The sequence below is a fragment of the Xenopus laevis genome, chromosome 9_10L (assembly GCF_017654675.1).
Source record: "Xenopus laevis strain J_2021 chromosome 9_10L, Xenopus_laevis_v10.1, whole genome shotgun sequence".
NCBI classification, from domain to species: domain Eukaryota; kingdom Metazoa; phylum Chordata; class Amphibia; order Anura; family Pipidae; genus Xenopus; species Xenopus laevis.
In genome coordinates this window covers 115,739,767-115,810,025 of record NC_054387.1, presented here as the reverse complement: position 1 = coordinate 115,810,025, position 70,259 = coordinate 115,739,767, and the positions used below count along the sequence as shown (strand labels likewise).

The 70,259-nt window shown below is 42.3% G+C and overlaps 7 protein-coding genes across 10 annotated transcripts in view; 3 read left to right on the top strand and 4 right to left on the bottom strand.

Annotated features, from left to right (window-relative positions):
- palb2.L (partner and localizer of BRCA2 L homeolog) overlaps positions 1 to 7,433 on the top strand; it is a 22,471-nt gene extending 15,038 nt beyond the window's left edge. Inside the window, exons 6-14 of the mRNA XM_018236507.2 lie at positions 1 to 222; positions 588 to 668; positions 1,066 to 1,233; positions 1,967 to 2,052; positions 4,690 to 4,851; positions 5,560 to 5,676; positions 5,820 to 5,907; positions 6,013 to 6,161; positions 6,622 to 7,433. The exon at positions 1 to 222 is cut by the window's left edge and continues 881 nt beyond it. Coding sequence (XP_018091996.1) covers positions 1 to 222; positions 588 to 668; positions 1,066 to 1,233; positions 1,967 to 2,052; positions 4,690 to 4,851; positions 5,560 to 5,676; positions 5,820 to 5,907; positions 6,013 to 6,161; positions 6,622 to 6,841 — 1,293 coding nt within the window. The 3' untranslated portion in view covers positions 6,842 to 7,433. The remainder of the gene's footprint in view (positions 223 to 587; positions 669 to 1,065; positions 1,234 to 1,966; positions 2,053 to 4,689; positions 4,852 to 5,559; positions 5,677 to 5,819; positions 5,908 to 6,012; positions 6,162 to 6,621) is intronic.
- A 1,151-nt stretch (positions 7,434 to 8,584) lies between these two features.
- Positions 8,585 to 10,153, bottom strand: LOC108701629 (E3 ubiquitin/ISG15 ligase TRIM25). The gene has a single exon (XM_018236517.2). It carries the CDS (start codon positions 10,151 to 10,153, stop codon positions 8,585 to 8,587), a length of 1,569 nt encoding a protein of 522 aa, XP_018092006.1.
- Positions 10,154 to 16,115: 5,962 nt separating this feature from the next.
- LOC108701902 (E3 ubiquitin-protein ligase TRIM39) lies at positions 16,116 to 17,994 on the bottom strand. Its single transcript, XM_018236915.2, has one exon. The coding sequence runs from the start codon at positions 17,920 to 17,922 to the stop codon at positions 16,366 to 16,368; it is 1,557 nt and encodes a 518-aa protein (XP_018092404.1). The 5' UTR covers positions 17,923 to 17,994; the 3' UTR covers positions 16,116 to 16,365.
- Positions 17,995 to 22,811: 4,817 nt separating this feature from the next.
- nubp2.L (nucleotide binding protein 2 L homeolog) lies at positions 22,812 to 31,282 on the bottom strand. The gene is given in 7 exon segments (NM_001093143.1): positions 22,812 to 23,316; positions 24,919 to 24,988; positions 26,768 to 26,878; positions 28,523 to 28,677; positions 29,517 to 29,715; positions 29,897 to 30,015; positions 31,165 to 31,282. Coding segments are annotated over 7 exon segments (813 nt in total). The 5' UTR covers positions 31,181 to 31,282; the 3' UTR covers positions 22,812 to 23,173.
- A 303-nt stretch (positions 31,283 to 31,585) lies between these two features.
- spsb3.L (splA/ryanodine receptor domain and SOCS box containing 3 L homeolog) lies at positions 31,586 to 41,549 on the top strand. Of its 2 annotated transcripts, none has more exon segments than NM_001095367.1 (7): positions 31,586 to 31,598; positions 34,773 to 34,917; positions 36,167 to 36,341; positions 36,424 to 36,611; positions 37,707 to 37,809; positions 38,600 to 38,725; positions 40,442 to 41,549. In NM_001095367.1, coding segments are annotated over 6 exon segments (1,083 nt in total). In that variant the 5' UTR covers positions 31,586 to 31,598; positions 34,773 to 34,788; the 3' UTR covers positions 40,804 to 41,549.
- An 8,383-nt stretch (positions 41,550 to 49,932) lies between these two features.
- Positions 49,933 to 63,206, bottom strand: eme2.L (essential meiotic structure-specific endonuclease subunit 2 L homeolog). Of its 2 annotated transcripts, none has more exons than XM_018236519.2 (9): positions 62,795 to 63,206; positions 55,295 to 55,865; positions 54,796 to 54,932; positions 53,933 to 54,025; positions 53,656 to 53,780; positions 52,945 to 53,056; positions 52,622 to 52,737; positions 51,547 to 51,736; positions 49,933 to 50,636 (listed from the first exon to the last, which is right to left on the bottom strand). In XM_018236519.2, the coding sequence occupies exons 2-9, from the start codon at positions 55,788 to 55,790 to the stop codon at positions 50,403 to 50,405; spliced, it is 1,503 nt and encodes a 500-aa protein (XP_018092008.1). In that variant the 5' UTR covers positions 55,791 to 55,865; positions 62,795 to 63,206; the 3' UTR covers positions 49,933 to 50,402. The 2 variants fall into 2 exon arrangements, with proteins under 2 accessions (XP_018092008.1, XP_018092007.1); XM_018236518.2 differs by lacking the exon at positions 62,795 to 63,206 and adding an exon at positions 59,355 to 59,470.
- A 515-nt stretch (positions 63,207 to 63,721) lies between these two features.
- Positions 63,722 to 69,800, top strand: nme3.L (NME/NM23 nucleoside diphosphate kinase 3 L homeolog). 2 transcript variants are annotated; one of them, NM_001093889.1, is given in 5 exon segments: positions 63,722 to 63,789; positions 66,778 to 66,908; positions 67,615 to 67,716; positions 68,367 to 68,479; positions 69,125 to 69,788. In NM_001093889.1, coding segments are annotated over 5 exon segments (510 nt in total). In that variant the 5' UTR covers positions 63,722 to 63,743; the 3' UTR covers positions 69,243 to 69,788.
- The last annotated feature ends 459 nt before the right edge of the window (positions 69,801 to 70,259 follow it).

Sequence of the window (70,259 nt, the reverse complement as noted above, 5' to 3'; positions counted from 1 at the left end):
GCCACCATGAATGAGACCTCACTAGCACAAAGTTCTTCGGATGAACTGAGAACTGATGAGAGACTCAAGAAAGAAAGTGAGATTGACAAAGAGCAACGCATTTTAGTGGCACCCTGTTTAGGCAGGATGTCCCATGATGGTGACACCACAATAAGTGTGAAGCCCTTACTTAGGAAGAAAAGTCTGCAAGAAATGGAGAATTATGTGAAAGAATATAATAAGGTAAACCTTTTCTTTATGAATTCAACAAAGACTGTTACTTTTACTTAGCCGTATTAGCAAACTGCAAAATCCTATATGTAAGGGCTTCATAGAGGCTACGATCTTATTGACAACTTTGATGTGGTACTATGAAGGATGAGGGTTGAAAGAGGGGCATTTTCCTATCCATACAGGGAATTGCTTTAAAAAAATTAATTCCTGTGTGTACAACTCCATCAATATCAATGCTCTATGTTACCTTTATTCTAGTACCCAGTCATTAAGGTTAGAATGCAGCAATATCCGCACACATAGTCATGCATGTACTGTACATGAGCTCTAGTGAGATTCTTTTTCTTTCAATAATATTTCCTAATCTCTGGCAGGAACTATCTTGTGGACCCCAGCATGAAAATCCATTGTGGACATCTGACCAAAGTCACTTGCGTCTCATCTCGCAGATACAGGTTGGGCAATCATAAGATAAACAAAAGTCTTTAGGCATGAGCTTGTATCCTGGTGAAGCTATTGTTTCGGACACTGTATATAATTACACCTCTGCTGACTTATTGGATGAGGGGAAATGAAAAATTGGTAGAGAGGAGGAAATGTATTAGAGGAACAGAACAATTCGAAGCAACTGATTATTGTTTATAAAGGCAACAAAGTTATTCTCTGTTTTCTGTTATAGCAAACAGGAGTATTTAAGTAAATTAACATGGGTCAAATAATATGTTTGTCTAAGACAATGGTGGAGGGGCAAGGATCCAGGAACCTTATGGGGTCTTAAGAGTTCTATCAAAACACTCCTATGTAAAGGTACCTCTTAACCAGTTTGTAATTAACAGAGTATTTCTGTTTCAGGAAAGCTGTGGTGGGAAGTGCATGGTAGACCTTTGCTCAGCACAGTGGGAGTTCCCTAGCGGACGAGAGATGTGCGTTGTGGTTGCTAGCGAATCTGCAATCTCTCTCTGGAGACCACACAGTGCAGGGCAGCAGTGGGAAGCTGCTCACAGCTGGACCTTTACGGAGGTGTGTATTAATGTGTCTACACAGGCCAATATAATGTAAATAGGACATGTTTAGCAAAAGATGTTGTTTATATTTATTATATTTATCATATATTTATTAATATATATTAACAATATTTTAAGATGTGTACAGCTACAGCTAACTTTTATGGTGCATTCTGTTAATGCAAGGTCAAAGAAAAGCTCTAGTGCATTTCAGTCTTTAAGAATGCACCGATATAATCGTACATATGATTTTCGGACCATGTGTGGACTCATAATCGTCCCCTCAATTTTCATACCATGGGAATTGGAAAGTTTAGAAAACTTCTGTCCAACAACAATATCTTATCTGACAATATCCATGGGTCACCATCCCTCCAATTTCCGGGATATAACCTTTGTACGATTGCAGTCTGTGAATTAATGGCCAGAACATCGTCTGACAAATAAAATCTGACCATGTATGGGCAGCTTTACGCTAGAATATACAGTAGCATTGTGCCAGCTACTGTATTCATTGTTTTACAGTGTCACCAATACACAACCACTTACAATAAGTAGAATAGATATCTGAGCTCTAAATTATTATTCAATATGATAGTCCTGTGGGATAAAAGACAGCTAGGTGCTGAATTCAGCAAAGTGTAACAAGATTTTTTACATGCAACATGTTCATTCTAACCTGCTGCCAGTTTCTCTACTGTTGCTGTGCTTTCTGTGCCCAAGTGTTAATTACTGTCTCCTTACTCTAGATGCCTGTCATCCAGTTGCTCCCTCTTCCAGGAGAGAAGAATATCATGTGTGTGGCTTTGGGAAACCTTGAGATTCTGGAGATCTGGTAAGTTCAATCCTCTTCCAGTCCCCTATCCGATGTGTTCTGTGGCATCTGCATTGTTTACATCAAGTTAATACTTACTATCAGCTGTAAAAGAGAAAATGGCCAAAATGTAAGCATTAAATATATAGGTGATGCATGAGCTTAATGCACTATATCAAGTCCAAAAATATATTCCAAAGCATTCTTTCAAAGTTTAAAAAATTATTCTTTATTCAGCATAAATATTAAAAAATAGGCCTCCGGGGAAAATCAATTGGTCTGTATGCCTATTTTTTAATATTATAGACAACAGACTCTCCTTTTGGAATGGAAATACATTTTTCACCTGGATTCATAAATAAAATCCAGGAAAATGTCAAATCTGGGAAATGTATTATGTGTTATATATTGGACCACAAAAACAAATTATGTAAAATGCAGAAAAAATTTAAATAAGGGGATATAAAATTGAGGTTTCACTGTAATGCTGCACACCAAATTTATTATAGCACAATTGTGCAAGAACACAAGAATTACTGTTGCTGTTTAATTATTTATAGATGCATCTATTGAGGTGTCTGCTACAATAAGCTGTGTAGCCACACCTTCATGCTTTAGTAAAGGCGAATATATAAAGACAGAATGATTTGTTTAAATGATTGAAGCCCCCTGTAATTTGGTCATTCAATCTCGGCCCAGATGATTGGATCTCTGTGATCTGGCCCACCACATATATGACCAAATTGCCTTAGATCTGGTCAACTGGATCTGCCCAAGCATTGCCTCCTTTAATTCTACTAGAGACATTTTAGGCGCTATGTTGTTAAAGGTACCGGTCTATTAATTTTTTTTTTTTTTTTAACTCTTTATTTAACATAAAGTTTACAGTCACGACGTAACAAAATCTGCACAATGTTATCACAAACCTCAGATCAGCACATATTACGCATTGTACAAAAAAATGAAAGAAGGGGAAGAGCATGGCATCTACAATAGAAAAGAGAAGTCATACGCTTCCCAGGTTTACCTATACCCAATGAAGGGAAAGCCCTTCCGATTTATTGCTTACAATATCAGCGTTCCATAAATGTAAACAGAAAGAAAAAAGGGAACAAAAAGCGCAGACAGAAGAAGGGGAAGGGTAGGGAGGGAAAAAGAAAAGAAAGGGAAAAAAAAAAAAAAAAAAAAGGAAACAACACTAAAGCATCAAAACTGTCCGAGCTCGGGGGAAATCAAGGAAATATGAGGATCCCAGTCTGGGAGTAAGTTAGCATGGTGTCGGGGGGTGTAAAGCGACCCAAGGAGACCAAACTTTCTCGTATCTCGGTAAACGAGAAGTGTGTAAGGCAGCCATGTATTCCATTCTTCGTATGTCCTGGATAGCTGTGTTTAGCTCAGTCACTGAGGGGGGCTGTGGCTTCCTCCAGTTGCGAGCTATGACCCGTCTAGAAGCCGTCAAAATCAAAGTGGCTAGCCTTTGGTTATGCTTCTTAAGCCCTGGGAGTGGAGACCCGAGCAGAAAAGGGAGTGGGTGTCGCTGTACAGCAGTCCCAAACAGTGAGGCCAACATGTCCCGCACCTCCTGCCAATAATGTGCCAGGAGAGGACACGTCCAAAAAACATGGTAGAGAGTCCCCACATCACCACATTGCCTCCAGCACTCTGAGGACACTGACGGGTACAATGAGTGGAGCTTGGCCGGCGTCAAATACCATTGCATTAAAATCTTATAATTTGTTTCTTTGTGGGTCACACATATCGAAGCCCTTTTGAGGTTCTCCCAAATCCGAGACCATTGCGGGAGGGGTATCTCTTCCCCTAGCGCCTGTTCCCAGGCCAACATATATCTATGTTTCATGAAAGAGGGCTCAGTGTAGGTGTTAAGTACGCCATAGATGTCAGATGTAAGCCCCCTTCTGGATCCCCTAGTTGCCATAATCGTTTCCATAGGGCTGAGTACTGAAGGGGCCTGAGAGCCCACCACTGCCAGGGCAAAATGCTTGATTTGAATGAACTGATAGAACAACGAGTTATTGAGCTCGTACTTGGCTTGAAGCTCCTGAAATGAATACAGTTTACGAGTAAGTGGATGATAAAGATCTTTAAGCTGCAGTAAGCCGGCTTGTCTCCAGGGCTGTGCGAAAGAGTCCTTGAGGCCAGGAGGAAAGTAAGGGTTGCCCCAGAGGGGGCTTAGCCTGTATGGTTCTGGGGATATACTGAACTGTACCTTAGCATAGTTCCACAGTGACACAGTCAATTTCACTGAGTTCAGTACACAGTCCTTGAGTTTCAGCAATTTTTTCGGATCCCATAAAAAGGAGGAGATGGCAAAAGGAGAAACAGTATCATTTTCCAAAGACACCCATTTCCCACAGTGTGTCCTGGCCGACCATGCCACTGCCTGTCTCAGGTGTGCAGCCAGATAGTACCTAGTAATATCTGGAGCCCCCAGGCCCCCCCACTCCCTCGGGGATGTAAGTACCCTCTTAGAGATTCTGTGGGATTTAGCCGCCCATATGAATTTAACTAGTTTAGCCTGGATCTCGGTCTATTAATTTAAGCATCCAATAATCAGCCTGCCAGGGGTTCGCTATTCTTTGGCCCTATCCTGGTAAAGCTTTCCACAGTGATATGAATATTACTTTCTAATCTTTCCAGGGCTCTGTTCTTCTGTCCAAGAGGTCTGAACTGGGAGCAGCAAGTGGTGAAGCTCAGACACACAGAAACAGCACAGGGCTTGTCCAGGCTTCGACTTGTCTGCAGCAGTGGCCTAGGCCCAGACCAAGAGGTGGAAATCCTGCAGCTGTCAGAGAAAGGAAGGTGGGGATGTAATGAGTTGCTCTCGGACACCTTTATGCAGCACTGATATAATTCTCAGAGTTTTACATAGATTATACCCATAAGTTCCTGCCCCAGTGGAGCTTACAGTCTAACATCCCTATCACACTATGGCCTGTTTTATCAGCCAGTTTTTTTGGAGTGTGGAAGGAAACTGAAGTACAGGTATGGAACCTATTATCCAGAATGTTTGGGACCTGGGGATTTCAGGATAATGGATCTTTCCATAATTTGGATCTTCATACCTTAAGTCTACTAGAAAATCATATAAACATTAAATCAATCCAATAGGCTGATTTTGCTTCCAATAAGGATTAATTATATCTACGATTGGATCATGTACAAGGTACTTTTATTATTATTATTATTATATTATTATCATTATTATTATTATTATTATTATAGAGAAAAAGGATATTTGGAATATTAGGATGAAATGGCAGAGACAGCCTATCCATAATTTTGAGCTTTCTGGATAACTGGTTTCCGGATAACCGATCCCATACCCGTACCAGAAGGAACTCCAGGCATAAACTGGGAGAACATTCAAACTCCTTACAAATAGTGCCCTGACCTGAATTGAAATAATAACCACTGAGCTTCCTTCCTGCCAACAATCCAGTTACTGTACCTTTTGGGACCTTATTCATTTGGAACCTTGATTTACTGTTTGTCCCTGCTATTTTGCAGAGTCATAAGGTCTCATACACTGCAGTCCCCAGAGGCGAGTATCCTGTCCTTTTCTGAAGTGAATGGACAAGCAGATGCTATAGTTGGCTCCACTGTCGATAACAAAGTGGTTATTTGGTAAGTTGTGAGCTGCATTTATTCAAATGTGTGTTTTTACATCAGGTCTGTAACACATACATTTGCCAAATACTGGAAAATAAAATGTAATATGGGGTTATATAAATGTATATAATACGTGTATGTATTCTCTTTACTTATAGGAATGGTGCCACAGGGCAGCTGCTAAGCACCATAAATGTAGGGGAACTCTGCGGTGACTCAGCCTGTCTGAGTGCATATTCCAACTCAGTAAGCAGACATGGATGTTTTTTTTTTTCCTGGCATTGTTTTATTGCTTGCAGCCATGGTGTATGTCTAAATATGTCTTGACTGTATTGCTTATGCTCGTTTCAGGGATTGCTTTTCCTGGTCCTTGCCAGTCCTTATAGCAACAGCTTAGAGGCAGCAAGGAAATGCATTTTGCGGCTGATTGCAGCCAATCCCAAGAGTGAACTTTGTGCCCATGTTATGTCTTACACACTGCCTGAAGGACAGGAGGGAAGGTGAGCGATTTCAATAGAGAATCCAGGGCACACTTGTTATGAAAATGTATAAATTACAATAATTTCCAATATTTTTTTTATTAGCAGTGGTTTTCATATTTTTCTGGGTTATGTCCCCTTTTATGATCAAGATCATAAGAAGAAGGTTAAAGACTGTGTTTATCTCCAAGTTTAATTGTAACAATGACATTTAGGCTCACCACTCATTAGACAAGGCTCTGGATCCGTCCGTCACAACATTCTGGGAACCACTAGCCTATAGTTTCTCTCACTTACCTTAGCCATATCTGTTCTGTATAGCCTATCCAGTGAACAACCCAGGTTCCATTTCAGTCAGTCAGTGGCTGGAGCAGCAGCTTAGAGACAAATTACTTACGGTGCATTTTTAAGTTATTGCATTTCAATTCTAAAACTTCTAAATTGTCATTGTTGGATTTGTGTCTTTTCTTTTTCCCTTAAGGTTTTTAGAGGGTGATATCATTAACCACTGTGCAGCTGCAGTACTAACCAGTGGAAGTGTTGCATTCTGGGATTTATCCAGAAGTCCGTGCTCTACTATTCTCCTTCCTGATGCAGACATTCATTGGTCCTTAATAAGATGGGCCCACAGCATGTCGCGTGTGCTGGCTGGACAGAAGAATGGAACCATCTATGTTTATTCATACAATGAATTGGACTGAAAAGAGTTTGAGAAAAACCGAATCAGCTGAGATTTAGAAAGGTCCTGCCTATAAACAGAATGCTCGACTGGAAATGGAGCAGGTCTAGAAAGGCACAAAAGGCTAAAATCTGTAGCTGGATAAAATAGTGAACCGTTTAAATATGACCATGGGTAAATGCCATTGGACCAGTAGGAATTCCATAAGGGGCAAAATTACAGTAAAATGTCTCCTATCAGCAGACTAATGGAACACAGTGGGACCCAGGAGCTGAGTCTAATGCTCATACATGTACATATAAATATTAGCATTACTTCCAACTCAGGTTACAGGATCCTTGTATGACTGTATATACCTTTAATATAAGGGCATGTTTTTATTATACCTTGTCCTATTCTGTATATTTCCTATAGAAAAACAGTACAGTAGTGCCTAGATAAAATGAACCACTAAGCTGAAAGAGGCCATTAGCTCACTACAAAACAAAACTGTGCAATATGGCTAAATAGCCACTTTCTGCCTGTTCAACCAAAGACAATATCATTTGTACAGGGTTGTTTATAGAAATTGTATATTTTTGTTGTGAATAGCCGCATTAAAGTATCTCAAAATGTTTTGTGTACATTTTTGTATGATGGCTGTGGCCTGTTCTTTGGCAATGTTATCAATCAAGTGTGGCAGGACATTGCCTGGTGGCTGGAAAGCTACTGTCCAATATGCATTACTTACACTTTTTCAATGGTTTTAAAGTTATTTGTAATTGCTTATCATTATGGCAGTTCATTTCTCTTCACTGCAAGTTCTGACTCCTGAAACAATGTAGCAGGAGGAGAACTGATTAACAGACTTGAAAAACTGACAAGCCACATTGTTTCCACATTCAGAACTAGCACTGTTTTCTTTGTTTTTTTGTTGTTACCTTAAAATATCTGTAGCTACTATAGAATTCTTTCTAAAAACCCACACATAGGTCTGCTACAAATAATACACATTTCACTCATTTACAATACTGTATAAGGAATATTTTTATGTCATTTATTTGGTTTCCAAGTATCATTAAACATCATTTATTAGGCACCAATGTGTTTCACAGACAAACCAAAGACATAATACCTGTGCTCAACATAATACAGTATATAAAGTTAGAGAATTCACAACTTGAAACATTACAGCTTTTGCTGGACTACAAATCCCAGCAGCCTTATAACACTAGCTTTTGCTTTGTGCTAGTTAATGTAGTTGGTGGCAAAAAAAGAGCAACAGATGAGGTTGCAGATTGGAACATTTCACATTCAGCCCCTGGACAATGGAAGCGACTTGGGGGCAGCCATCATTTTTAGTGTGATCTAGAAGAGAATGATGTTCTCAGACAATTTGCAATTGGTCGAACTAAACTATTGTGATGGCATGCAGCAGATGTCCAGAAACAAATCTGCCTTCTGGATAATTTAGTCAATGGGCCCAAGACTAATCAAGAGCTCCCATGACATAATCATTTATTTATAGTATAATTATATGTATGAATTATAGTGAATAAATGTCCCACTATATAGAAACAGGGGAGCAGCTGCTGAAGGGTATAGGGTTATAGAAGGCCCTTTAGTGCCCTGAATTATTTCATAATATGGCTACAATAAGATTTATCTACCCCAGGGGTTTGGGGCATAAACATTTCTAGTTATGCCACTGAATATCATAGAGTCCTACTAAGTTTGAAGATGATAAACTTGTGTCTCTTTTTCAGCCTAAGCTACTCTGCTACTTTTATGGCTGCTGGCTGTGTATAACCCTGATGCAGCAGTCTTCAAACAGAAAGAAAGCGGGATAAAGAGGCTCAGTGAATGTGGTAGTGAAGGAGTGCAAGTGCCGCACGGGGTAGAGCTGATAGAAAGACAGCAGCCCTGCCTCGTAATTGAGATAAACTCCAATAGACTGCACTGGGATGGACGAAGTGACCAGTTCCTGTAGGTTGTTATGAGATGCTCCGATATGATCCTGAAAGTATAAAGCCCACGACTTGTCATTATAACCCAGGAAGGACTCGTTGCCGATTATTTTCCTCTCCATGCTCTGGCAGACCACTCCTACTATCCACTCCTTCGCTTCACTGACATCCACCTCCCAGTAGTGTTGGCCTGAGGTGAAGCTGTAGCTTCCTAGTACCTGACTAGACTCGAATCTCTCTGGCCCATCAGGTCGGAGCTGGTGGATGGAGGTAGAACAAGCAGATTTCAGGTCCTTTGATACAGCAATGTTATTAGAAGCCGTTTTCAAGTCCAGAACAATGGCGGAAGTCTCCAGGGCATGGAAGAGCCGAGTGGCCTTCAGATCTAGAAGTACATCAGCAAAGTGTTTCAGCCCCACGTGTAAAACCACAGAGATGGGGGCATCGTCAATATGGCCTACATGATTCATTTTACTGGCGCCTGTGCTGAGTGGATGCCAGGCATCATTGTCCTGCTGATTCCTTAGTAAAATTAACGGGTCTGTAATGGCGCATAGTTCCTCCATGTGGCTGATCTTATTGGTCAGCTCAGCCTCCTTTATCTCCAGCTGCCCTATTTGCTCGGAGACTTGGAGTGAGACTTTCATCTTTTGCCTGTTGATCTCACTCCGGACCCGCATCTCTAGGTCTTCCATCTGTTCCCTGATGTCCCTAAAAAGAGCAGTGATGCGTTCGGTGATGCACGTGGCCTTGTCGTCGGTTTCTTTCCGGTGTTGCTGAAGACTTTGGACTCTGTTCTTTGTCTCTTCTCTTTCTGAATACAGTCCCTCCAAAATATGTTTCAGGTCCCCCTTCTTCTTCCCAAAGGCCACGTTTAATGCTTCCTTCTGGTGTCCACTGTGCTCTCCAGCCAGACAGCAAGACACACAGATACAGGAATCATCGTTTCTACAGTAATACTCTAGAACCTTCTTATGGATGGAACATCTTCTGTTTTCCAAGGAAGTGGTGGGTTTGGTCAAGATGTGTTCTTCTGACTTGCTATGTCTCCTGAGGTGGTTGCTGCACAAGGAGGCATCGCAGTGGAGACACGTTTTGGCCGCCGGTACATCGGACTCGCAGTAAGTGCATAACACGTCCTCCTCCGGTGCTGATTGGGCAGCAAGAAAACGTTCCACTATGCTGCACAGCTTCAGATTTCTCTGCAGCACAGGGCGCTCTGCAAAGAATGCTCTGCATTCAGGACACCGGTACATTTCCGACTGATCAAAAGCTCGCCCAATGCAGGCCTGGCAGAAGTTATGGCCACAGCTCAGCATTACAGGGTCTGTGTAAGTGCCCAGGCAGATTGGGCAGTTCAGCTCCTCTCTCAGGTCAACAGACTCCATGCTTACCCTCAGCGACTGAGAACAAACTGATAGTCTGTGGTTCCTCAGCGGGCTTAGTGGAGCAGGTTAGCTATTCAAAAGTTAATGATTTGACTGTTAAACCAGTAGTTTTATCACCTGTGTCCAGGTCACAAGCGACTGTAATGCGTTGATGAGCTTCATTCCCATATATAGTCTAAAGTGTATAAGGAAGTAGCAGAGGGATATGAACTGATATCTGGTTGCCATTACTTGTAAATCTGCAAACTCACTGCCATAAAATCACTACTGCTGCTTCAGAGAAAGGCACAGAACCGAAATTAATATGGTGCAGGGACTGATTTTCAGTTGTGGCGCCCCCCTAGACCAGGTTGTCCTTGCTGGTGCTCGCACTAAACTTGCACCGTCCCCTTAGTCTCCCTCAGTGTGCCAGGTGCTGGCAGCACCGAATGCAAAGAATTTAATGATACAGCTCAAAGGTGGCATGCTGTGTTGTTGGGGAAAATATGGTTCTTTGCACTTTGCCATTCATTAGTAAATGATCCCCAGTGCTAGGCCAAGTTCTGTGCCCAAGGTGCCTGGCCATCCACCCCCCTCCCAGTCACTTGCTAACCCTAACCCCTGTTGCCCTTGCCTATTGCTCGCAACCCCCTTCCTGCTGATTGCTTGCTTGTTCATGTCTCTCAGCCAGCTATTAGCTCACTGCCCCTGCTCCAGGTTGGACCCTGGGCAGCCTCCCCTGTTGTCTACCCCAATTTCCAGTGCTGAAGAACCCTAGAAATTTCTGTTTATCAGCAGCCTTATCTACATACCAACGATATTAATTTACATGGCTGCAAAAAAAACAGAGCAGTCTGTAGGAGGCATATAAATGATATCCCAGTTAGCCATGCAGGTTGTTTTGAAAAAAGAAAGATGGCGACCCTACATGTGAGTTGGTGGGTTGTCTGTGTTGGTTTCTCGGCTTGTATGTTTGAGAATGGGTATTGCTGTCCTACCAATGAACAACACCGACAACCTATAAGTGCAGTGTGGGCACCAAAATGCAATAATGCTGATATATGTGGGGGCAGATGGGCTGGGGTGTCCTCCAACAATTTAACATATATACACAACAAGAATGGGACTATAGCTCCCTGCCCATGTGACCCCCACCTGCTCAATTATAAGTAAATGCTTCAAATATGTAAAAGGCAATATTTATTGTTCAACACTATGCCATATATCAAGTTAAAACCAATTAAAACCAAACTAAGCAGCGCTGCATGTACAAAGGGATCCCTTGTAATATTATCTTTTTTTTTTAAAGTTTTATTTGTTACCAGCACACAGTCCAAAACACAGAGTGATACAAACTTGTTGCATAATAATAAAAGGAAAGGTTAAGGACACATTGCGCCAGTGATTTTTCAATAACACCCCGGGGAAACAATAAAGAGACGGGAAGCACGAAGCAAGAGAGAAAGAGAAGAAAGGAAGAAAGTGTAGGCATGGAGGAGGGAGACCCAAAGTATCACACACATACAACACCTTAGGAATCATATCTAGTCATATGCGGACACAGCAATTACAGAATCTGCCTTTTTGCCCTCAAAGTCCATCAGACATGCCCTGACGAGATCCAGTAACTCAGTCACAGTTTGGGTCCAGTAACCACTCAAGTGTAAGTTGAGAGGAGTCCGGTTCCCTAGCCGAGTAAGACTCATTTTGGAGTATCCACAATGTCCAGATAGTGTTAAATTTAGCAGGACATCCCCTCGAGTAGTATACTTGTTCCAGAATCGGGAGTGCTTGCTCCACTAGGGTAATCCAGAAAGCAATGGTAGGTGGATGATCATCTTTCCACTTAATAGCAATAGCCTTTTTGGCATAAAAAAGGAGGAAGGTGAGGAGCGTTTTTTCTGTACGGGAGGTAACTGTATCCGCAAGGTAATTGAGTAACAGCACTGTTGGGTGCACTTCTATTGGTAGAGCCATAAGGTGGGAAATGTAGGAAGCAATTTCCGTCCAGAATCCTTGTAATATTATCTAAATGTATCACAGCATAAATGGTAGTTGAATATGCTGTAATGTAGAAGTGGCGTATCTGGAACCAAACCGTAGCACTCCGATCTTATGCCACAATCTCAATCCGTTGAAAAAAGTAAACGGTCCCAGACCATCCAATATTGATGCAGGTGCATCCCCCCCCCAATACTTAACGGGGTTGATATCTCGAGGCGATCCACGCTGGAGGGGTGCCTCACATACACTTGGTGACTTTGGCGCACTTTAGACCTGGGGACATTTCAGTATTACGCTTTGGCCACAACCAATTCAACATCAATATTGGATGGTCTGGGACCGTTTACTTTTTTCAACGGATTGAGATTGTGGCATAAGATCGGAGTGCTACGGTTTGGTTCCAGATACGCCACTTCTACATTACAGCATATTCAACTACCATTTATGCTGTGATACATTTAGATAATATTACAAGGGATCCCTTTGTACATGCAGCGCTGCTTAGTTTGGTTTTAATTGGTTTTAACTTGATATATGGCATAGTGTTGAACAATAAATATTGCCTTTTACATATTTGAAGCATTTACTTATAATTGAGCAGGTGGGGGTCACATGGGCAGGGAGCTATAGTCCCATTCTTGTTGTGTATAGCTGTCCTACCAATTACACTTAACCAACCAGGTTTAAAATACCTTTTATAGAAAGGGTTGGGTGGCTGATAGAGCATGAAGACTTGGTTCCAAGGCCATAAGTCATGTACATGTATTATGCTTTTCTGCATGAGTCTATTACCTCTGATCAAGATCTTCATAAGCATTGTCTTTTTTAAACCATATGGCCAGTGTCGGACTGGCCCACCGGGATATCAGGAAAACTCCCGGTGGGCCCAGTATCAATGGGCCCTTCTGCTTCTAACCATTTGACCTGTTTCATGTGCAATACCTACTTCTGTATGGGAACAGAGGGGCTAAATAGATAGAATAATAAATATTAGAATAGAAAGAAAAGAGACTTGAAGAGTAGAGGGTGAGTGAGATTAGGAAGAGGAGAAATGGTTTGTAGAATGGGCCCAGGGACTAAGGTTTTCTTGTGGTCCCCTGGAATCCCAGTCCGACACTTCTGGCCCATTATAATTCGCAGCTTCAAATCTAGGGTGTATTGAGATATTCATGTACTCCCATTATAGTAAATACATAGTTCCTTTACAAATGACTATTCTTCTGTAGGAAAGGAGGTATATCCATTTACTAGAGGGATTGACATCAGGTGAGCTAAAGGGTTACATTTGCATGTGATTTATAATCAGACATTGTGTCATTGATCCTGGTTATTCCTTGGAATGTGACACTTCTGTCTCCTACAGGTAAACTCTCCCTTCCCAGGGGTAATAAATGTCTCAGGCCATGAACATTAGTCTGGTTTCAGCTTTCTTCCTCGTATGAGTTATTGTGTAACTAGACCTTAAAGTCTAAGGGAAATTGGTATTATTCAGGAATATTAGACTTCTGACGCTTTACCTTGGCAGCCTACAACTCCCAGCAATCTCGGTAATGCTGACATGCTTATAAATAGGCACCTGCACCACAAGCCTAATTAAACAAACGATTTATGCTTTCAAAGTTGGCCACAGGTGGTCACTATCTTGTAACTTTGTTAAACATCTTTGCAAGACTAAGACTGTGCACATGCTCAGTGTGGTCTGGGCTGCTAAGGGAATGTCATAAATTATCAAAACAAGTCAAATAATATCTGCCAGAAGCCGATACAGCAAGACTGATTAATAATCAGAATATACAGACTGCACTGGGTCCTGTGTTGTCATGTAATCTAATGTGGATTTTATAGTTTTTGTATTGTTTAAAACAAATTTTCTCCAACTCTGCAGAACCAGTGGCTGCAGCAAAATAATCCTCCAAATAGAATCCCAGTTTATCTGTTTAAATCTGGCTCCTTGATCTTTGTCCCTGCAGCTGAAGTTGGAAACAGTAAAGGCAAAAATAAAATCCAATACAAATCTCTATATAGTCGCCAGCTGCTCTACAGGGAAACAAACAAAGCTGCTTGAGTTTTCCATGGCTGGGAAGTAAGGTGGGGCTCCCCCTGCTGTCCATAAGTATGATTGTTTCCCTGCAGAGCAGTTAGGGACCGTCTGACAATTCCTATCCAGAGTAGTAAATGAAGGGAGAATTTCACTGTATACAGTCAGGTTTCTTATAAAATCGGTACATATTTTTTAACTAAAGTATATTGGAGATAGTTTTCTTTTTCATTAAAGAAAGTAAAAATGGGATTTTACTTTTTTGCCTTTACATGCTCTTTAAAGGGCCTATTTATCATGTTGTGTAAAACAGTGGAGAAAACATCACTGGTTATGTTGCCCATAGCAACCAATCCGCAATTAGATTTCAGCAGTCACAAGTTAGAAATAAAAGCAAATATACAATTGGTTGCTATGGGCAACATCACTAGTGATGTTTTTCTCCACCTTTTTACACAGCATGATAAATAGGAGCCACAGGGAGTCTAATGCCCTTCCAATACACAGATGGTGCAGATGGGTTGCACACACACAACGTCTCATGTAATAGTAAATAACTATAATAAAAGAAGAAGAAATAAGATCCATTAGAAGGCAGGAATTGTATTTTTATTCATATGTTTTATTTGTATTTTTATTATTATTATTATTACTCTGGCGAGTGCCTCTGGTATTACCCTTCCAGCCTGTCATTCACATCACTATGGTGTGTGGCGCCCTAGCGTAAATTCCAGACTAGAAAGGTATAGAGCTAATCAAATGCTTAAAAACACACAAACAATACCAAATAAAAGTCAAATGCAAAAGGGCTTGAATTATGTCCTCTAAGGGGAGGGGGGGGGCAAGGAGATGATAACTAATAAGAAGTTCCAATAAATAGTGAATAACTTACAGATTGTAAGCTCTTTTGGGCAGGGATATCATGAACCCCTGGCTGAGTTAATGATTTTGACTTGAAATCAGTATGTTCATTATATCCACCCATTTATAGTACAGGGCTTCAGAACTTTATAAATATATAAAAATAATAATGTATTGCAAAGTATAAGAATAATATAAGTCACTGAGGAGTTCCGTGACCATAAGGGACAAGACCAAAGACCAAGTCTTGGAATTCCAAGGGGACTTCTAATATCCTTACATTTTACAACAGGGAGTACATTTTTTGTTTTACCAATATATGTTGAAATGGTTCTCTATTGGGGCCCCCTATACCTCCTGGGCCAACTGCTGCAACCACAGGGTCTGCTCCTCTGTAGTTACACCCCTGATTGGCAAAGGAGAAAAGGAAAAACTCAACAAAAAAGAATGTATCAAGCAAGAGATCTAGAGCAATCATAGCTGCCTCCACCTAAATAAATACAGTAATATAACTATAGTGATAAATAATAAGACCCCCATGCAGTATCTCTCTCTCTCTAATAACTGACATGATTTACCATGACATTTTCTAGAATTTAATAATTATAGCAGCAATAACACACCCAGGAATATACAGTACAAATTAAAAATAATTTTATATATATCCCTTATCCGGAAACCCGATATCCAGAAAGCTCCGAATTACGGAATGGCTGTCTCCCATAGACTCCATTTTATCCAAATAATCCAAATTTTTAAAAATTATTTCCTTTTTCTCTGTAATAATAAAGCCGTATCTTGTACTTGATCCCAACTAAGATATAATTAATCCTTATTGGAAGCAAAACCAGCCTATTGGGTTTATTTAATGTTTAAATGAATTTCTAGTAGACTTAAGGCATGAAGACCCAAATTATGGAAAGATCCGTTATCCAGAAAACCCCAGGTCCCAAGCATTGTGGATAACAGGTCCCATACCTATATATATATATATATATATATATATATATATATATATATATATATATATATATATATATATATAGATATAGATATATATAGATATATATTCTGTTGTAGGAATGCTGATGAGCTGGTACCCACTGAGGTTTTGGGCAGAGAGTCAGGCCTGTCACCTGCCTGTGACCTGCTAATAAAGTGTTGACCAGACCCAAACCAGTTTCCCACGGGTTTTTAGGCCACCATCTGCAACAGTAGTTCTGAATGCATTATTAGAAATTAAGATCACTGACACTTGGGTAATGTAATGAAAATCACAATGTTTGAGCGAGGTCTAGTAACTCATAGCAACCTGTAATAACATGATGTATTATGTACTATAAATACCCTTCCCACCCCACACTGTTATGTGGCTATCTTCCGGTATAAAAAAAGCAGCATGAAGGGGCTCAGTGAAGGTGGCAGTGAAGGTGTGCAAGTGCCGCTTGGTGTCAGATTCTTGATAAAAGGACAGCTGCCCAGCCTCGTAATTCAGGAAAATCCCAACTGTCTGTAAAGGAGAGCAATAGATTATCTTCTGTCCTTTCTTCTTGTGAAGAGCACCCAATGTGTTCTGGAAAGCCAGACTCCAGGACTTCTTATTAAAGCCAATGTAAGACTCTGGGCCGTCTATTTTCCTCTCTATACTTGCATAGGCCACCCCTATATTCCATACTTTGGCTTTGCTCACATCCACCTTCCAGTAGTGTTGGCCTGAGGAGAAACCATCGATGCTTAAGACCTGACATGATATGAACCTCTCCGGGCCGTCTGGCCTCCTCTGGTTTTTAGATGTAAAAGACGCCGATTTCATATCGTCCGATATAACGATGTAATTATTTGCAGTTGTTACATCCAGTAATACATCTGGAATCCCCAGCACTGGAAGCTGCTGTTTGGCCCTGAGCTCAAGGACTTGGTCAGCAAAGTTTCTAAGGCCTTTGTCTAACATCAATGAGATGGATGTCTCATCTAGGCAACCAACTGTATTTAAATCATCTCCTGTGTCCCTCTGGAACATCTCACTCTCTTCTAAAGTTTCCTGTGGGACCCTTAAAGGATCAGTGCCATCATGTGTTGCCTCAATGTGAAGAATCTTCTTGGAGATCTCATCCTTCTTTGTCTCCAGCTGCTGTACAAGGTCAGAGATACGGTGCAACTCCTGTTCTTCTTGCCGGAAGATCTCATCATTGACTTTATGCTCTAGATCCCCTAACAATTTATTAATATCCTTAAACAGAATGGTCACCCTCCCAGCTAAACTCAAAGCCTTTTCTTGTATGTCTCTAATCTGATGCAGCAGCACCCGGATTTGTTTATCTGTATTTTCCTTCTTAGATACCAGTTGATCCATGACTGTATTGAGCTTCTGCTTCTTCTTTCCAGAGGCCTTATTTACTGGTTCCAACTGGTGTCCCCTGTGGTCCCCAAACAGTCCGCAAGAGGCACAGATACAGACATCATCATCGCAGCAGTAATACATCAGGGTTTCGTTGTGTACAGAGCATTTTCCCATCCCAGAGGAAGTGGTGGGTTCAGTTAAATGACTGTGACACAAGGAGGCATCACAGTGTAGGCCTGTTTTATCAGCAGGTACAGCAGATTCACAGTAAGTGCACAATATCCCAGACTCCCTCTGCTCCGAATGAGCCGTCAGGACATGCTCTGCTATGTTGCTCAGCTTCAGGTTTCTGTGCAGAGCAGGCCGCTCGGGGAACTCTTCACGGCATTCCGGGCAGGAATAAACTCCCTGTTCCTCTTGGCCATCCAGCACGTTCCCTATACACACCTGGCAGAAGTTATGGCCACATGTCAGCATTACAGGATCAGTATAAATGGACAGGCAAATGGAACAGTTTAGCTCCGCTCTCAGCTCAGCAGACTCCATGCTTACAACACAGGGACAAGGTCAAAAACAAAGTCCTTTATTATTCAGCAACCAGTGAGCAAAGAGAACTTTGCTGGGATATTAACCCTGTAAGCAAAATAACTTCAACCAAGCCTCTCTCCTACTCTCTGGGATATTTAGACAGAAAATGTGAATTTCTGCCACTGACATACAGGGGAAAAAAAATAAACTTTGGACTAAGAGAATGTTGAATACAATTGGACTCATAACACTTGTTATACTATTTGTAGAGGGTTAATTTAATGGTTATGGAACCATGAATTTTTTATTGTTTGTTTAGTTATAAAAATGCAAAATAAAAACCTTTAAAAAAAAGGCAGTTTAACACAGGTATCCCTGTATGTCAGTAAATAGACAATATTGTGTGTGCTCCAAACACCTTATTTAACCTTGTAGGTTGGGTGCAAAGCAGTCTGGAAACCCTTGCCAGGGGATTGCATACACATACAGCACCTCTTTGTTGCAAAAAGTGAAAACTTATTTATTAGGTCAACAACCAGGCAACGTTTCAGGCTTACAAACTATATAGTCTCAGTGCAACATGTGTATTTTCAGTTCCCGTACAATAGTATAATCTTTGGTTGCCTGGCTACTTCCTTATTTCTGACTACCATCCCCCCCAAGTGATGAGATTAACTATGGTTCTGTACCAATTACCCATAGACAGCCATAACGGTGGTACATGTGGCTGTGTTCCTACAAGCTTGAAATCTCTGAGATTAAAGGGATCCTGTCATCGGAAAACATGTTTTTTTAAAGGCATCAGTTAATAGTGCTACTACAGCAGAATTCTGCTCTGAAATCCATTTCTCAAAAGAGCAAACAGATTTTTTTATATTCAATTTTGAAATCTGACATGGGGCTAGACATTTTGTCAATTTCCCAGCTGCCCCAGGTCATGTGACTTGTGCCTGCACTTTAGGAGAAAAATGCTTTCTGGCAGGCTGCTGTTTTTCCTTCTCAATGTAACTGAATGTGTCTCAGTGGGACATGGGTTTTTACTATTGAGTGTTGTTCTTAGATCTACCAGGGAGCTCTTATCTTGTGTTAGGGAGCTGTTATCTGGTTACCTTCCCATTGTTCTTTTGTTTGGCTGCTGGAGGGAAAGGGAGGGGGGTGATATCACTCCAGCTTGCAGTACAGCAGTAAAGAGTGATTGAAGTTTATCAGAGCACAAGTCACATGACTTGGGGCAGCTGGAAAATTGACAAAATGTCTAGCCCCATGTCAGATTTCAAAATTGAATATAAAAAAATTTGTTTGCTCTTTTGAGAAATGGATTTCTTTGCAGAATTCTGCTGGAGCAGCACTATTAACTGAATCATTTTGAAATTTTTTTTCTCTCCATGACAGTATCCCTTTAAGGTTCCTCTGAGGCTTCCAGCCAGCCTCTCCACACCAGGTCATGTTTCTTCCACCTGTATTTTTAACTAGGATCTGCTCTTCCTATGCAGACCCCATAATTATAAGCTTTGTTGGATGACCCTTAGGCTAAGGCCACACTAGGCGATAGCGCCGCGATTTGACTCGCGGCGACTTTTCGCCGCGACTTTTAAGCCGCAATCGCTGGGGAAACTTTTGCGCTGGCGTCTATGGGGAATCGCGAAAAATCGCCAGCGTAAAAACACACGCGGCGATCTTTTTTCTATTGTCGCTCGAAATCGCCTAGCGAGGCAATTTCGAGCGACAGTAGAGAAAAGATCGCCGCGTGTGGCCTTAGCCTTACGCTAGTGATGTACAGGTTAACCTGAAACCTGTGATGACCCCTACAGTTTAATGGCTTAATCAGAATTCCTATTCCATCCAAATTCATTTTCCCAATAATTTTGGGTGAAGGATGATCGTGGGTACAAATGGACAAGTGCATAGGTACCACCATAGTAAGTTTCTCCCCTGGCAGAAGAATGGCAAACGGTGCTAGAGAGCTGCAGTTCAGTATTGTCACTGAATGGCCACAAATTGCACAACCATGATTTATGAGTTTGAGAACAACATATTCGTTTACGCAAAAGTCCAACTTTCAGGGCAGAAATTATGACTAATTACATAGTATGCTTTACTTTCAGTTCTTATACTTTAATCTGCTTTACATTTTCAATTACATTGAGTTATTTTAGCAAAGTTATCTTCATCATCATCATATTCATGTTTAACAATGTGAGTAGAAGCCACCATATTATTTGCTAAGAGAAATATATTTTATTTATATACACTGATGTATTACTCAAAGAGTAGAGCAGCTATTAGTGAAGGTAGCATCATGTAAGCAGGCAGCTTGGACAGTATAGAAGGGAAAATGAATAGCTGCAAATATTGAAATAAATATTTTACAGCAAAACCTGCTGCCACTCATCTTTCTATTCAAGTAATTTAAACCCTAGTACTTGCGAAGGGAAGGACTAGCCCCTATCCCACTCTCATCCTATTTTGGGGCAAACCACGCAAGACCCACTTGTTAAAGCACTAGGGAAATGGAAAATGGACGTCCCAAACTTAACAGAGGAATTGTGGGAGGAAGCCCTAAAACGGATACCAGACTTTATATCTATCAGAGACAGATACATTCAAATGAAATTCCTAAACTGAGTATATCTCACCCCGTATACTGTAGGATTTTCAAAATATTGCCCCAGGCATCTGATACTTGAGTAAAATGTGAAGCGGCCATTGGTTCTTACATGCATGTATTTTGGCACTGCCCACTAATACAGAGTTTCTGGAGAGACATGTGGGCAAATTCACTAAGCGGCGCAAATTCGCCAGAGACAGCTTCGCTATACTTCACCAGGCACAACTTCACTCAGGCAATGCTAATTCACTAAGTTGCGAATTTTCGTCGACGGCGTCAAACGGTTGCGAAGTTTCGCTAGCGTTAATTCGGCCGGCAAAGCGAAGTTGAGCTAGCGACAGCTAATTTGCATACGGCACAAACATAAGTTTCAATGGACAAATATGTTGCTTCAAATACATTACACTACACAAGCCCAGGGAACCTTAATAAAAGGAAATAGAGTTGTTATATTGCCCTACACATGTGCCCAGAGCATATTTTAAGTGCCATATGTTACGAAATGTAGGAGGGAAGCAGAGTACCCTAAAAATTTCGCCTATTTGCAGCCTATCACCCTCGAAAATGGAAAAGTCGCCAGCGTTTTTTGGGACTTGGGAAAAATTTCAACTTTATTTTTTGAGGAAGTCTACTCAATTGCACTTTGCCTGGTCTGAGGTGGCGAAGGCAATCTGGCGCACGCAAGAGGTAACGTTCAGGAAAATCTGCATCTTAGTGAATTAGAGTAGTTAGGTCCATTCACCAGTGCGAAAATTTGCCTGGCGTTAGAGTGCGAAGTTGCGATAGAGTCTATCTCCTTCGCTAGCGTAATTACACCAGCACCCGTTAGTAAAACGGCGAAGTGGCAAAATGAAGTAACGCTAGCGAATTTTCGCCAGCTTTAGCCACTTCACCCTTTAGTAAATTTCCCCCATGGTTTGTTACATCTGTGATGTTTTAGAATTACCAAAAGAATATTGTCACCTCTGATTTAGCTGCTTGGAGTAGAGGAAGATATGGACAACAATAACCACACCTGACTGTGCTACCTTCAACTTCTTTATTATGCAAAAAAAGCAATTCTTTTAAATTGGAAAGCAACAGTCCCCCCAATGATACCAACCTGATTAACAACTCTCTGCCCAACCAGAAACGGATATACTTTTCCAGGAATTGCACGCAGAAATTTGAGGTACTTGGGTGTCATGACTAAAAAAAACAAACACACGGAATGTGTGCAAGGATAAGTTGATATATTTACTGTTGATTCACCTCTTCTCTCCGCTCCAAACCTTCCCTTTCTCGCTTTTCTTCTTTACTTACAGCAACTGTTGTTTAAAATTTAAAATGCAAAAATAAAAACTTATTAAAAAAAAAAAAAAAAAAAAACCCTAACAACTAGATTGCCAAAATTGCAAACTGGAGAGCTGTTGAATAAAAAGCTAAATAACTCAAAAAATACAAATAATAAAAAATGAAAACCAATTGCATATTGTCTCGAAATATCACATTTTGCATCATATTAAGAGTTAAATTAAAGGTGAACAACACCTTTAAAGGGATACTGTCATTTTTTTCCAAAATTAATCAGTTAATGCTCCAGTGCTGCTCCAGTAGAATTCTGCACTGAAATCCATTTCTCAAAAGAGCAGAACAGAACAGATTTTTTTTATATTCAATTTTGAAATATGGCATGGGGCTAGACATATTGTCAATTTCCCAGCTGCCCCAAGTCATGTGACTTGTGCTCTGATAAACTTCAATCACTCTTTACTGCTGTACTGCAAGTTGGAGTGATATCACCCCTCTCCCTCCTCCCCAGCAGCCAAACAAAAGAACAATGGGAAGGTAACCAGATAACAGCTCCCTAACACAAGCCTGGTAGACAACACTCAATAGTATAAACCCATGTCCCACTGAGACACATTCAGTTACATTGAGAAGGAAAAATAGCAGCCTGCCAGAAAGCATTTCTCTCCTAAAGTGCAGGCACAAGTCACATGACCAGGGGCAGCTGGGAAATTGACAAAATGTCTAGCCCCATGTCAGTTTTCAAAATTGAATATAAAAAAAATCAGTTTGCTCTTTTGAGAAATGGATTTCAGTGCAGAATTCTGCTGGAGTAGCACTATTAACTGATTCATTTTGAAAAAAAAAACTTTTTTCCCATGACAGTATCCCTTTAAAGAAGAATTTCACCTTTCAACAAACTGAAACACACAGACAGCCCAACCAAAGACTGGCTTATAAAGAGGCCAGGAATAAGTCAGAGCCCCGACCTCAATACTAGAGAGAATATGTGAATTATTTCACCAAAAACTTGACCCGTTTAGTTTTTATTCAAATATTGTTACAAGATATTATTAAAGGTGACAAATCTGACATAGTTTGTTTTGATCTCAGTCTATAAATTTATGCATCAATAAATGCGGAATGAACAATCAGGGCACACACAAATAAACGGATGGATGTGTGAATTGGGGGACATGCCAGTAAACCAGGATAATTATAATGCCACTGAGAGTACAGGCCACAATGGTTTCTATTGCATTTATGTTTGAATATCAGCCAAAAACAGATCTCTTTACTCTGCACATGTTTATTAGCCAAACAACAATAATAATGTCTGTCTTTCTGAACAGAAAGAAAGGATTGGTGAGAATTTTCCAGCTGTGCAGGGGGTCAGGATTGTGGAGAGGCCATGTCAAGGATCTGGCGGGTGATGCTGGAAATAGCTGGATATGCTGCGCTGTTGGGAAATTCCTGCATAAAGTCCTTGCCCTGCTCCAAACTCTGGCTCAGAAGGGGATCCAGCGGGACACATCCTGTTGGGATAAAGTAGAAGAAATAAAAAATGTACTGCACATGTGGCTAGAGGTCCATTCCTATTGGCTGCTGATTACTGGCAAAATGACAAAACAGCCGTTAATATGTACAGGGCTCCCTATTCTATTTGTACTTCCCCTTTATAGCGTCACATTCATTTGCAGCCAGGTACAATTCTCTTACAGGTACACATTAAATTATATCAGGTACAGTATGCTAAATGCAGAACTTTCAGTGTATGCCCACCTTCTAAAAAAAACAAACAAAAAATACAATTCCAAAAACATTATGCCACCAATGATGAGGTTAGTTTTCCTGGGTCCAGCCATAATGCACAAATCAAATCTATCTGATCTGTGGGTAAAGCTCCCCATAGACCGATTTTAGGAAAGTCTGACCAATCCTTCGAAATGATCGTACTGTTAGTGGGATTCGAACGATCGTACATCTTACGATTTTTCGGCCGACATCTGTCAGGAAATTGATCGGCCAGGTCAAAAAATCTTTGTCGATCCCAGTGCAATCTATCTATGTTTGCAGGGCCAAGCAGGCAGCTCCCCTTTGTTTTCCTGGTAAATTGGTCTTTTTAGTTGATGGTCAATTCGTACGATCGTTCCGAGAAAATCATGGTCTCACGCTGAGGATCGGATCTTTTAAAAATCTCAACATCTATGGCCAGCTTTAGTCCATTGATTTAACCAGTTTTCGGTCAGCTGGCACATCACTACAGCACATGTAGGTATCTGCTTTCTCATTGGTAGGCACATGATGCAATTCCACTAATCAGGCAATATGCCTGAGAGATATTAAAGGGATCCTGTCATCGGAAAACATGTTTTTTTCAAAACGCATCAGTTAATAGTGCTACTCCAGCAGAATTCTGCACTGAAATCCATTTCTCAAAAGAGCAAACAGATTTTTTTATATTCAATTTTGAAATCTGACATGGGATTAGACATATTGTCAATTTCCCAGCTGCCCCTGCTCATGTGACTTGTGCCTACACTTTAGGAGAGAAATGCTTTCTGGCAGGCTGCTGTTTTTCCTTCTCAATTTAACTGAATGTGTCTCAGTGGGACATGGGTTTTTACTATTGAGTGTTGTTCTTAGATCTACCAGGCAGCTGTTATCTTGTGTTAGGGAGCTGCTGTCTGGTTACTTTGCCATTGTTCTTTTGTTTAGCTGCTGGGGAGGGAAAGGGAGGGGGTGATATCACTCCAACTTGCAGTACAGCAGTAAAGAGTAATTGAAGTTAATCAGAGCACAAGTCACATGACCAGGGGCAGCTGGGAAACTGACAATATGTCTAGCCCCATTTCAGATTTCAAAATTGAATATAAAAAAATCTGTTTGCTCTTTTGAGAAATGGATTTCAGTGCAGAATTCTGCTGGAGCAGCACTATTAACTGATTCATTTTGAAAAAATTTTTTTTCCCATAACAGTATCCCTTTAAGATAACAGGGCATAACGATTACTCAGTTCTGCACTTGAATGCATGAGATCCAGTGATTGCCAGTGGCAGGAGAAAGAAGACGGGGATCGAAGTATATAAAATAAAATGTATTTAAAAAAACCATACAGACTACAAATTGTCTCTCACCTAGAAATGGGACTCCAGACAGACGAGCCAGCTCCTCCCCTCCTCCTTTGGAAAAGATATTGGTGCATTCCTAGGGGGATTAAGGAACAGGTCAGGGGACCATACCAAGACAAAGCACAGTCTATTTGATTTCAGTTTTTTTTGGGGGGGGGGCCAAGGAAATAAGGGTAGGGACACACTGGGCGATTTGGGGAGATTTAGTCGCCTGGCGACTAATCGCCGCGACTTTCCACGACCAATCTTCCCCGAATGCCTCCCCTCACTCTGCGCCTGGATAAAATGAAAAATCGCCTGCGCTAATCACACGCGGCGATTTGTTTTCCGAAGTCGCCAGAAGTTTCCTCATGAGGCAACTTCGGGCGATTTCGGAAAACGAATCGCCGTGTGTGATTAGCGCCGGCGACTTTCCATTTTATCCAGGCGCAGAGTGAGGGGAGGCATTCGGGGAGAAAAGTCGCTGCGATTAGTCGCCAGGCGACTAAATCTCCCCAAATCACCCAGTGTGTCCCTACCCTAACAGGTTTAAAGTTTGCTTCGGTTCCAGTAAGCCATAGTAACCAATCAACATGCAACATTTACCAATCTGCTGTCTAAAAGTCTGCATTGGTAGTCAGGGGTTAACATACCTGGAGCAAACCTCCTGCTACTTACAATATTGCCCTCTTATGTATATTTATTACTTTTTTGGAAGAAAAATGCAAATATTACTGAATTTGTTCGGGCGATTAGTAGCTCCAAGGGAAGATAACAAAATGCAGTAGTATACGCACACAACTGAGTGTGGTGCCTCTGTATGTGCCGGATTCATCGCATATAGAGTCACATTAGGCAAATCAGATAGACATGAACTGATTGAATCTCTCCGAATTAAATGGTACCAAATTCTTTAAAAGGGGTTGATCACCTTGGAGGTAATTTTTGATATGATGTAGACAGTGGCGAAACTAGATATTACTGGGCCCCACAGCAAATTATTTTTCAGGCCCCCAAAATTTTTTGCAGTTGACTTGTTTTACCAATATTTATTGAAACTGTATATGAATTAGGGCCTCGTGGGGCCCCTATACCTCCTGGGCCCCCCTGCAGGCGCAGGGTCTGCTTCCTCTATAGTTACGCCCCTGGATGTAGAGATTGATATTCTGAGGCAATCTGCATTTGGATTTATTTTTATTTTTTTTATTATTTGTAATTTTTGAGTTATTTTGATTTTTATTCAGCAGCTCTCCAGTATGCAATTCAGCAATTTGATTGCTAGGGTCCAAATTACCCAAGCAACCATGCACTGATTTCAATAAGACACTGGACTATGAATAGTAGAGGCCTGAATAGAAAGACGAGTAATAAAATGTAACAATAACAATACATTTGTAGCCTTACATTTGTTTTTTAGATGGGGTCAGTGACCCCGTTTGAAAGTTGGAAAGAGTCAGAAGAAGAAGGCAAATAATTAAAAAAAAACTATAAAAAAAAATAATTAATGAAGCCATAATAATAATTAGCCATTCTATAACATACTAAAAGTTAACTTAAAGGTGAACCCCCCTGCATGCTACCAGAACAACCTCAGTACATTGTCCCACAGTGCTGTGCACATAACAGAGGAAACACTAATGAGAGATAATTAAAGTCATGGAGGTCATGTTTATCAGATTAACATAATGTTCTGTGATCTGGCCCTTTCTCAGGTTGTAAGAGTCGATACTACAAGTGACAAAGGTTTTATATAATTTCCCCTTGACTCTAATGACAATGATCATTCAAAAATGGCCCTCCACATCTATCAATATATCTATTACTGTGGAAAGCATTTCCATAAGCAGTGTGTAAATGGGAAAACAAGGCATCGTACCGTGCAGTGAGGGCAGACGTATCCGCTCATATTCTCCACTATCCCAATAACTCGGAGTCCTGTCTTCTTACAGAACGTCAGTTCTCTTCTTACATCTCCGACTGACACTGCCTGCACAGAAATCAAATCATCTTTTAAGCAGAGGATTGTTCAAACATAAATGAACCCTGAACAAAACAGAAATGGAGCCAGGCCTTCTCAGCGGAGCAGTTAGCTTTAGGGCTAGGCCACACGGGAAAATTTCAGGGAGATTAGTCACCTGGCGACTAATCAGCGCGTCTAATCTCCCTAAATGGCTTGCTGTTATCTTGCACCCGCTAGCGCTAAAGTCGCCTGCGCCTATTCACGCGCGGCGATACGTTTTTCAAAGTCGCTTGAAATTGCCTCACGCCGCATGTGAATAGGCGCAGGCAACTTTAGCGCTAGCGGGTGCAAGATAACAGCAAGCCATTCAGCGAGATTGGTCGCCTCAAAGAAGCGGCGATTAGTCGCCAGGCGACCAATCTCCCTGAATCTTCCCATGTGGCCCTAGCATTAAGAGATAGGTATAGACTGCTGTAGCCTTTATCGGACAATTAAAGGAAGAGAAACATCAAAAAATTAAAGTGTTATAAAGTAATTAAAATATAATGTAGTGTTGCCCTGCACAAGGGCAGTGGCACACAAGGCTACTGGGGAGATTAGTCACCCAGCAACAAATCGCCTCTTCTTCGGGGCGATTAATCTCCCCTAAATGCCTTGCTGCTAGCTAGAATGTAAATCATTGGCGCAATGGCACTCAAATCAATTCGGCTTTCCAAAGTCACATGAGGTTTCCTCATGCTATGAACTTTTTCTTTTTCATCTAGACAGGAAAATCATTGTCTACTATGACAGAAGTGTTTTAATTGTAGGTGGGGTTTAATTGTGAACACCGTTCCCCAGTTATTGGCAGAAGCATTTCCCACAGACAGCACAACTGTCCTTGAGATGAGTGAGAAATAGTTGCATTTTGGCACCAGAGTTTTGTGTACCATTAATCTTTGTACCCTAAATTTCCAGCAGGAGGTGCTATGCCTCACAGGTGCATGTTTCAATTTATTGCCTTGGGAAATGATTTCTTTGTGGCAACAGGGATTTATACACATCAGAACAACAACACTTTCACCCAGCCTGAATGGAAACAAGAAATTTGTTTTGCAAAGTAGCCAAGAATTTCCTCTCACGGCAACTTCAGAAACAGGAAACAACATATTTGTCTTCACACCGACAATTACATTACTGCCAGTGGGATGTCTAGTTGGCCACGGTAGCACAGATTTATTTTGTTGGCAAGCTGTCCTGTGTGCCATTGCCCTTAAAGGAACAGTAAAACCAAAAATGAAAGTGTTTTAAAATAATGAAAATATCATGTAGTGTTGCCCTGCACTGGTAAAATGAATGCGTTTGCTTCAGAAACACTACTATAGTTCATATAAACAAGCTGCTGTGTAGTAAAGGCGGTAATTGAAAAAAGTCTATATGGCACAGGTTAAATAGTGGATAACAGATAACACCATTATGTTCTACAGAGCTTATCTGATGTGTAACCTGAGCCCTTTCTCCTTTGAATGGCTGCCCTCATTGCTACACAGCAGCTTATTTATCTAAACAATAGTAGTGTTTCTGAAGCAAACACACCAGTTTTACCACTGCAGGGCAACACTGCATTATATTTTTACTACTTTAAAACACTTATTTTTTGATGTTACTGTTCCTTTAAGAGCAGTGTGTTACCTGAGGTGTGGTGACCAGCAATGCACCCATGGGGTTAAAAGGCCGCAAGGCATCCACGGTGGAGATATGCTCATCTGATGTCCCAGGGGGTGTGTCAATAATGAGGAAATCCAAGTCCCCCCATGCCACATCGCTTACAAATTGCTTGATGAGAGCTGGGAAAGAAACAAATAAAAGATTATACAGAGAAAAAAGCTTTCACACAGGTTTAGCTATAGAAGAGATGATTATATGGAATCACAGGCAGGACCCTCTGAGCCATTAGCCAGATGCCCATCGTGTCAATCCACAGGCACAATCATTTTCTCTTAACCCTCAATACATTAACAGTATCCTTTCAAAGTATTCCTCTCCCATTTCTATGTGTGTCTAATCAGTGCGGTGCAGTTTTGTTAAAGGGGACCTGTCACCCTAAGATATAATTCCAAATTCTTTATTATCGTGTTAGCTGAGCAAAATAAATGTTATTTACACTATATGTATTATTTAAATGTTGTTTCCTCCAGTCTTAGAATTACACTATCACAGAAAGCATGAGAGCCATTCTGTGGACACTGTTATTAAGATACATTTTTCTATCACCCCAAAATCTTGTGTATGCACCAGAATGGGGAACGTAATGCCCATGCGCAGTGCCCTTCATAATTAGAGAGCCTGAGGAGGGAAGGGGCAATGTGAGAAGTGCAGTGATATGAAGGAAGTGCTGAATTGAAAGTGAAAGTAATTGATGGCCCCACCTCCATGCCTCAGTATATAATATTTGATTGACAGGTCAAATATTTAAATACAGGTATGGATGTTTTAATGAAAAAAAGAATTTGTGTTTCATGTTTAATTTGCAAAGGACTTTCATGATGCAGCTTTTTATGTGTAGGTGACAGGTCCACTTTGAATAATTATCTAGATAAGAAAAATCATGCCCCATAGTCACACCCACAACAGTGTCCAAGATATTTCTTTGCTTATATTCCAAATGATATGCTTTGGTCCATACCATTCTTCTTGGGTCCTCTCCATACTACAGCATCATCTGGCTGCTCCAGCAAGAACCCAATAGACATGAGCGAGATGCTTTTTTCCTGATCCACGTACACTGGTACCCAGCCACTGTCACACTGGTGAACATCCTTGCTCTGAGCATTGAGCATGCGCGGAATGCTGGGACCGCACAGATCTACATCCAGTATCCCAACCTATCGATGGAGGTACAAAATGATAAACCAAACAATATTGGCAAGGTGTCCCATTTTACTTGGGGGAAGAAAACATAGTAATAAAAAAGAAGCAATTCTTTTATATAACACGAAGAGGGACATTCTGAGTCTGGGGCTGTAGGTGCGGATATCAATAGAAGCAAATACCCTCCTCACTCACCTTCTTCCCAGCATGGCGCAGGGCAAGTGCAATCTCCGTAGAGATGGTGCTCTTTCCAACTCCTCCTTTTCCTGACAACACCAGGATGATGTGGTGCACCCCGGAAAGATTTCCCCCATCTGACACCAGAGAGAAGAAAGTGCTGTTTTTATTAAAGTAATGCAAAATGTAGAGAACGGATTCATGATATACATAAGATGTTTCATTATGATGTATCACGTGTTTGTCAGACTACTGACATTAGTAGAAGAAAATATCACTGTGAAATTTGGGGGGAGGGGAGCCTGGCCACTCAGTTTGCTCATTTTTGACAGAATCAGTACCTGTTTGGTCCCTACGCGATCGCCTGATGTTTCCAATTCTGGTGCAATCATTATGGATCACTTAAAGGAGAACTAAACCCTAAAAAATGAATGTGGCTAAATATGCCATATTTTACATACTGAACTTCTTGCACCAGCCTAAAGTTTCAGCTTGTCAATAGCAGCAATGATCCAGGACTTCAAACTTGTCACAGGGGGTCACCATCTTGGAAATTGTCCTCGACACTCAGATGCTCAGTGGGCTCTGAGCAGCTGTTGAGAAGCGAAGCTTAAGGGTCGTCACAAATCAAGCAAAAAATTAGGTTGGCCTTTAACATAAGCTGATGCTACAGGGCTGATTATTAAATTCTTTGCACTGGTTTCTGTGCTGCCATGTAGTAATTATCTGTATTAATTACTAATCAGCCTTATATTGTGACATTTCTATTCTATGTGTACTGTATATTGTGAGTGGGTCCCTAAGCTCAGTAAGTGACAGCAGCACAGAGCATGTGCAGTGAATCAGCAGAAAAGAAGATGGGGAGCTACTGGGGCATCTTTGGAGACACAGATCTTTACTGCTAAAGGGCTGTGGTTGCCTTGGGCTGGTACAGAAGCACAAAACATAATGTACAACATTTCCAGCCAACTATTTTATTTATCTTCGCTACTGTGGGCAGCTATTCTTCTGCAAAATTCCTTGCAACTTTAGGCAACTCTACATACGGTGTTCCCACCCGCACTTTACTTTATTGCTGGTGGGGAAAAACGAGTTGCCTGCGGTAGTGACGACGAGTTATCATGGGTAACTATTCTCCTGCTGACACACGGAGATGTCCCCGCCCAGTCTCCCTTCCTGGACCATTACAGCTGGGTACATGTCTGTCAGATGCAGGGTGCTATTTGTTCAGTTTAGCAACGATTTGACCCCGTTAGGGGACCCTTATTCACACCACTCGCACTCACCCTGAGTCTGCTCCATGCTTCAGACCTACTTCCGCATGTAAAAAGATGGATACATCCACCCACCAATCAGCGAACAGAAAGCTACATTAGGCCCCCATTCAGGACTTCTAGGAGGCGGGACATCACGAAAAAAGACATCCAGCCAATAACATACGGCTTACGTTTGGCTACCAGTGTAAAGCACAAAATATGTGGGCGTTACCTTCAGGTGTGACAGCGGTCCACAACCAATTACACGCTGAGGATGAGTGTTTGGAAAAAAAAAACCCATGTGTTTTGACGAGCAGGGCAATCGACCACTGAACAGACGTCATTTGCAGATTGACATCGCACGACAGCCAACCGGGTCAGCGGGGCGGAACTGACTGGCGTTGGAGGGCAGAGCGGGGCTGGGTCAGGGGTTACTGTTGACGTCTGTGGCCCAGTAACTATAGGTAAGTGTTGGACGAACAGGTGGGAGGTGGGTTCAGGGGACTGAGGGCGACAGTAAATGTTAGGCCCATTGGGAGGGAAGGGCGTAATGTGGCAGCCATGAGTATGGGGCCGCGCAAGGATAATTATGCCTGTGGGGAGTGTGGCCTTTATATAAATGCACAGGAGTCGGGCTGCTTGTCACTCCTATGTGTTATTGGGGGAGTCGGGTTAATAAGACCCCGTGGCACAGGGGGTCCATCTGATTGGTTACATCGCTGCTGAACTGAGGAGACAGACAGGGCCGTGTATCTGACAGGCGAGGGCCTCGCAACCAGTGACTGACTTGTGGGGGTCGGGAAAGAACTATAAACAGAGCACAGGGTCAGGGTGTCAGGGAAGAGTCGCACGGACTGCTGGGAGAGAAATAGTCTATCACTTCTGCATGTCTGTGTTTTCTACCTGAGTGACAGGAGCTCTCTGTGTTTTCTACCTGAGTGACAGGAGTTCTCTGTGTTTTCTACCTGAGTGACAGGAGCTCTCTGTGTTTTCTACCTGAGTGACAGGAGTTCTCTGTGTTTTCTACCTGAGTGACAGGAGCTCTCTGTGTTTTCTACCTGAGTGACAGGAGCTCTCTGTGTTTTCTACCTGAGTGACAGGAGCTCTCTGTGTTTTCTACCTGAGTGACAGGAGCTCTCTGTGTTTTCTACCTGAGTGACAGGAGCTCTCTGTGTTTTCTACCTGAGTGACTGAGTCAGGAGCTCTCTGTGTTTTCTACCTGAGTGACTGTGACAGGAGCTCTCTGTGTTTTCTACCTGAGTGACTGTGTCAGGAGCTCTCTGTGTTTTCTACCTGAGTGACTGTGACAGGAGCTCTCTGTGTTTTCTACCTGAGTGACTGTGACAGGAGCTCTCTGTGTTTTCTACCTGAGTGACTGTGTCAGGAGCTCTCTGTGTTTTCTACCTGAGTGACTGTGACAGGAGCTCTCTGTGTTTTCTACCTGAGTGACTGTGACAGGAGCTCTCTGTGTTTTCTACCTGAGTGACTGAGTCAGGAGCTCTCTGTGTTTTCTACCTAAGCTCTCTGGCCTTTTATACACTCCACTGGCACTGTATGTCTCATGGTGTGCCCTATGCATAATAATAATAATACTGGGACTGCTATTGCATTTCATCCAACATAATCCTGAGCTATAACTGCATTGTATTTATTCTGTATGTATCTCCCCATCCCCCACTCCAAATACACATAGGGACCCGCAGTTCCTCTATAGTGGGGCCTTAAAGCTCTACAGGTGAGTCCCTATAAAAGTACTGCTGTAGGCAATGCCTATAGGAAGTATGAGCCATGAGTTGTATTCTGCGTCCCTGTATTGGGTGCCATGATAGCATACTTATATAGGGAAGGACTTGCCATTGAGCAGGACTGGATTTAAAGGGTTGTTCACCTTCTAACAACCAATTGTTTTCAGCTATATCACCAGAAATAACCACTTTTTCCAATTACTTTCCATGTGTCACCGGTTGTCTAATATTTACAACATGTTTATTGTTTTTTCATAAACAAGTCAGCAATGGAACAGTACATAGACAAAATTACAAAATGTAGAATTTTCCAATATTTAAATGTAATTTTCAGCTTCTAAAGCAGCTCTAGGAAGGGGGGGGTCGCCGACCCTGTAAACTGTTCTAAATGGATACATTTAGTTGATACATTTCTTATCTTTGTCCCTGCTGAGCAGAATCTCTGGGTTTCATTACAGGCAGCTGTTAGAATTGATACAATAGTTACTAATACGCCAGAGATGCTGCTGAGAAATGGATCAACTAAATGTTGCAAAATTATAACAGTTTAGAGTCTGCACCTGAATTACTGAAATACCAGACCGAAAAAAAAGAGACAATATTAATCTTTAAAGGGGTGGTTCACCTTTAAAGTAACTTTTATTATGTTAGAGAACGACCAATTCTAAGCAACTTTTCAATTGGTTTTCATTATTTTTTTTTTTTATTGTTTACTTCTGATTCTTTGCATCTTTTAAAAACAAATGCTCTGTAAGGTTACAAATGTATTGTTATTGTTACTTCTTATTACTGATCTTTCTATTCAGGCCGCTACTAATCATATTCCAGTCTCTTATTCAAATCAATGCATGGTTGCTAAGGTCATTTGGACCCTAGTTACCAGAATGCATACAGTGCAAATTGAAGAGCTGCTGAATAAAAAGCTAAATAACTTAAAAACTTTCAAAAATAAAAAATTAAAACAAATGGCGAATTGTCTCAGAATATCACTCACTACATTATATTACAAGTTATTCCAAAGGTAGACAACCCCTTTAAACTTTAATTTTGGAAAACAGTAAAAAAAATAAATAATGGAAAGTAATTGAAAAAAGTCTTTATTTCTGGGGAATAATCTGAAAACAACTGAACTGAAAAAAGTGTTTGGAAGGTGAACAATCCCTTTAAGGGATGGCAGAAAGGGAATTTGGCCTGAGCTTCTGCCATCAGAGTTGCCCTTTGTGGGATAATATAGATACAAAGAAAATATTGTGCTATTTACTACATACACATACATCATGGATGTCTAACCTGCAAACCTCCAGCTGTGGTTGAACCACAACTCTCAGTTAGCTGTCAGGGGAATTCTGGAAGTTGTATTCCAAAACAACAGCTGCAAGCTGGATATCCATAACTTATGCAGTGCCGCCCCCCTCCCTCAAATGGAGCCTGCCAAAAATACAGACAGTGGAGCCTATATACAGAGATAATGCTCTGTATATAAAGGTTGTGCTGTGTGTTGCTGTAAGATGCTAGAAACAACAGATAGAGAAGCTTTCAGGTAAAGGTAATGGTTTATGAGCTGGGCACATAATAGGTAGTCTGGGCAAGTACACACAGGCAGTACATATATCTGGCTGTTGGTATCCATACATTATGAAAAGGAAAATACTGGTATGTGACCAGTGGTCGAGTGAAATATATAATACCCTCTTTTACCTAAATAGGAGCACTCACAGGTAAGGCCATTGATGTGGGTTGGGTCAATTTCCATTGAAATGGGGTGATTCTGAGTGTCACCCACCTGCCAAGCAGTTACTCAGATGACAAAATCTCTTTCATTGCCCCATGTGCGTATCCCTTACTAAACTACATTGCTTTTATCTGATCCCAAATCCTTGTGCTTCCCTACAGTTGCTCCTCACGCAGCATGGCGCGCCGTCCACGTAACAGCAGAGCCTGGCGTTTTGTTCTTAGTGGTGTGCGAAGGGATCAGGATGGCCGCTCTCCAGCCTTACATGCAGAGGAAGAAGCATGGGGGTATGACTCTGATGGGCAGGTAAGTAACATAGTAAGTTAGGTTGAAAAAAGACATGTCCATCAAGTTCAACCTTTTAAGTCTATATATATATATATATATATATATATATATATACATATATATATATACATACATACATACATACATACATACATACATACATACATACATATATATATATATATATATATATATATATATATATATATAACCTGCCTAACCGCTAGTTGATCCAGAGGAAGGCAAAAACCCCATTTGAAGCCTCTCCAATTTGCCTCAGAGGGAGAAAAATTCCTTCCTGACTCCAAAATGGCAATCGGACCAATCCCTGGATCAACTTGTACTATGAGCTATTTCCCATAACCCTGTATTCACTCACTTGCTAAACACCATCCAACCCCTTCTTAAAGCTATCTAATGTATCAGCCTGTACCACTGATTCAGGGAGAGAATTCCACAAGTGTGTGCCTAGGTACAAGAAAGCTTGTAATTCAATACAGAGGGAATATTGTACTCCCGTGTTGTAAAATATAAGGATATTAGACGTCATATATGAGTTCCATAACCATATAAAGGCCCGGGTACTTTCATACAGGTCACAGAACTCTTGACTTCTAATATCCTTATATTTTTGGGGATACATTATTTTTTTTATTCTATGCAAGTTTTAGTTAGTGGCACAAATTACATCATTGAGCAATATTTTTAGAGATATAATATACGGATATATATATATATCTATATATATATATATATATATATATATATATATATATATATATATATTAGGGATGCACCGAATCCACTGTTATGGGTTTAGCGGAACCCCCGAATCCTTCGCGAAATATTTGGGCGAATACTGAATCGGAATGCTAATTTGCATATGCAAATTAGGGATAGGAAAAACTTTTTTTACTTCCTTGTTTTGTGACAAAATGTCTCATGATTTCCCTCCCCGGCCCTAATTTGCATATGCAAATTATGATTTGGTTCGGCATGGCAAATGGATTCGGCTGAATCCGAATCCTGCTGAAAAAGGTAGAATACTGGTCGAATCCCGAACCAAATCCTGGATTCGGTGCATCCCTAATATATCCGGCACTCACCAGACTTCAATCAACTTCTGGTTGCTCCTCATTAAAGATATGTTGTAGAAGATATTCAGGAGCACTCATGGATGTAACAATCTGTGAATTTTATTGAAGTTCATAAAATATATATATGTGTGTGTGTTTATAATACTGAAAGTTAAATGTTCTCTCTGCAGCACAGCAACAGTGACTCTGACACAGACCTGCTGACCTTGCCACCCTCCATCCCCAGTGCTGTACCTGTGACGGGAGAGTCGTACTGTGATTGTGACAGTCAGAATGATCCCTATTGCTCCAGCCTGCACCCCTTCCGTCAGATCAAGAGCTGCCAGTGCGGAGAGGAAGACAACTGTAAGAACAAAAGCACATTTTCATCTAAACCTCTCCTTTGTACATTCTATATACAATATCTCATTGCTTATTTGTTTTATAGACTTTGACTGGGTGTGGGATGATTGCAGTAAATCCACAGCTACCGTGCTGAGTTGTGACGATCGTAAGGTCAGTTTCCACATGGAATACAGCTGCGGGACGGCGGCTATACGAGGCAACAAAATGCTCACTGAGGGACAGCACTTCTGGGAGATCAAGATGACATCCCCAGTCTATGGCACAGATATGGTACGTATGGAATGGAATTTCTTATGCACTAAGGCAGACTGTTCCAAAAAAAAAAACCTCATATTCGAAGAGTAAAACCAATACAGATCTCTCCTTTCATAGTCCTCCATTTACAGCATATAATAATATGCAACCCTAAAAGTTGCATGTTTTCATGTTGTTTTAACAAGGCTCTCTCCTGTGTCTGAAAAATCCCTCTTTTTTTTTTTTTTTTTTAAAAAGTTTTCACTTGGTGGAGGCAAGTAAATCTTCCACTTGCATTTTTATACAGTGAAACCTCAATTTTACATCCCCTGATTCAGTTTTCCCTCATTTTACATTGTTGTTTTCTGGTCCCACCTATAAATTATGCATAATACATTTTCCTGGATTTTGCACCATTTTTTTTTTTTTTGGTCCCCTGAAAAACGTAAAATGGGGGTTCTACTGTACATCTAATACTAATTACAGATTCTGTATGTACATACACAATATGGCCAAAAATATCCAGACACAACCCTGTCCAATATTTCATTTCCAAAACAAGGGGATTCATATGAAGTTGGCCGTCCCATTGCTTCTATAACAGCTTCTGCTCTTCTGGGAAGATTTTCCACTAGATGTTGGAACATTGTTGGTGGGATCTGTTTCCATTCAGTCACAAGAGTGTTAGTGAGGTTGGGCATTGATATTGGGGATCAGGTCTGGATCACAGTTGAGATTTCAGTTCATCCCACAGGTGTTCAGTTGGGTTGAGGTCAGAGCTATGTGCAGGCCAGTCAAGTTCTTCCTCTCCCATCTCAGCAAACCAACTCTCTATGGACCTGGATTTGTGCATGGGGTCATTATTGGGCCGGAACAGGAAAGAGCTTTTCTCCAAACTCACATGAACTCTAAATTCGACCTTTGATAAATCTTCCCCTAAAAGCACATGTCATTTTAAATGAAATACTTTGGCTCTTTGATGTAGATAATGCATCCTGTGCTCAGTAACTTCTTTCCACATTTAATGCCAATATCATGAAAATTAACTCTTTTAATCTGTTTATGCTGGATGCAGTGGTTTGAATTCCTGGGGCTACTGAGCTCAAAAGCTGTTTTGCTTTTTCCTTTTAGATGGTCGGCATTGGGACTTCAGATGTAAACCTAGATAAATATCGTCACACATTTTGCAGTCTTTTGGGCAAAGATGCAGAGAGCTGGGGACTCTCTTACACAGGTAAATTGTTGCATTAAAAGGTACAATTTATAAAATTACAGATGTACCTTTGTAGCAGGCCTCATTCAACAGGTTAATGGTGGAAATTGAAAAAAGGCTATATGGCACAGGTTAAATAAGTTTTATCTTTAACGTTGCTATGAAAAATTTGAATGGCTGCCCCCATTGCTACACAGCAGTTTATTTATATAAACAATAGTAGTGTTTCTGAAGCAAACACACCAGTTTTACCAGTGCAGGGCAACACTGCATTATATTTTTACTTTAAAACAAGTTGTTTTTTTTTTGATGTTACTGTTCCTTTAAAGGGGTGGCTCACCAAATTTTAGTATGTTATAGAATTGCTAATTTTAAGCAAATTTTCGATTAGCCTTTATTATTTATTTTTTATAGTTTTTCAATTGTTTGTCTTCTTCTTCAAAAGTGGGTCACTGATCCCATCTAAAAAAACAAATTCTCTGTAAGGCTACACATTTATTATTATTTCTTTCTATTAAAGCCCACTCCAATTCATATTCCAGTCTCTTATTCAAATCATTGCATGGTTGCTAGGGTAATTTGGACCCTAGCAATCAGATTTCTGAAATTGCAAACTGGAGAGCTGCTGAATTAAAAGCTAAATAACTAAAAACAAACACAAATAATAAAAAATGAAAACCAATTGCAAACTGTCTCAGAATATTACTCTCTACATCATATTAAAAGTTAACTTAAAGGTGAACAACACCTTCAATGAATATCCTGTTATATGTGACTGTAATGAAAAGCTATTTATTTTGCTTTCTATTAGGACTTCTCCAGCACAAAGGTGACAAAAGCAACTTCTCCTCACGCTTTGGCCAAGGCTCCATCATTGGAGTACACCTGGACACGTGGCACGGAGTGTTAACATTCTATAAAAACAGGAAGCGCATTGGTGAGATTCATCTGCTTTTTTTCAATGTGTTTGTGCCAGACTATCTACTGCCAATAGCCATGCATGGTATGATCCGGTTAATTAATTTCCCATTCAGAAACTGATTGGAGGCAAAAGGATATCAATCTGTCAGGATGGAGATTTCTGGTTGGCTATTGAGCACCCTGGCCTGTGTATGCAGTAAGTCACATGATCAAATCTCTGTTGCTGACCACACTGGTTGTTTATGCAATAATCGTGTGATCACTTTACTGCTGACCACCACGTTGGCTTGTGTATTCACTGAGCCATTTAATCATGATGGCACACAGGGTGCTTTCCGCCACCTCCTATTGTCTGAAATAGCATATGCCTAAAAATATACCTCATATACTAGAGAATATTTTGAGTTTGAAACTTTACTTTATAACCATACGTTGATCATATTTAATGCACAATCATCCTTACAGCAGTCTTCATTCTAATGAAAGGCGCATTTACTCTTCAAATCAAAATATCGTCTCTTTCTCTCTCTCATTCCATGAACAAACAACTGCAATTCATACAATAGGTTGCTCTACATTAAAGGAATTGTTCAGTATAAAAATAGAAACTGGGTAAATAAATAGGCTGTGCAAAATAAAAAAAATGTTTTTAATATTGTTAGTTAGCCAAAAATGTAATCTTGAAAGGCTGGAGTGACTAGATGTCTAATATAACAGAAGAGAACATAACTTCCTGCTTTTCAGCTCTCTAACTCTGAGCTAGTCACTGATTGGTTACTCCCTGGTAACCAATCAGTGGAAACCAAATGAGCTGCAAAGCAGGAAGTAGTATTCTGGCTATTATGTTACACAGTCACTCCAGCCTTTATACATTACATTTTTGGCTAACTAACTATATTAGAAACATTTTTTATTTTGCACAGCCTATCTATTTACCCAGTTTTTATTTTTACACTGTTTCTTTAACCAAGGCATTAAAGAGGTTATTCATTTTTAACTTGTAGTATGATGTAGAGAGTGATATTCTGAGACAATTTGAAATTGATTTTCAATCTAGCTGCCCGGGTCCAAATTACCCTAGCAACCATTGAGAATGAAATATGAATAGGAGAGGCCCGAATAATAAGATGAGTAATAAAAAGTAGCAATAACTAAATCTGTACTGTAGCCTTACAGAGAATTTTTTTTTTTTTTTACATGGGGCTAGTGACCCCCATCTAAAAGCTAGAAAGAGTCAGAAGAAGAAGGTATATAATTAAAAGGCCAATTGAAAAATTGCTTAGAATTAGCCCCAGATGTTGCTGGACTACAACTCCCATCATGTCTTAGCCCGAATATATGTTGACAAATACAAGAAGTTGTAGACTAGGTCAAGACTTTTTTCTTTTTAATGACCCCACTGATTGCTGAAAGGCTCCATAGATGTTATTGTAAGGCAACATAATTTCTTTTGAACACTCTACTTGGAACATGTTGGATTTATACCATAGGTATACAGTAAATCCATTCTGCCTGCCAATTGAAAAATTGCTTAGAATTAGCCAGTTAACTTAAAGGTGAACCACCTCTTTAAGGCTCTTTGAGAAGGGACTACTTTGTTAAAAGCAGAAAGTTATTCTGCTGTATGGATCTGGGTAATAGAAGCACTCACAGCACATTTCAAGACAAATGTGTGGATTTGGGAAATGAATGATATGGTTTGTTACTAATCGTAGTCTCTGTATTGTAACAGGTGTTGCTGCCACACAACTGAGGAACAAAAAGCTCTTCCCTTTGGTTTGTTCAACAGCAGCTAAGAGCAGTATGAAGGTGATTCGCTCCTGCTGCTGCAGAACCTCACTCCAGTACCTCTGCTGCGCCCGTCTGCGCCAGCTGCTTCCAGGCTCCGTGGACTCTCTGGAGGTCCTTCCCCTTCCTCCTGGTCTCAAACAAGTGCTGAGTAATAAGCTGGGATGGGTCCTGCAAATGGGTTCAAATCGATCCAGCCAACACAAAGGCGACGGCTCAGCGACCACCTCCTGTGGGAGCTACTCTGACAGCAGCTGCACCCCCGGACACGACAACTGTCAGCGCAAGCGATGTCGCAGGATTTAAGCGAGAAGCAGGGAGTACTGTCACGACGTTCTCTCCGTCTCGCCGAACATCTCACTGTGAACATTTTCATGGACAAAAGAAAGTTGAATCCTTTGTACCTCATTACCTGGGAGTCAAATCAAGACAATGGAAAAACAGTTAATGGGTTGCCATTTCACTGATTTGCTATTCTTGGAATGACTAAGATTAATGGTGCTTAAGTATTTCTGGTTACCCAAAGTATGGTCCCAGCTGACGATTTAAGAGGCGACCGTCAAGTAATAACGATTGTGATGCACAGAACTGACACTCATTCTGAACTGTAGGGCAAGCAACGGTTCCCTTTTGTGGTTTGCCTACAAACCATTAAACTGACAACTCAAAACGGGTGGAATTGTTCTTGGAGGACTGAACTAAGCAAACATACATGTGAATAATACCTGATGGAATCACTGAAACGGATTTCAAGTACCCACCACGGTTTTTATTTTGTTCAACAGTTATCCTTTGATGTGCTTCATTTGCGCCCAGCTCCATAGAGGAAACCTGCATCAAGCCTCTGTCTTGCAACAATGTAATGGAATGTATTCTTAATAGAACTGTACTATAGGGGAAACTGGCTTGGACACAGCCCATTGGTGGGGAATAACCCTCCTTTATAGCATGGTGTAGGAGCCTATGCCACTTATGCATATTTATGTACATGCATTAACCCCACAAGATACTGTGCTTATGCTCCATTCAATAAAGGATCGGTTCATTCTCTACTGATGCTCTCCTATGGAGAAGACTTGGTTTCTTGTTTATAGCACTACAACTCCCATCATCAGACATTGTTCGTGCCTTGAAGGGCTGAAAAGTTCCTGGTTGGAATAGCAATTTAGGGAGGGACTTTTTTTCGGTTCAGCTGTTTTCAGAGAGTCCACCAGAAAAACTTTTTCCAATTATGTGTGACCGTTTTTTCTAATATTGAAGTGTAAAGTGTAATTTTTCATCTTCTAAAGCAGCTCTGGATGAGGCGGGGTCGCTGACCCCCCCAAAAGTGTTCTAAATTGATACATTTAATGGATACATTTCTTATCTTTGTCCCTGCTGAGAATTCCTGGATTTCATTACAGGCAGCTGTTAGAATTGATACAATAGTTGCTAATACTCCAGAGATGCTGCTGAGAAATTTATCCACTAAATATTGCAAAATAGTAACAGTTCAGAGTCTGCACCTGAATTACTGAGCTGCCAGACTCAAACACCAGAGACACAAACATTCAACTTTACACTTAGATTTGGAAAAACAGTAACAAATAAAAAATGTAAAGTAATTGAAAAAAAAGTCTTTATTTCTGGTGAACAATCTGAAAACAACTGAACTGAAAAAGTGTTTGGAAGGTGAACACCCCCCTTGTATTGCAATACAAGTCCCATGTGGGGTGGCTGAGTGATTGGAGACCCCTTGTAAGTTACATTTTTGTGCAGTTCTTTGTCTGGTGTTAAAAAATCAAGTTAGTTATATGCTATTAATATATTATATGAGCCAATGGTTTCTAGCAATTCTCACTAAGGAATGGTGAATTACAACACCAGAGCATTTTTTTTTAGCCATTAAAAGGCATATTTTGTTATAAGCTAAAATAGAGCCATACATTGTGAGCAGATGAGACGTGTGCTTTAAATACCTCCAGACTATGCATTTTATGATGACTGGAGGCCATGACTATTATTGGTCTTCTGCCAGATCAAATTTAGCTTATTAAGGCTTTTTATTTTAAGAGAAGAAGCCTGTCCCTAAAAATATCATGGGGCTGATCCTCTGACATTCAATGCTGCTCTGTTATGTGAAATGGAAGTAAGGCGCCTATCCCTAATTTTCTTGGGGAAGGAGCTCTACCCCATCTGTGATGTCATAGGAGAGGAATGGTAGGTAATGTCACAGGCCCCACGTTATGTTTCAGACTGTCGGCACTTATAAGAGGTTGGTTAAAGTGCTAATGATTCAGAAAAGGGGCAAGATAATGTTGTAGAAGGCAGGGTCCCCTGTACCCATCATACAACCCTCATGGGGTGTACCAGGGTGCTCTCGGGGCCACCCTTATAGCCCTTATGGTGAACCATTGGTCTAGCACAAAACAGCTTAAATATGGGTTTTTCTCATTATGTTATTGATGTGCTGTAAATAACTACATGGCACTTTGATTGTATGTGGACCCTTGCAGGTTATCGCAATGCTCATGCAGCTACACAAACTGTCATGGCCTGGATTGCACGACAGTTTTCTGAAATTGCCTTTCCCTGCCGCTGTTGTACATGCACAGACACTGCAAGAGTCAGGGCAATATCAGTAAATACAGACTGGACTAAATATCAGTAAATACAGACTGGACTAAATATCAGTAAATACAGACTGGACTAAATATCAGTAAATACAGACTGGACTAAATATCAGTAAATACAGACTGGACTAAATATCAGAAAATACAGGCTGGACTAAAAAGTGTTCTGATAGTTCTGCTTCCAGGAGGGAGAGGTAGGTGCCTTTCCCCAGCAGTGTCATTAGGTTGGACTACCGTATATACTCGCGTATAAGCCGAGTTTTTCAGCACCCAAAATGTGCTGAAAAACTCAACCTCGGCTTATACGCGGGTCATACCGTAGATACGCTCCTTCCGCGGCCCCAGCAGGACTGTCTGTGACTGACTGTCACGATCGCCGCCCGGAGCAGGTCCAGGAGCTCCGGGCGGCGCGTCCTTCCCTGCCGGCGTTCGCTCCCAAAATGGCGGCGGCCATGGGCGCCGCCATTTTGGGAGCGAACGCCGGCAGGGAAGGACGCGCCGCCCGGAGCTCCTGGACCTGCTCCGGGCGGCGATCGTGACAGTCAGTCACAGACAGTCCTGCTGGGGCCGCGGAAGGAGCGTATAGCCGAGAAGGAATAAGAGGGAACATTAGGTGGGCCCCCAGGGCCTCGTCAGCCCAGATCCACTCCTGCGGCTGGCAGAGCTGCTTCTTGCCTTCACTCCTTCCTGACCTCCCCCACTCAATAGCAGCTGTAATACACATGAAGAAGGTAAGCACTGGGGAGAAGGGGGGACAGAGGGGAATTTGTGGCTGGGGGCCCCGTGCGGGTGGTGGGGAGGTAGTGTGCAGCCTCTGATTCCATAGTTTTCTGTTCCATAGTTTTTGTTACTCCTTTTTCTCAAAATTGTCTACAAACTTCTCAATATGATTTTATCTGTTAAATCATTTCTTTTAAATGTAAAAATGAGCTGACTTTTATGTCTCGATATTCACATTTTGAAATCTGACATGGGGCCCCTAGGCTTATACACGAGTCAATACATTTTTCCAGTTTTCTTAGGTAAATTAGGTACCTCGGCTTATACACGGGTCGGCTTATACACGAGTATATACGGTAGATTGTACTTTTGTACTGTAGGGAGATGTGCTTTAATAGCAAGCAAAAAGGAATCCTTGCAAGAGACACAGAATGGTTCCAGATGCTAAACATATTGATAGATCTATGTGTTTCATTCCCTTCATGCACCCCTACATGTTGGCAGTCCAGTTGCATATTACCCATTGCAGTTTTCTCCTTAGTCTGCTTGAGGGACACAGAAACAATGGGGTATATCTGGCACCACTAGGAGGCAGGACACAATAAAATACAGAGCAAAACTAGCCCCTCCTCCTCCTCCTGCTATACCCCAGCTCCCAGGCGGAGCCAGTCCAGTTTTGTTGTGTCCTCAGGAGGTTAGGACATAGAGAGTAGGAGTAGAGTAGGAGTAGTTTATTATTTATTTTTCATTTACTTTTATTTATTACTATCATTCTACTCAGCAGTGATTTTGGACTGGGCATCCACACTGAGTGTTTTTGCCTTACTGTCCTCTTCCAGTTAGGACGTCTCCGGGGTCTTTCTGTGTCTTGCACTGACCACCCAGACTGATTTATATCCCCCTCTCTGTTTCAGGGGAAGGAATTGACTTGCCGGTCGACTTCAGAGGACCTGAGAACAGATATCAGGTAAGCAGTTGATACCTGTGGCCCTTTGCCCTGCCTCTGCTGCTGCTGTTGCTGCCTGTCATCAAACCTCAGTGCCTTCACTCAGTGTTGCTACAGGACGGGCCCTTGCCAGTATTTATTGGGATCACGAAGGAAGCAGCAGCCACCTCTCCCCTCCCATCAGTAAGAGAAGGTTTGTTGGCCATAGGAGTCTCGCCTTTTCTCAAGAGGGGCTCCACATTGTGCTGCTTATTACTGAGGAGGTGCGTGCCTTAAATCTTACGCACTTTCTTACGAGCAATGTGCGGCGCCTTCCTTCTTCCGGTGCTATGTGCTAAAACCCGCAAGTGTGCACACTGGACCACGCGCGTCCCAATTAGTGGGTGGAGCACTCTCTTCGCGACATTCTCCCTGCACTCCCTTATCACCGCACGGTTTAGCCCAGGGGTGTCCAAACTTTTGGGCCACATTGGAAAAAGAAAAATTGTCTGGGGCCACACATGAAATACACAAACACGTTTGATTTGTAAAAGTAAAGGAAATACACAGAAAATAACTAGAATGCCAGTTGGATAACCAGATGGAGTATGGGACACCTGGATATTAAATAGATTTATTATTATATTATTACTACTAACTGGGCAATGGGCAGAGTCCCCCCTCCAACTATATCCTTTGCGACATGACGTTTCCTCAGGAACCAAGATGGGCCGCCTTCTTATGCATCCTGGGCCGCAGTTTGGACATCCCTGGTTTAGGCAGTGTTAATGCAGCTCCAGGGGAAACAGGAGAGGCTCTACTAATCAAAAGACACAGATTCCTCTCCTGCAGCGCTGCAGCTTGGCCCTTTATACATTAGCTCATCTCCTTTAGACATAGATTCCTGCTTGGGAGGACCAGGGGCAAATTATACTGTGGGTGTCGCGACCCACCACTGCAGCAGGATTAAGGCCATTATCCACTGAGGGTTCTGTATTCCCTGCTATCTCCCTGCTCTCTAGCGGATCCAGATTTTATTGGGGGTTTTCTGTTTTTTATGCTATATTGCTCTCTTTTCTAGCCTCACCATGTCTGAGAGCTCCAGTGATAACCTTTTTCCAAGGACGGCTGTTACTGCATCAGTAAGATTTTTGGCCTGTGCCAAATGCCGCAAACGTCTACCACTTGGTAACAAGGAACCTCTGTGCTCCATATGCAAGCCACCTGAGCCTGTTCCGGAAATTCCAGGACCCTGCCCCCAGGTAAGCTTAGACCCCCATGGGGCACCTGTGGCCCAGGCCAGAGACCCCCCTTCTCTGGGATCTCAGTCCTCTCCTCAGTGGTCCTCACAACTGGCTTCCGGCATTCCCAAGCTAGCCGATTCCTTAGACAGGCTTTTGGCCCGCCTAGGCAAACCCACCTAACCGCAGGGCCCCCTCTCCTCCTGCCGCAGACAGGGTTGAGGAGTCCATTGCTCCCTCACCCCTCCCCCTTGATTCAGAAGACGACCAGTCTCTCTACGATGGGGAGCTGTCGCAAAGCTCCAAACAGGAGGAGGAGGACTCTCCAAAATTGTCCTCTGAGGCCATTCACTTCTTATTTTGGCTGTCCTAGAAACCCTTCACCTACAGGAATCTGGATGTAGTTCGAGTTCCTCCTCGGGTCCCTTCAAATGGCAGGGTAGGTCTTCTCCTATTTTTCCTTCCCATGACCAGCTTGATCACATCATCCAGCAGGAGTGGGATAAGCCAGAGAGACGCTTCCAGCCCAACTGGCGTTTTCTCAAGCTATATGCTTTTCCTTCGGATGCCACGGAGAAGTGGGCCTCTCCCCCATCTGTGGATGCCCCAGTCTCACGCCTTTCAAGAAGATGAAAGGACTCCTGCGCCTGGTCCTGGCCTCTGCGTGGGTGAGTAGGGCTGTCCAGTCCTGGTCCGACGCCCTATGCTGAGCTATCTCTTTCGGTGTTCTTCATCAGGAACTTTCTGAGATGGCATTGAAGATCAAGGAGGCCAACGACTATCTGTGTGAGACATCGCTCGACGCTGCTCAGGTGATAGGCCGATCTTCGGCACTAGCGGTGGCTGCCCGTCGCTCTCTTTGAATGAAACTATGGACCGCAGACCTCTCTTCTAAGAAGTCCCTTACGTCCATCCCTTTTAAGGGAAAACTCCTATTTGGTCCCAATTTGGACAAGATCATAAGTCAAGCCACAGGGGGCAAGAGCACTCCTCTGCCCCAGTCCAAGGCACGCTCTTCCTTTCGTAGGGGAAGATTTTTTCGTGGCCCCCAGAGCAAGACCTCAAGGTCATCTCCTCCTCGACATTCAACAGCCGTTAGAGGACGTTTCAGAGGTAGGACCAGATCCTTCTGGCAACCACGTAAACCCGTTGGGGAGCGGTCCTGGAGGGACTCTCAGCACAGGGCCTCTGGTCACCAGCAGAGCGATGTCTCCTAGCCTTATTCCACTGGCAGCATCAGCTAGCGGGTCAAGTGATAAGAGTCCAATCCGTCAATGCCACAGCAGTAGCCTATGTCAATCACCAAGGCGGAAAAAGAAGCAGGAGTGCACTAAACAAAATCAGACTCATCTTTCGCTGGGCAGAGACTTACCAAGCACATCTTTCAGCGACCTACATTCCAGGACTCCTGAACTGGGAGGCGGATTTTCTCAGCAGACAATCCCTAGACCCAGGCGAGTGGTCTCTAAAGGACAACATTTTTCTACAACTCACTCAAAGATGGGGAACTCCAGAGGTCGACCTCATGGCAACCCGCCACAACCGAAAGGTGCCTCTCTTCTTCGCGCGTTGCAGGGACCCCCTGGCCCTAGCAGTGGATGACCTCACGGCTCCTTGGGACTTTCAGTTTGCCTAAGCCTTTCCTCCTCTGCCCCTTCTTCCCAGAACGATCAAGAAGTTGAGCACACAAGGGAGCACACAATCACCCCCAGATGGCCTCGCCGCACTTGGTTCTCGGACCTAGTAAGTCTGCCCGTAGACTAACCATGGACTCTTCCGGTCACTCTAGATCTTCTTTCTCAGGGACCAATTTGACACCCATGCCCAGCCACCCTCAGATTGATGGCGTGGCTATTGAGACAGCAATCCTAAAGAAGAAGGGTTTCTCGGATGACGTGATTCTCACCATGAGGGCGGCTTGTAAGCCCGTTTCCACCAAGACCTACCACTGAGTCTGATCTACTTACCACCAGTGGTGACAGAGTCACGGAGCAGATTTTCTTCGCTTTTCCATCGCCAACATCCTGGCCTTCCTGCAAGAGGGGCTATCCATGGGGCTATTCCTGGGATCCCTAAAATCCCAGATCTCGGCCCTGTCTGTTTTGTTCCAGAGGCGCCTAGCCTTACAGTCTGATGTCAGGACCTTTCTACAGGGGGTGGCACATGTTAGGCCCCCCTTCCAATCTCCTGTACCGACTTGGGATCTCTCTCTTGTACTACGATCCCTACAACGTCCTCCATTCGAACCTTTGTCTTCCATTGCTCTTCAATGGCTCACATGGAAGACCATTTTCCTGATGGCCATTGCATCGGCTCACAGGGTATTGGAGTTGTCTGCTCTCACCTTTCCTCACCTTTCACCAGGACAGGGTCGTTCGCCACACTATTCCTTCTTTCCTTCCTATGGTGGTTTCCTCCTTCCATTTGAACCAAGAGATCACCATTGCTACTTTTTGTCCCTCTCCTTCCAACCCTAAGGATGTGGCCCTCCATTCACTGGATCCTGTGCGGACCCTCAAGTACTACTTGCATCGGATCGAGGACGTCCGTAAGTCGGACTCCTTGTTCATCATTCCCTCGGGGCCCCGCCAGGGCTCCCCTGCCACCAAGGCAACTATATCCCGTTGGATCAAGCAGGCCATCCAAAGGGCCTACACAGCTCAGGCAAGCTAAGCCCCCCAGCTAGACTCAAGGCTCACTCCACCAGAGGAATGAGTACTTCCTGGGCTTTCCGGAATCAGGCCTCAGCTGAACAGTTGTGCAAGGCTGCCACATGGACATCCATCCATACTTTTGGAAAATTCTACCATTTTGATACTTTTGCGGCATCTGACACCCGCTTTGGCAGGAAGGTACTCCAAGCCGCAGTGGCTAGTTCCACATAGGCCTCTACCACCCCCTCGTTTCTCATGGGACTGCTTTGGTACGTCCCCATTGTTTCTGTGTCCCCCAAGCAGACCAAGGAGAAAAGGAGATTTTGTGTACTCACCGTTAAATCTCTTTGTCTCCAGTTGCTTGGGGGACACAGGACTTCCCTCCCTGGTTGAGGCATTTACTTGTGTTTTCAGACATGGTCGCTAATACAGCTGACCGCTTATAAGGCTTCATGTTTTATTGGTAACCTCCTGTTCCATGCTTTGTTACGAACTGGGCTGGCTCCGCCTGGGAGCTGGGGTATAGCAGGAGGAGGGGCTAGTTTTGCTCTGTATTTTATTGTGTCCTGCCTCCTAGTGGTGCCAGCTATACCCCATTGTTCCTGTGTCCCCCAAACAGAGATTTAATGGTGAGTACACAAAATCTCCTTTTTTTCACAACTGGCAGCACCATTGCATTGGTTAGGACCCTGCTATGGATGAGCCTGTATGGCTCAACCTACAACCAGCATGGGTTGATCTCTGGGGCATTCTGGGAAATGTAACAATGTGTATACACTGTGTGTGTGTCAGATGTAAGAAGCCATGCACATCTCTCTACGTGTAAAGTCTTTTCCTAGGAAGACTTCTGACACACAAGGTTTTCTTGAGGCTTTGTAAAACCAGACCCAATAATGTGGCACCTTAAATGCACGTTATTGGACTGAGCCCCAGTTAGTACCTAATGGTAAACATAGTTACATAACGTTTGTACAATATAAACGTCTTTCTTTTCAAATATCCTTTTCTCTTTGGATAAACATACTATACATGGTCAAAGCTGTCCAAATAGCAGGAATGGTTTACTTAGGAATACTTGGAAAATGTTGGATTGATACCGTAGGTATACAGTAAATCCATTGTGCCTGCCTGAGATTTCTGTTGCACATGATACAACTTTTACTCTGTTGAAATCCTCCTCCTCTGCCCTCCAGCCGTGACTCGACCTGGTTATAGAATGACACGAATTGAATCAACTTGCCTGTATAATGTAAGTGAAAAACTGAAAAGCTTGTCTGTTATTTGCTTTTATATTTTATTTGCAATATATAATGTTATTCAAGGCTCACCTTTTCTCTATTATTAAAGAAAACCGCAGTCTGTCTCATAGCAGAAAATAAATAGACAAAAGTGTTCTGTGTGTGTGTACAGATATAAATATATCCCAAAAACCACATTACTGCCTCTTTTTTTGTATTGGCTTTTAACACAGGAAAGAGAGATCTAGTAAATGTGCACCAATACAGGATTCCCCCTGGTTCAATATGAAATGCCTTTCCTTATTCTTACCACAGGCATATAAATCACCTATAACATACGCTGCCATCTACATATTATGAAAGTGGTGGACTATACAATAATCATTTTAGTGTCATACAGGTTGCAGAAAGCTACAAGGCCCTGCCAAATACCAGCTGTTCCCAAACTACGGCCCCAATATGAATTTATGAATTGACCTATGGACTGACCATCATATTTGAATCTCCCACTGGACTTAAGAGTTTAAATCCAGTACCAGTTCTGGATTTTCGGTTGTCATTAAAAGCCAGATCCTTCGAGATAAATCAGGGCCAACGCGTCGCTCTCTACCAGGCCCTTCTTGGCCGATATCTGTTCCCTCTCTGGGGTCTTCTGCCTTCTGTGTGACACCAGTCTTACTGTCATGTGGGATCCGTAAGTCAGAGAGAAGGGATGTTCTCTCACGGTCTGAACCACAGGCAGAATAAGCCTTGAAAGGAAAGACAGGGAAAGTAATGGAAGACATCAGAAGAGAATGCCGAATAGGAAAAGCAAAATGGTAACAGGATCCTGTCTGTAACAGGGATTTGTATAGAGATGGAGAGAGTTACATATAAGGGTAGGACTACACAGGTGTTTTCTGTGCGATCCAACGTGCTGCGCATAAACGCAGGAGTCAAATCACATGCAACGGAAATAAGAGCATTGTCGGATGGTGTTGCAGCATTGATTCGACACGTCACGACTGTTGGATGCAGACGCAGCGCATTCACTTACCTTATTTCTGTTGCATGCAATTTGACGCCTGCATTTTTTGAAAAAACACATCGGATCGCACAGAAAATGCCCGTGTAGTCCTACCCTAAAAGCTTTGTGATAGGAATAAATACTAGCATGAACCGTCCCGAGGGGACAGAGTAAAGGATAGAATACATGCCTTTTTATAGGAGAAGGAAAGGCTGAGTTTACTTGGGGGTGCCAAAAGTTAGCACCCCCAAGTGATTGTATGTACTTACCTGAAACCCCGGGCTGGTGCTCCTATCAGCAGAAAACTGCACCGGACTGGGAGTTATTCCAGCGAGCACCACGGAGCGATCCTCTTTCTCTTTCTTTGCATGGGTGCGCATGCACATTAGTGCAAAAAGCTGAACTTTAACTAAGAAGTCAGCTATTTAGTTCTTCAGCGCATGCGTCTGCCCCAAGAAATTTGAAGTAAGAAGAAGAAGAAAGCCCCTCACTCTGTGGTGCTCGCCAGAAGAACCCCCGGACGGTGCAGTTTTCTGCTGATAGGAGCACTGGCCCGGGGTTTCTACGTTAGTACATAACCCCTAAGTAAACTCAGCCTTTCCTTCTCCTTTATAAGCAGGACTAATGATAAAACAGCATTTTGTCCCACTGACCTGCATGAGAAGCTGTGGAGAAGGGTAGGCTGTGGTCACCGCTGCAGCCATTGCTGGGCTAACTCTGTTTAGCTGCTGGATTTGTCTCCTCCATGTCAGAGGCAAACCTGTGAGCTCCCCACGGGGTCCCCACCCTCTCCAGCTCCCAGCTGAGGTACAGAATGAGAAGGTCTGAGCTTCCCAGTGTTTCCTAAAGAGACAGACATAGGGAAGCATGTGCTGAACTGTTCATTTCTAGCAAAACATGATGGAACTTACATATATAGCCTGTTTTGCTGGTGCAATGGATGAGAATGGGCATTTTGCTGCTTATTCAGTGGCGTAACTACTCACTGGCAGGCCCTGGTACAGGATGGGCACCCAGGCCCCCCTGTCGGGCCCTCCTCCTTATGAATCTTGCACCAGAATGCTGCTGGCGTGTGCACTGTAAAAGTCATTGCGGTTTTGTGGGCCCCAACAGGGTGTGGATCCGGGTGCAATTGCACCCTTTGCACCCCTGGTAGTTACACCACTGTGCTTATTGTAATGTCACTCTGAAGCCATTGCTGGACTAACCTGGTTAAAGGGGACTCATCACCTACACATTAAAAGCTGTATAATGAAAGTCCTGTTATAAAGTTGTCTAAATATCTGAGCTGTCAAACTAACTTTACCTGCCCCTCCTCTATGCCTGAGGTATAGAGGTGGGGCAGTCAATTACTTTCACTTTCCATTCAGCATTTCCTGCATGTCACTGCACTCCACACATTCCCCCTTCCCTCCTTACACTCTATAATTGTATAGGGCACTGAGCATCGGCATTAGGTGATTTTGAGGTGATGCACAATTTGTCTCAATAACAGATTGCTACAAAATGGCTCCTGCCTGCTTGCTGTGATTGTGTAATTTCAAGACTGAAGGAAACAAAATGTAAATAATAAATATAGTGAAAGTAAAGTTTATTTTGCTCAACTAACACTAAAAGAATATGGAATTATTTCTTAAGGTGACAGGTCTCCTTCAACCCGTAAGCACCCGACCCTCTCCAGCTCCCAGGTACAAAATGAGCACATGTGCCATTGACCTGTACAATCACCTGAAAGGCCGCTGAGCTATACTCTTTGTCACTGCACATACATGCTGGCCCAACTCTTTCCACGTGTCCAGGCATAACACTTCTGTATTGCAATAGAGCTGTAGGAAGACAAGGGCCTGCAGGCAAGAGAAATAAACAGGGAGCAAGTATATTAGATTTATAGGCAAAGAAACCATTATAATTAAGCCCCCAGCTTTCAATAGGATAGTACCCTGTAGAGGCCCACTCCTATACAGAGCAAATACACCTTTCTCAAGCACAGGAGACTAGAAACAAACCAACTAAAATGAGATTTCCCAATGGTTGTAATTCATAAAACACACCTCCTGTATTTGCCGCTGTGTTGCACGAGTAGCTGACTGGTCCCTATTAGAGTGGTGGCCCTCCACGGGATCCAATGACTGTCTCTGTATCTGGCGGGAGAGCTTCTCACACCTGCGGTTTCAAAAGGGAAATAACAAGGATGTCTTCTTTTTCATCCTATGGAGCACAGAATTGACCAGTGTTCTGCACAGGGGCTTTTAGCCATCAGGCATTTTATATTAAGCTTATACACATACAGGTAGTCCTTAGTATCAACATAACTCACCAAACGAAGGGAGAGGCCCAGGTGCACCGTCCTGAGCCTTCAGCAAAGGGAGCGTTTCAAAAACGGAAAAATGTAGAGCAGACACTCAAATGAGCAGTCTTCCACCAGCAAAGTATTAAAGTAAAATATGTCTTTATTATGTCATTATTACAGTCTTACGTGATTCGAGTTCACAACACTTAGTTATAGGCTTATTCAAGTGCCTGCTCTACATTTCTCCATATTTTTTTCTAAGCTGCCTGACTCTGCTTCCGCCTCACTGCCCACCCAAGTGGTTTCAGGGGGTTCCCAAATTCCCCTTCATGCTCTGCTGTTTTCTCCCCTGCCTCATAGTAGGGACCACATTATTGTGAACACTTTTCAAGTGTAATATTTACACCAGGGTGGTGATATTAATGAATGCAAGAGAATATCGTTTTTTTTTTAATGACAACACGGTACTTACCATCGATATTCATGTAGTCCCATAACTACCAGGGTCACTTTCTTATCTTGGCTATTGGCAGGAATTGAAAACAAAGATCCAGGTATTTCCTCCATCTCATTGCCGGCGCAGTAATAATCTGAAGCCTGAAATGTAGACATTTGTGTTACTACCTACCTCAAGCATCCTCTGTGGCTCTGCTGAACTACAACAGCCAGCACAGAAAAGAAAAATCAGATGTCTGTAACCTTGTAACTTGATCTTACACATCCAAAGATCCCACTTCCATGGATCTCACCTGTGCATAAGCATATACGCTACTTAAAAAACTCTTTGGCTCCACCAGAACCAACATCTGATCCTCTTCTTCTTCTTTCAAGTCCACCCCCTCCTGTAGGAGACAATAACATAATTTAGTGCTTACTAGAAGAAAAGAGCGCAGAGCACTTAAAGGGAAACAATATCCTCTTTATGGGCTAGTCCACACGGGGAGATAGCCCTGCGTTTGCGGTCGCGGCGACAAAGCGCCGCGCCAGTCGCCGCGACCGGCGCAGGCGACAGTTTTGTATGGGCGCCTATGTAAAAACGCCTGTGCTAACCACACAAGGCGATGCGCTTTTCAACAGTCGCCTGAAAAAGCCTGGCGAGGCATTTTCAGGCGACTGTTGAAAAGCGCATCGCCTCGTGTGGTTAGCACAGGCGTTTTTACATAGGCGCCCATACAAAACTGTCGCCTGCGCCGGTCGCGGCGACTGGCGCGGCGCTTTGTCGCCGCGACCGCAAACGCAAGGCTATCTCCCCGTGTGGAATAGCCCTATAAGTAGGTCTTTTAGTTTAGTTGTATCTTTTATTACTGGTTTATTAGCTGCATTATTACATGTGATGGGGCTGCTGTATGTGTTTGTTGGTACAGCAGATCTATATCTTTAGAGAATTCCTGCCATATTGTGGTAGTTCAGCAGCATTGCCAGGCTTTCCGTGATAAATAACCTCCCCAATAAGTACCTAAGAGCTGCGTGCTTCACAAGCAAGTGGGTACCAAGGAATTACATGGAGTGAATGGGTTGCCAGATGTGACACCTTCACATTAGGGGGTTCCAGAAGACAGTTGGCACTCCTTTCTAGACAAGCATGGAGTAGCATTAAATAAGACTGACTTACTATACAAGTCCAGTTCACAGGCATTTCTCTTTTCCAGGTGATGCTCCGTGGCACAGAGTGGGGCTCAATAGAATAATTATACTCAGCCAATCTCAGGGCTTCGAGTACATCTTCTGACCCTCCATCTTCAAGGAGACCTAGAAGTCAAAAACCAAACACCTTACTTTTACATTAAAGGTGACATTCACAGATATTTTTGTAGACTTCTAGATAAAGCAGTATGCATGAAACGGTTGGAGTGAGCATTTGTGGCCTGTAGGAATATCTGCTCCATCGCCTTTCTCCTTTCCCAGATTGGTCAAGACAATAGTGATCTATGCAATTAGAACCAGAGGGAACCCCAGCCAGCCCTTACTGCTAAGCCCTATGATCCCTGAAGCAGGAGTTGGATCACCTTAGAATTCAGAACAGAGATAAGCTCATAAGTCTGGAAAAGCCCTTGGTCCTGTGCCTTGGCCCCATCTGGAATAATAAAGACTCATGTAATGGCCTTTCCCACCTGCATCCAGCTTGACCACCATGTACTTCCCACACTGGTCTGGTCTGAGGGGCTTCAAAGCCAAATTGGTTTCCTTTCGTTTCTCTCTTTCTACCTTTTCCAGTTCCTTCTTTTCAGCTTTCTCCTGCCTCTTTAACTCCCGCTGCCGTTTCTTTTCTTCAGCCTGAGCCAGTTCAGCCTCCACTTGTTCTGGGCTCTTCTTCTTTCGTGTCCTTTTAGTCGGACTTGGGGTGGTTGCAGCGGGAGGAGGAAGGACAAGATTTGAAGCTTTTTCTTCAACATTGGGCTCTTGCGCTGGGTCTTCCCGGACACCTAATAAATGATCTGCTGCTTCTATATTTACTATGGGTCCTTTCTGTGACTCTATTTTGGGTTCATTTGTCTCTTCTTCATTGTCCGAGTCTGATATTTCCCATGTGGCAGCACGTCGGACCGACCTTCGCGGAGATGAGCCTGGACTGGTCCTGCTCTTTTCCCTTTCCTGTAGTGTCTCCATATTCAACCTCACTATTTGCCAGCTTCCCCGGAAAAATTGTCGTTCTACGTCTCCATCGATAATAAACCCATGCCTCTATGAGAAGAAAGTGAACAAAATTCAAGATGGAATGTGTAAGCAAATCACTAAGTTATACATTCAGACATAAAGGAGGACATATAATTGGTGCAAAGTTTGCTACAGTTTTAGTAAACCATAATAACCACTAAAGGAAGCTTTTTATTTGTTTTTATTCAAAATGATACAGAGAATCAGAAAGAAAAAAACAAACAAAAAAAACTCATCATATATATAGTTCAGGTATGCAGTAGATATAGTATATAAGATCTTGGTCATTGAGTTGAATCTAGGAAGCAAATTAGGAGTCAGGTTTGATTAGGTATGAAGGTCTGAAGGTCTATTAATTCCTATGTAGGTCTCAAAGCGGATTGGCAGCCCTGACTTCGGCCAGAGTGAAGGTTACTAAGGCTCCCAGTCCAGTTTCCCACCAGGGACTCCAGATTTTATCAATTTTTTTGTAACTAGCTCTGGCCTCATAAGTAAGCTTAACAAGGGGGATAGCGGAGTTAACTAGGCTGATCCAGGAGTCTCTGGTAGGTGGATTAGGGCTCATCCTTTGTAGTATCACATTTTTTTGGGATAGTATAGTAACACTCTGGTCCTCAAGTGGGCCTGGTTGGTGGTAAGGACATAGAATGAGGGGGACACAATACGTGGGGATCCCAACTCCATGGCCAGAGTTTGGATTATTTGTGTCCAATAGGAGGCTATGGTCGGGCATTCCCATACCATGTGGTAGAAGTTGGCTTGTTGGGTGTTACATCGAGGGCAATGGTCGTGGGGAGTTTTCCCCCATGCGCTTAAGCTTGACTCGGGTTACATATAGTTGATGAAAGAGTTTGTAGTGTATTCATCTGTCTCGAATTGGGGTAAGAGATTTATATATATGCTCAGTGGCTTCATCCCAGTCGTCTTGGGATAAAGTAGGTATGTCTTCTGACCATCGTGCTTGGGCAGATGTGAAAGGTGAGGGTGTTCCTGCCAGAATATTGCGGTATAGGTTTGCCGTTAGTTTGCGAGGTTATCTTCTATATTGGTGACAAAAAGAGTGGGTGAGAGTGTGCCGAACTGTGTCTCATTTGAAAATACCGAAATAAAGGTAATTGCTGTTTAGTGGTACGCTGTTGTAGGGTAGGGTATGAAGCAAAGTTGGAGTCTTCGATAAGGTCTTTTAGATATTTCATGGACCACTATACTTTTAGGGCCCTGACAGATGGGACATTTTGTTGCCGGCTCTTAACTCCTACAGTTACTGTTAATGTAAATCGGTGGTGATAAAACATTCGTATCACATAGGTGGCAATAAAAAACATTCTGCCAGGGCCTTAAGTCTACTGAAAAACATTTATTTATTTTTTCAATAGGTCTTCATTATTTGTTTTTTTTTTGTTTCTGTATAATTTGACTCTTTCCAGGTTTCAAATGGGGGCCCTGACCCCCATCTAAAAAATGCTCTGTAAAACTGCAATTGTAGAGTTATTGCTACTTTTTATCTTTCTATTCAGGCCTCTCATATTCAAATTCCAGTCTCTTATTCAAATCAATTGCTAGGGTAATTGGGACCCTAGCAACGATATTGCAAACTGGAGAGCTGCTAAATAAAAAGCTAAATAACCACAAATAATAAAAAATGAAAACCAATTGCAAATGTTCTCAGAATATCCCTCTCTGCATCATACTAAAAGTTAACTTACAGGAGCACAACCCCTGAGGGATGCCGAGCACTAAATATCTGCCCAGCAAATCTTACACAGGACTGTCTTTGTTATGACAGGATCCTAGGATAGCAAACCCAAACTGAAGCACCTTGTCTTACTACACCTGCTATCTGTCAAATACTCTTCCTACCTACAACTGCTGGTCTGCAAGGTCCTTTTTATTTTGGGCCCAAGATAACTGCCACAGTTCTGATCTCATGTGATTTTGGTGCAATGCCTCAGAGACAGATGGTGGCATACCCCCCAACATTTTGGAAATAGAAAGAGGATCAAAAAGATTTGCTGCGTGTAGCGTGCCCATTTTTTGTGGCGACACCACCTAACTACCATGTTCATTTTAGAAAATTTGGCAGGTTATGAACATTTGAACACATTTATGTGGTTTTTATGTGTTATTACAGTTTTGCTAATGAAGGTGAATTCCCCAAGAGACCTGCTTATCTTAAATTGTTACAATTACTTATTTGCTTCTCTTAAATTGTTACAAAAGTATTCAAGGGCACCTGGTGGCTGTTCTGGGCTCTCTGCCAATAGCCAATTAAGTCAGAAACCTATCTTTTTCTGGCTGTTCAGTGCAGGAGATCAAAGAGAAAGCCAGGACTGTGGGTTGAGCTGTCAAAATTGGGACTGTCCCACAAAAAACAGGACAGTTGGGAGGTATGTGGCACAACTGGTCTGTTTGATGCTCGCTGCTTCTGGCAGCCATTATCACAGCTTCTTGCGTAAAAAGCCCCCAAATGACTGACTGAGTAAACATATCTCAGAACAGTTTTTTGCGGGACAGTCGCAATTTTGACAGCTCAACCGGCAGTCCCGGCTTGTTACTGAAATGTCCCGACTATCTCTTTGATCTCCTGCACTGAACAGCCAGAAAAAGATAAGTTTCTGACTTAATTGGCTTTTGGTAGAGAGCCCAGAACAACCACCAGGTGCACATGAATACTTTTGTATCAATTTAAGAGAAGCAAATAAGTAATTGTAACAATTTAAGAGAAGCAAATAAGTAATTGTAACAATTTAAGAGAAGCAAATAAGTAATTGTAACAATTTAAGATAAGCAGGTCTCTTGGGGAAACAGAGTAGCAGCTTAAAGGGCAATTAGCCTTTATTAGCAAAACAGTAATAACACATAAAAACCACGTGTTCAAACTTTCATAAACTGCTAAATTTTGTAAAATGAACACAGTAATTGGGGGTGTGTAAACAAAAATGGGTGTGGTCAAACATTTCTAGCCACAAAGCTAATCTTTTTGTCTCTCTTTCTATTTCAGGAATGGTGGGAGGTGTAAGTATATACACCATTGTTGCAAGTAAGAACAACAGCTTGAATTAAATTAGTTGTACATAGTTCTGCCCAAATGGCTAAAAAAAAAACCCACAATGTTTATGGATATTTTCCCTGTGCTTGTGGCCTAGCGGAAGAGCTCCAAACACATAGAGATAGATTATTTGATAAAACTGATCCTAGTGTGTGTTTGTATGTGATAAGGACTTAGATTGTAAGCTCCATCGGGGCAAGGACTGATGTCAATGATATATTTTCTCTGTAAAACACTACGGTATGTGTCAGTGCTATATAAATAAGGAAAAGGCGTCAAGTCGGCAGGTAAAACATGAGTTTGACTTGATGTTGCAGCATGAGGGTTTCACAGGCGGATGAACTGACAGTTCAATAATAACACGTAACCCATGCGCTGCCTCTATGCTCTGTGGTATAGACTGGGAATTAAACATGACAGGACTATTTATGTTCATAGAATGCAAAACAAAAATCCATAAATGGTACCTTCCTTTCTATGCTATTTCCCCTGTTCTGTCATGTTGGGGCTGCCATCTTTGTGTAGTAGTTCTGATGACCACGCCCATGTACTGGCAAAACCAGTTATACAGGAAGTCAACCTGCTCTGCTTCATTGACAGCAATATGACATCACAGCAGGAAGTGATGGATACAATCCTGTGTTCTTCAGCATTGTCTGTACATGCTGCTACTCCAAACTTTCACATTTATGCACCAAAACGTAGTTAGATTAAATTAATCAGGCAAGAGCTAAAATATCTGCAGCCCTCGGTTATTTATTATTATTGGTTATTTATAAGGCACGTACATATTTAGCAGTGTTGTGCAATAAACCTGGGAGAATAATTAAAGGGGTGGGTCACCTTCAAATATTGTTTTAGTACATTAGAGAGTGGCTGATACTAAGGCAATTTTAGTTGGTCTTCATTATTCATTATTTCTTTTTTAATCATTTTTTCAGCTTTCAAATGGGGGTCACTGACCTTAAAAACAAATGCTCAGTAAGGGAAGAGACACATGCTGCTATTTCGGGAGATTAGTCGCCTATCAACAAATCGCTTCTTCTTCATGGGAACTAATCTCCCAGAACTGCCTTTCCGCTGGCTAGAATGTAAATCGCCAGTGGGGTGGCTCTCGGAACCAGAGCCGGGCCAAGTCGGGGAGGCGCCCTAGGCAGCCTGCCTGGCTGCTGTGCTGTCTGGTTGCACGCATGCGCGCGAGATGCTTCTGCGCATGCGCGAATAGACACTCGTACGCATGCGCACACGTACACGCACAGATGGGAACGAGTTTCCGAAGTTGCTTGAAGTTGCCTCACAAGGAAACTTCGGGCGACTTTGGAAAGCCGAAGCGATGAGAGTGCCATCTCTAAGGCCCTAAGGCTACAAATGTATTGTTATTGCTACTTTTTATTACTCATCTTTCTATTCAGGCCTCTCCTATTTCTATTCCAGTCTTTTATTAAAATCAATACATGGTTGCAAGGGTAATTTAGACCCTAGCAACCAGATTGCGGAAATTGCGAACTGGAGAGCTGATTTATTGAATATTTCTGCAAAAACCCTAATAATTCCTCCCTTCTCTTCCACTTCCTGCTCCCTGAATTCCCAGGCTGTGCAGGGGAGCCGGCGGCTCTCAGCTCACTGCACTGTAGGACAGGAACCAATCAGCAGCAAGGAGGACCTGATAGGGAACTGAGACCTGTCTCGCTTGTGTGACTGCAGGGCTGTGATTGGCTGTCCCCTCCTACTGTGCTTCTGGCAGGGACCGTTAGGACACGCACACCCCTCATTTGAAACACAGACAGGGGCAAGTGAACAACTATAGGGAGCTCCAATAAAGGGGCTATTTTTAAAGATAATATTCATTTTTAGCACTATGTAAAAACAACACCATATATTACTCATAATTAGCTACAAAATTAGGGGTTTTTCAATTATCCTATATGTCTCCTTTAAACCATAACTCCCAACTGTCCAGTTTTTCACTGGACAGTGCCAATTTTGACAGCTCATCCTGCAGTCCTGGATTGTTACTGAAATGTTCTGACTTTCTCCTTGATCTCTTGCACTGAACAGCCAGAAAAAGATACAAAGCTTCTAACTTAATTGGCTTTTGGCAGAGAGCCCAGAATATGTGGCAGCTGCACTTATAGATACTTTTGTGACAATTTAACGTAAGCAAAGAAACAATTGTAACAATTTAAGGGGAAATCTTTGGGAAACTGTGAATTGCAGCTTAAAGGGCAATTCACCTTCATTAGCAAAACTGTAACAAAACATAAAAACCACAGAAATATGTTCAAATTTTCATAACCTGCCAAATTTTGTAAAATGAACATGGTAGTTAGCGGTCGTGGCCACAAATGGGTGTGGTCAAAAAATTTCAACGCGCGCCAATTCTTTCTGTCCCCCTTTCTATTTAAAAAATGTAATGCAAAAAACAGTTTTTCAGGGAACTCCTATGCAAGTAAAATTTTCACACACATGTCATTGAAAAGTGACATGATGCTCATGTGCAAATGCTCTTCTGAAGCCACTGAATGTTACCTACACATGTGCATATGATCCCTATGATGTCACTAAATGCTTACTGTTCATGAATCATGTGTGCCTGGAATTTAAAGAGAATCTTTAAAAAATTGGGAGAATGTGGTAGTGTAATGGGAGACCTGGGACAGGGGGGGCAAAATCAGGTCACTCCTAAAGAAATAGGGGGAATTTAGAGCTTTGGTGGTGCTGATCCCTTTTCTATGCTGGCTAAACAAACCATAAATGAGTTATAATAGTAGACTACACCACAGTACAAGTTTTCAAACAGTTGTGAGTCCAGGTGTAAGTTTATCTGTGGGACCTGCAGTGCTGTAATTATGCCACCGAAAGGGATTCAGTTTATTCTGTACCCACAGATATCTTCTGACTCCTTTCCCACTCTGACTCCTTACCGCCTCCCCCATTACATGGAATTTTATCCGATTTTTTGCACCTGTATAAAGTGACACACAAGGGACCATGATCCAACACCAGCAGTAGCACCCGCATCACAAGAGACCTGTATATGTAACAATAAGAATAACGATAACCCTTTGCTCTGGATAATGAAGCTCCCCTCTATACAAATCCTGGGATTAGCCTGTTACTCCAACAGCCTGCCACAATAATCGCATTATGCTGAGCCCATATGGTTCCACAGACACAGGAGGATGAGGCTAATAATCCCTATACAGCAGTGTACTGGTGGCTCAAATCCTGGCATTGTATCCACACTCATCACAGCACAGGGATCCTATTCATTCTATGGCTTCTCTATATAAGGCAAAGGGAAATCTTATCAAAGGGATTGTTCTTCATGTGGCAACTTTGGGCGACTTCAGAAAACAAATCGTTCTGAGTGCCATCCCAGTTTGGGGAGATTAGTTGCACAAAGAAGTAGGGATGCACTGAATCCACTATTTGGGATTCGGCCGAATCCCCGAATCCTTCGTGAAAGATTCGGCCGAATACCAAACTGAATCCAAACCCTAATTTGTATATGTAAATTAGGGGTAGGAAAGGAAAAAGTGGAAAAAATTCTTCTTTTGTGACAAAAAGTCATGTGATTTCCCTACCCGCCCCTAAATTACATTGGTTCAAAAACACTGGGGATGCGCAGAAGATACGATAATTTAGTAAAATTCCCATGCCCAATCCACTTTGCTCCGGTTCCGATTATGAAAATTTGCATGAATAAAGGGGGGGGGGGCACGGGCGACCAACAGCAGTGGTCCTAGAGACGCCTGCTATATAAATCCGGCCCTGCCCTTAAAGGAGAATTCAATCCTAAACGTAAAAAAAGAACCTACCCCCCTACCCCTACATAGTCCCCCTCCATCCTGCCCCCAGCCTAAGTGTTACCTCAAATGTCAAATGCCCCTTACGTTTTACTTACCCCTCGGTGCAGATGCAGGCATTGGAGTTCACTGGCGCCATCTTAAGCCACTCCGGTAGCCATCAGAATGAGACCGGCATGTCAGCACATGCGCAGTTGGAGCAATTTTCTAAGTGGGGGGTCTAAGAACAGATGTTCCATAAGCAGCGTCAGACTGGGCCTGACCTGGTAGACATAGGCTGCGCTACTGTCCTCCCCTCCCCCCGCCCAATTGTGTGAGGAAAGCAAGATATGCCAAAAGCCGTGGGGTTGGGGTGGAGAGGCAGCCCGGCGACTGGGGTAGCAGGGGCCCTTCAACTGGTGTGTGGGGGGTAGTGGTGGCAGGGTCCTGATGTGTCAGTCCCAGTGGGCCCTGACCCCCCACCAATCCGACCCTGTCCATAAGGCTACAAATGTATAGCTATTGTTACTTTTTTATTATTCATCTTTCTATCCATGCTCTCTCCTATTCATATTCCAGTCTCATTCAAATCAGTGCATGGTTGTTAGGGTAATTTAGACCCCAGCAACCAGACTGCTGTAATTACAAACTGGAGAGCTGCTGAATAAAAAGCTAAATAAATGTAAAAAAAACACAAATAATAAAAAATGAAAACCAATTGCACATTGTCTCAGAATATCCCTCCCTACATCATACTAATAGTTCATTTAAAGGTGAACCATCCCTGGACTCAGAATCGGACAGGAATTCAGCAGAAGTGAATAGGAAAACAGAAGTGGCTATAGAGAGGCAGATATTGCCCCTAAACAATGTATTGGCCTGTCTATTAGGCAAATATTATTTGATACTCATTCAATCTTGGCCCATACATATTCCCAGCATCCCTGTCACACCGCCATGTTACTGTAGGAATGGAAGCATTGGATATACAGATTACGTGCGCGCTCCCGCTGCTGCTGCTGCTTCTTCCCGCGGGCTCGTTCCCTTCCCTTTCTCTCCTGTCTCGCCATGATCTGCCTGGTGCTCACCATCTTCGCACACATCTTCCCTTCAGGTGGGACCCGCTGGGGACATTGGGGGAGCTGATCGTTATCAGGAGCCAGGGAAGCCCAAGGGGTAGCTGGGAAAGTCTCTTGCCTGTTACACGTGGGGGTAGAGAGGAGACAAGACAAGCGCTTTGCGGTTATTGCAGCGGAGGTGTAACTACAATTCCCAGCATGCCCTGCCAGCCGTAGGTTGAAGATCGCTGCTAAAGAGATGGAGTAGAGAAGGGAGTGGGTTTTCAGTACTACTTGCATTGCAAATAGAGATGTGTGAGTTAAAGGGGACATCACTGCACCTGCCCTAGTCTCACTGTGTGTATATATCCCATTATTCTCTACTGTACTTTCATTATAGAGCTGCACATGAGATTGGCAGCCGCATGTTGGTGCTCGGATTTCATGGATCCACATAGAACATTGCAGCAATAGAACAGTAACCAAGTTGTGGGCATCAGTTGGACTGTATATTGGAGGGGTTTTGTATTTGTTCTGCAGCACTTATATGTGCCATTTAAACTGGTTGCTAGGGGTTCATGACCCTAGCATAGGGTTGCCACCTTTGCTGATCACTAAACCTGAACCCCCGGAGTGGGGCAGTGATGTAGGCAACAGGCATGATGACATCAGAGTGGGCACAATGATGTTGGTGGAGTTATGACAATAGAGCAAAGTTATTACATCACTTAGATACAACTGGCTGGATTTCTATCCAGTATTCTCAATGTTTTAAAGTGTTGATGCCCAGTTCAAAACCACACAGGTGGCAACCCTATCTCTAGCTATATTCTGCTTGAGGATTAAGCCCCTAAGTTACAGGTATGAGATCTATTATACAGAAATCAGTTATCCAGAAAGCTCTGAAATACAGCAATTCTAATTTAGAAAAAAAAAAAAAATTATTTTTGATTGATTTTTTTTTCTTTCTGTATCTGTAATAATAAGAAATGAGCTGCACTTGATAGTAATTAAGCCACGTTGAGTACCAGGTGAGTATCTTAGTATTTAAATGCTTTTCTTGTATTGGCCAGATTAGTGTTTGGGTTTCATAAGGCTGAAAACCGAACAGAAAATTCAGACCTGACAGGCCTTACAAAAACTGAACTGTTCGGGTCAAAAGCAAACAGGTGGCAACCCTACCCTAGCAACCAGTAATGTGTCAGCGTTGCTTTCTCGTGAGATATGGAAACGAATGCCCTTGAGGTTATTTTGTCAGCTGGTGATCATTCTGTATAATGGCTGCTTTTCTGTGGCATAGCTGCACCAGCACATTATACAGGTATGGGACCTGTTATCCAGAATGCCCGGGACCTGGGGTTTTCCGGATAATGGATCTTTTGGTAATTTGGGTCTTCATGCCTTAAGTCTACTAGAAAATCATGTAAACATTAAATAAACCCAATAGGCTGGTTTTGTTTCCAATAAGGATTCATTCTATCTTAGTTGGGATCAAGTACAAGCTTCTGTTTTATTATTACAGAGAAAAAGGAAATCATTTTAAAAAATTTGGATTATTTAGATTAAATGGAGTCTATGGGAGACAGCCTTTCCGTAATTTGGAGCATTCTGGATATCGGCTTTCCGTATAAGGGATCCTATACCTGTATAATAATCACCTGGATTTGCCTAGATGTGTTGGGCAGTGGCAGATGTTGTGCTTAGTCCCACTATGCAAGGCAGGGTCAGCGGCCAGCTGAATCTATAGAACACTTTGCTTTTCTTTCCTGGGGTTCCTAATCAGCACATCTACCCCTTCCCAGGGATCCCAAAGGAGTGGTTGGGGTCTCGGCCTACAGGCAAATTATAGTGAAATTTGGCATGTGTGCCCATCATTATTATTATTATTATTATTATACACCCTAGAACCAAGCTGGAAGGCCAGTTATGATGAGATTAGCACTGTACCTTTATGTGGAAGTCCCTAGAACTATGTTTGAATGGGGTTGTTTACTTTTAATTTAAATGGGTTGTTCGCCTTTAAATTAACTTTTAGTATGACGTAGAGAGTGATATTCTGAGATAATTTGTAATTGGTTTTCATTTTTTATTATTTCGAGTTATTTAGCTTTTTATTCAGCAGCTCTCCAGTTTGCAGTTTCAGCAGTCTGGTTGCTAGGGCCCAAATAACCCTAGCAACCATGCACTGATTTAAATAAGAGACTGGAATATGAATAGAAGAGGCCTGAATAAAAAGATGAGCATTAAAAAGTAGCAATAACAATACATTTGTAGCCTTACAGAGCATTTGTTTTTTAGATGGGGTCAGTGACCCCCATCTGAACTGGAAAGAGTCAGAAGAAGAAGGCAAATAATTCAAAACCTATAAAAAAAAAATAATAATAATAAAGACCAATTGAAAAGTTGCTCAAAATTGGCCCTTCTATAACATACTAAAAGTTTAACTTAAAGGTGAACTGCCCCTTTAACCTTTAGTATGTTAAAGAATTATTTATTATTATTAACATGTTCAATTGGTCTTCCTTTTTCTTTTTTTTATAATTTTGGAATTATTTGCCTTCTGATTCTTTTCAGCTTTCAAACGGGGGTCACTGAACCCATTAAAAAAAACAAATGCTCTGTAAGGCTACACATTAGTTATTATTAATACTTTTTATTACACATCTTTCTATTCGGGCCTCTCCTATTCATATTCCAGTCTCTTATTCATATCAATGCAGATTTCTGAAATTGCAAACCGGAGCACTGCTGAATAAAAAGGTAAACAACTAAAAAAAAAAAAAAAATCACAAAGAATAAATTTAAATTTGTCTCTGAATATCACTTTCTACATCAAACTAAAATTTAAAGATGAATAACATTGTGATTGTGCTTCTATTCTATAAGGAAGTATCAGCAGCAAGAACAATGTAGAAGTAATGGAGCGCCATCTATATGTTACTAAAGGGCATTGCAGCTAAAAGTAACTTTTTTTGGCTCTTTGTATAAAGGTAACATATTTATTTCCCTTATGTGATGCACTTTCCTTGGTTTTTCTTCTGCAGCCTGGACGGGAATCAATGAGCGCACTTTCCTGGCCATCAAGCCTGATGGTTACCAACGGCGACTGCTTGGCGAGATCATTCGCCGCTTTGAGAAAAAGGGATTCCGTCTCGTGGCCATGAAGATAGTGCAGGTGATCTTGTAGCACGTGCTTTTACCTTCTGATGTCAGTGACAGACACAAATGTAGAGCCTTCTGGTAATTAGGAGGAGAATATAAATTATGTTGGGGTTCCAACGGAGCCAGTTCCAGTCTCTTTGAGGCCTACGGCACAGTAGCAATTTTGGGAAGTCCGAAAGCTCCATAGAGCCCATTATCTCTCCCAGTTGCTGTCTGATATTAAGGTGGCCATACACTATTAGATCCTCTAGTTTGGCGAGGTCGCCAAATGAGTTGATCTTAACCCGTTATGCCCAATAACGGTTGGGCGATATCGGGTGAATCTGAATGTTTGGCCAAGGGGATCAGGGATCGGATTACAATGCTACAAATGGTCTCAAACTTGACCGACCGATATCTGCCCGATTTGTAGCCTGATATCGATCGGGAGCCCCCACACATGGGCAGATAAGATGCTGAACCGGTCTAAAGGACCCATATCGGTAGCTTTAATCTGCCTGTGTATGGCCAACTTTAGCCTGAAGCTTCCAGATCTGCAATGAGATCTTGTATTGACCTGGATTATAGTTAGTGTCCTAACTAGGAGCAGCCTTATAGCTGTGCACCACACACGCCTGTGCCCGACCTTTGTAGAAACTGCCACAGACCAGTTTAGATTATTTGGTTTGAGAAGATTTGGGGATTATAATGATTATAATGATTTGTGCATCTGGATGCAGGCCTCGGAGAAACTGCTCAAGCAGCATTACATTGCCCTGCAGGACAAGCCCTTCTATGACCGGCTGGTAAAGTACATGGGTTCTGGACCAGTGGTTGCCATGGTAAGTATCACCAGGTTTTATCACCTTACGAGTATCGGGCCGACCTCGCACCCCCCTTTCCGGGTCGCGACCTTCCAAATGCAGGCTTCCGACTTCCGGGTTGAACTTTTATAGACTCTCGCCCCGCCCCTTTTGTGACATCATTGCGGGGCATGTTGGCGGGTGGGAGGGCAGGTGCGGGTCAGGAAAAGCCCCACACACCGGTTATAAAAAGCCATTGATGGTCAGGGCCCCTTATAATTGAAAAAAAAAAAAAAACTGTGGCGCCAGGGCCCTCCATAAAAGTTTCTTTTTTTAAAAAAATTGGTGGTCAGGGGCCCCCTACAAGTTAAAAAAAAAAACATTGGTGCCAGGGCCCCCCTTTCAAGTTAAAAAGAAACATTCTGTCCCCAGAGAATATTTAAAAAGGTAGGGGCCTATAGAGTATTAAAATAATACATTGGTGGCCAAGGATTTAACAAAATAAAAAAAACACACATTGGTGTCGTGGCTGCAGGACTTCGGCTCCTTTTGTGACTTCAGATCTTTCGTGGCTTCGGCCTTTTTTGGGTCTTTTTAATATATAGACATATATAGATACAGACACACCACCATGTTTTGCTCTTAGATGTGCCCTGCCTCTCTTACGGTTTCCATGTTCCTTGTTGTAGGTGTGGCAGGGCTTGGATGTGGTGAAGACTGCACGTCTAATGATCGGGGAGACAAACCCAGCTCACTCTTTGCCGGGCACAATCCGAGGAGATTTCTGCATTGATGTCGGCAGGTGAGTTCACCGAGTTAGTAAGTAGCCACGTATTCGTCCCGTAATAAAATGTATAATTAAACCATAGAATTCTTAATGAATCAGATGAAAATTGAGCATAGGACTGGCCAGATATGGGATGACTTTGACGTAGTTGGCCAGCTTAAATATATTGCAATATATGGACAAACAATCCCTGTTTTGTTTAAAGGGTAAGGCATTTTTCAGTAGCAGTATGCACAAAATGTCTCTCTCTTAAATATATTGATAATGGGTTGAGTGCAGAGGAATCTTGTATTTGTCTATATGTATTTTGTGGTCACAGCCTCATTGCACCCCCGCCTAATGATTTTAAAAACTAGTGGTGAGCACAACTTTCCCTTGTTAGTAAGTAGCCACTGTCATTTAATGGACTACTGATACATTCTAATAGGGTGACATCTCCCATCCCTTGATGTGCTCTATGCAGTGATTGTTGGCCTGGATCATGTGCACCTACAGATAGGTCTGGTTAGTCTGTAAGTGTGCCAACTTCTGGCTCCAGATTGCTGCGATGAGAACATTAAGCGAAATGACCTGCCTACCCCATTGTGCTTCTCTGCTCTTTAAGATTCAGTCTCTTTATGTCCCTACAAGCTTATAGTGTTTTCTTTGTTTCCCCTGTAGGAATGTTATACATGGCAGTGACTCCAGGGAGAGTGCCGAGCGGGAGATCGCTCTTTGGTTCCAGCCTGATGAACTTGTTTATTGGCAAGACAGTGCTGAGAGCTGGATATATGAATAATGAGCCACCCTACAATGTTCTAGTGCCGTCACTTCGGGCATTGAGACTGTGCCCGGATACGCTGAGTGCTGTGCTTGGAAGCATTAAGGGACTTACAGTAAACTGGAGGGCAAAGCCCAGGAATTCCGTCCAGCAGGGTAGCGTTAGTGGAGAATGCGGTTTTTGCTCTGCCTCTCCCGCACTCCAAATCAGCTCTTACCCAGATTCTACATGCAGTAACCCTTTCTTTTCTAAAATTGAGTTCTTTTTCACTTTTTCTGCTTTATTTCTACTTGTTTATCAAGTGATATTTGGATAACAGCATAACCATGTGGTGAGGGTATTGTGGGTAAAAAAAATCATGATAAGGGCTATGTGGGAGAGAAGAGACATGAAGTAGGTGTATTTTGGGTGAGTGGTTGTGGTCTGTATGTTGAGAATCTGTATAAATTAGTAATTGGAAATAAAGTGGACATGAAATAGCTAGTGCTGAATGCATAAGAAAGGGTTAATGCACAGGGGAATCTGGAAGCTTTTCTAATTTTTTTTTTTAATAAAATCAAAAGCAAAAAAAAAAAACGCCTGGTTTCTTGAGTCAAGAGGGAGAAAGTTATAATAATCTGGAGTGAAACCAGAAAGCTACTAAACTATTACTTAATGAGCTCTTGGTAAAATGTAATGGGCACATTTATCCATTTTTGTGAGCCAACCAGGCACTTATCCTTACAATGTTCCTCTGGTATTCGGATATATTGACCCAATTTAAAGATAACTGGGACATATGAATAGATTTGTTTCCTGCAGAGATAAAGGGCACAATAAACCACCTGTGAACATGGTCGGGAGACATTTGCCCTTTCTTTCCTTTTTCTGTTTTATTTTTAATATATGAAATTCACAATGAAAGAGATTTAAACTAATACACCAGGGGTTGCACAGAAGGAAGGCCGAGAGATGGATGAAGAGAGAGCAGCAGGAGAGACATTAACACGACTAATGGAAACTGTAATAGTTAATGTAAATATTACCTTGGAGAAA

Excerpts from the sequence above, each read along its gene's own strand:
- spsb3.L (XM_018234558.2), top strand. The coding sequence starts at position 34,789 with ATGGCGCGCCGTCCACGTAACAGCAGAGCCTGGCGTTTTGTTCTTAGT. Across the intron at positions 36,342-36,423 it reads GTGCGGAGAGGAAGACAACT|ACTTTGACTGGGTGTGGGAT; the intron begins GTAAGAACAAAA and ends TTTGTTTTATAG. Across the intron at positions 36,612-37,706 it reads CAGTCTATGGCACAGATATG|ATGGTCGGCATTGGGACTTC; the intron begins GTACGTATGGAA and ends TTTTCCTTTTAG.
- LOC108701629 (XM_018236517.2), bottom strand. The coding sequence starts at position 10,153 with ATGGAGTCTGTTGACCTGAGAGAGGAGCTGAACTGCCCAATCTGCCTG.
- LOC108701902 (XM_018236915.2), bottom strand. The coding sequence starts at position 17,922 with ATGGAGTCTGCTGAGCTGAGAGCGGAGCTAAACTGTTCCATTTGCCTG.
- eme2.L (XM_018236519.2), bottom strand. The coding sequence starts at position 55,790 with ATGGAGACACTACAGGAAAGGGAAAAGAGCAGGACCAGTCCAGGCTCA. Across the intron at positions 54,933-55,294 it reads GGTGGTCAAGCTGGATGCAG|GTCTCCTTGAAGATGGAGGG; the intron begins GTGGGAAAGGCC and ends TTTGACTTCTAG. Across the intron at positions 53,781-53,932 it reads GCGTATATGCTTATGCACAG|GCTTCAGATTATTACTGCGC; the intron begins GTGAGATCCATG and ends TCTACATTTCAG.
- nme3.L (XM_041575673.1), top strand. Across the intron at positions 66,909-67,614 it reads TGGCCATGAAGATAGTGCAG|GCCTCGGAGAAACTGCTCAA; the intron begins GTGATCTTGTAG and ends ATCTGGATGCAG. Across the intron at positions 68,480-69,124 it reads TTCTGCATTGATGTCGGCAG|GAATGTTATACATGGCAGTG; the intron begins GTGAGTTCACCG and ends TTTCCCCTGTAG.